Source organism: Mesoplodon densirostris, chromosome 8 (genome assembly GCF_025265405.1).
Source record: "Mesoplodon densirostris isolate mMesDen1 chromosome 8, mMesDen1 primary haplotype, whole genome shotgun sequence".
NCBI lineage: Eukaryota > Metazoa > Chordata > Mammalia > Artiodactyla > Ziphiidae > Mesoplodon > Mesoplodon densirostris.
Genome location: NC_082668.1, coordinates 98,935,218 through 99,007,306, shown reverse-complemented (window position 1 = coordinate 99,007,306; position 72,089 = coordinate 98,935,218). Strand labels below are relative to the sequence as shown.

The window sequence follows — 72,089 nt, the reverse complement described above, 5'->3', positions numbered from 1 at the left end:
GCTCAGTGGTTGAGAGTCTGCCTGCCGATGCAGGGGATACGGGTTCGTGCCCCTGTCTGGGAAGATCCCACATGCCGCAGAGCTGCTAGGCCCGTGAGCCATGGTCGCTGAGCCTGCGCCTCCAGAGCCTGTGCTCCGCAATGGGAGAGGTCACAACAGTGAGAGGCCCACGTACCAAAAAAAAAAACAAACGCACGATTTACCATTCATATAAAGCATCTTCCACCTTCCACTCAGTACAGCAAGGTTTACCTGCTGATTTACCCATTATATCAACATGTTTTTAAACTTCATAGGGATTAGGGATTTACCCTCTGTGTCTTTATATCTCCTATGGCTATGTCATTGTGTTTACAAATGTGAGACATGCCATTAGAACTTCAGCTGTGTTCTAATTTCCCATCAACAAGAAAACTGATAATACTTCCCTTATAGGATAAGGCAAGTAAGGGCTTGGGTTACTTCAATATTTTGAGAGCCTTACACAAAAAGATATCAGAATGTTGTTTATAGTAATGTTAAAAAATCAAACTGGCACTCAGATGTAAACATAGAGGTTTAAATTTATATAAAGTGTTTTGAATTCCGTGGACAAAATAATCATGTAAATACAGCATATTTAGATCGTATGATATCCTAGAGAACTTTAATATGATGATAAAATTAATAAATATGAACATTTGCTATATCCATTTTTTCTTTCTCTTTTCTAAATCTACCAAAATAAAATCTCATTTTGAGAAATTTAACAGAGAAATTTTTCTATTTGTTTTCTCTTTGCATGATTATTAATCCTTAATGAAAGTAGAATACTAAGTGCTGCTTGTTTTTTGTTTTTTTTGTGGTATGCAGGCCTCTCACTGCTGTGGCCTCTCCCGTTGAGGAGCACAGGCTCCGGATGCGCAGGCTCAGCGCCCATGGCTCGCGGGCCCAGCCGCTCTGCGCCATGTGGGATCTTCCCGGACCGGGGCACAAACCCGTGTCCCCTGCATCGGCAGGCGCACTCTCAACCACTGCCCCTAAGTGCTGTTTATGCTTGGAGTATTCGCTAAGATTCCTGAAGACTGTTTTCCTTCCTTAAACATCTGGTTGTGAAACCAGAAATGCTAAATGACTTCCAAGAAGCAAAGTAAGCAGAAAAATTTTCACAGTGATTCTTGTTTCAGGGATTCTCCATTAGCATTTCTGGTGGGAGTACTGACTGCAGAACTGAGGTAAGCCACATTGAGAATTCTATTGTTAACTGAGAGGGTCTCAGCCAAACAATGTTTGGAGAGCTTTGACTTTGTGGCTTGGTTTTATACATTAACCTTCTCATGTTACATACACTAGTTTTAACCCTGATACGAACTCTTTAAAATTGAAGAGTAATTTTAAATAAGTATTTTCCCACCACACAAAGTATTCTGTAAGAATTCTGTAATCACAAACCACATACTAAAAGTGATGTGTTCGCAAATCTTCCCTCAGATTGGTCATTTTCATTCTCATAAGTCTCACCACCCTGAGTCATTCAAGAAATAAACAACCCACTACTCATTTGAGAACATCAAATTATTTTTCCTTGTTTTAGAAGTTTTAAATCCATGCTTTGTTTTTGAAATTCACATTATATATTATAAAGTAGTTCAATACTACCACTAGAATTGGGACAATGTAAGCGAATACATTAACACTTATAAAACTTCTTGCTGCTGTGAACTGCCCCCCCACCTTGTTTTCTCCCCTACCTACCATTTATTTTATGTTTTCCATTGTCAGCTACCACAGTATGTATTTTGTATACATTCTCTTATTTCATTCTCACAAAAATTCTTAGAGGATGTTATTTTTTCCCACTTAAAGTCGAAAAAACTAAGACTTATAGAACTTAAGTACCCTAAGTTGTGTAGTTAATAAGGGGCAGACATAAGTTCTAAAACATGTGGAGTTGAGTCCATTATCAACTGCTTCCCTATTGTATATCTTTTAATAGAGTAAGGTAATATATAATATTCAATGAAATTATATATATATTATAAAATGATATAACTGTATGTTTATATAATTATAATATTATAATGTACTTATATATGTATATACTATAATGCTGTATATTTATATATAAATCATATATAGTGTAAATTATATAAATTTATATTTATTAGAAAATTATACAAATATATTCAAATACTACATACATTATATATCTAATAAATATGTAACTATAGTATCTGAGTTTGAAACAATTTGTATATTTGTAATAATCTGAAAATAGAAAGTCTTGAGAATCAAAATGTTCTGTGGTATAGTTATAACTGAACATTATGAGCCAGTATATTTTAGTCATATTTTACACTTTGAAAACATCCTTGTACCAGATCTACATAGCACCTCAAATTATGATTGCTTCTCCCCACAAGTCAGTCTGACTAATAATGGCTTTGTTAATTATGCCACTCTAGAAGAATTACAACTAATTATTTTAGCAATAGTAGATGTATCAATAATTTTTGTGAAAGCAACTTGTATTGATTACAATGAAAAATTAGAATAAAATTTTATTTATAAAATTAGTTTGTTTTACTGAAAATAATGTTGAGCCATGGTTTGATAACATGGAAATACAATAAACTGCTAGAAAATGTATTGCTACTTCTTGATGTTGACAGTGGTCTAACTGTATGCACCCAAATAGTATACAGCAAAATAATACGTGTCTGTTATGATTAGTAGCTTTCTGTCCTATGTTGCTTGTTAAGTATTTTAATTGTAACCCTAGTTGCAAAAATACATGAAGCTTGAACTTTCCTGTGCTTGTGTGGTAAAGATAAAGCTTTAATAAATAGTCCTAACAGTCATATTTTAGGCATTTGGTTCAGAAGTAGCAACATATATTTTCTTTGCGGTTCCTTTACCTCATCTTCAATATACATAAATTTAATTGAATATTTTGGCTGCATAAACTTGCTTCTGCCAGATAAAAGTACACAGTCTAAAGAAACAGAGTATTAAAGTAAAGGAGACTGAAGGAACCAACTTTTTAAATTCAAGAACATTTCAAAGGACTAAGATCAGCTTGAAAAAATTATTTGATTTTTAATAGGCATGTACCAACTTGGACATGAACATATAGGGGTTTGATAAGGAGGCCTCCATGTTCTGTGACAGACAACAAAGATTTAAAATGTAGATTTGACAATCTGAAATTTTATTGGATAAAGTGATACTTAGATTTTTTTTTAAGCTAAGAACTTAACTTGCCAGAAATTAGCTCCTTTTTCTTATCTTTACCATTCCTTAAAAGTGTGGTATTTTTTTAAATAGATCTTTATTGGAGTATAATTGCTTCACAATACTGTGTTAGTTTCTGTTGCACAACAAAGCAAATCAGCCATATGCACACACTGTCCATATATCCCCTCCCTCCCATCCTCCCTATCCCATCCCTCTAGGTCATCGCAAAGCACTGAGCCGATCTCCCTGTGCTATGCTGCTGCTTCCCACCAGCCAACTATTTTACATTCAGTAGTGTATATATGTCAATGCTACTCTCACTTCGTCCCAGCTTCACCCTCCCACCCCGTGCCCTCAAGTCCATTCTCTATGTCTACCTCTTTATTCCTGCCCTGCAACTAGGTTCATCGGTACCATTTTTTTTAAGATTCCATATATAAGCATTAGCATATGGTATTTGTTTTTCTCTTTCTGACTTACTTCACTCTGAATGACAATCTCTAGGTCATCCATGTCACTACAAATAACTCAATTTTGTTTCTTTTTATGGCTAAGTAATATTCCATTATATATATGTGCCACATCTTCTTTATCCATTCATCTGTCGATGGACATTTTGGTTGGTTCCAGGTGCTAGCCAGGGAACAGTGCTGCAATAAGCATTGTGGTGCATGTCTCTTTTTGAATTACGGTTTTCTCAGGGTATATGCCCAGTAGTGGGATTGCTGGGTCATATGGTAGTTCTATTCCTAGTTTTTGAAGGAACCTCCATACTGTTTTCCATGGTGGTTGTATCAATTTATATTCCCACCAACAGTGTAGGAGGGTTCCCTTTTCCACATCCTTCCCAGCATTTATTGTTTCTAGCTTTTTTGACGATGGCCATTCTGACCAGCGTGAGGTGATATCTCATTGTAGTTTTGCTTTGCATTTCTCTAATAATTAGTGAGGTTGAGCATCTTTTCATGTGTCTCTTGGCCATCTGTATTTCTTCCTTGGTGAAATGTCTATTTAGGCCTTCCACCCATTTTTTAACTGGATTGTTTGTTTTTTTGATATTGAACTCCATGAGCTGTTTGTATATTTTGGAGATTAATCCTTTGTCTGTTGTTTTGTTTGCAAATATTTTCTCCCATTCTGAGGGTTGTCTCTTCATCTTGTTTATGGTTTCCTTTGCTGTGCAAAAGCTTTTAAGTTTAATTAAGTCCCATTTGTTTATTTTTGTTTTTATTTCTGTTACTCTAGGAGGTGGGTCAAAAAAGATCTTGCTGGGCTTCCCTGGTGGCGCAGTGGTTGAGAGTCCGCCTGACGATCCAGGGGACGCGGGTTCGTGCCCCGGTCCGGGAGGATCCCACATGCCGCGGAGCGGCTGGGCCCGTGAGCGATGGCCGCTGAGCCTGTGCGTCCGGAGCCTGTGCTCCGCGAGGGGAGAGGCCACAGCAGTGAGAGGCCTGCGTACTGCAAAAAAAAAAAAAAAAAAAAAAAAAAAAAAAAAAGATCTTGCTGTGGTTTATGTCAAAGAGTGTTTTTCCTATGTTTTCCTCTAAAAGTTTTATAGTGTCTGGTCTTACATTTAAGTCTTTAATCCATCTAGAGTTTATTTTTGTGTATGGTGTTAAGGAGTATTCTAATTTCATTCTTTTACATGTAGCTGTCCAGTTTTCCCAGCACCACTTATTGAAGAGACTGTCTTTTCTCCATTGTATGTTCTTGCCTCCTCTGTCATAAGTTAGGTGCCCATATGCACATGGGTTTATCTCTGGACATTCTATCCTGTACCATTAATCTATATTTCTGTTTTTGTGCCAATACCATACTGTCTTGATTACTGTAGCTTTGTGGTATAGTTTGAAGTCGGGGAATCTGATTCCTCCAACTCCATTTTTCTTTCTCAAGATTGTTTAAGCTATTCAGGGTCTTTTGTGTTTCCATACGAACTGTAAGATTTTTTGTTCTAATTCTGTGAAGAATGCTATTGGTAGTTTGATAGGGATTGCACTGAATCTGTAGATTGCTTTGGGTAGTATAGTCGTTTTCACAATATTGATTCTTCCAATCCAAGAACATGTTATATTTCTCCATCTGTTTATGGCATCTTTGATTTCTTTCATCAGTGTTTTAGAGTTTTCTGAGTACAAGTCTTTTGCCTCCTTAGGCAGGTTTATTCCTAGGTATTTTATTCTTTTTATTGCAATGGTAAATGGGAGTGTTTCCTTAATTTCTCTTTCAGATTTTTCATCATTAGTGTACAGGAATGCAAGAGATTTCTGTGCATTAATTTTGTATCCTGCAACCTTACCAAATTCATTGATTAGCTCTAGTAGTTTTCTGTGGCATCTTTAGGATTCTCTATGTATAGTATCATGTCATCTGCAAACAGTGATAGTTTTACTTCTTCTTTTCCAAATTGTATTCCTTTTATTTCTTTTTCTTCTCTGATTACCGAGGCTAGGACTTCCAAAACTATGTTGAATAATAGCAGTGAGAGTGGACATCCTTGTCTTGTTCCTGATCCTAGTGGAAATGCTTTCAGTTTTTCATCATTGAGTATGATGTTGTTGTAGTTTTTGGTATATGGCCTTTATTATGTTGAGGTAGGTTCCCTCTATGCCCATTTTCTGGAGAGTTTTTATCATAAATAGATGTTGAATTTTGTCAAAAGCTTTTTCTGCATCTATTGAGATGATCATATTGTTTTTATTCCTTAATTTGTTAATAGTATGGTATTTTTAGCAACGATTTCAAATAGAAATATTGTTTTCTGCATTGCTTTTTGGCAAAGCAGGCTATTTCACCAAGCATAAGCAGAGAGTGATACAGTCCAAGTAGAAAGGAAGTAAAACTAATGAGCTCTAGTATAAAAGTATGAAGCCAAGTTAGAAGTGGGTGAGAAAAATATACACAAAAAAATACAAGGGCACGCATGAAAAGATATGCAGTCATTAGCTTACTAATAGGTGTGAATATAACTTAAAATGCTTGTGGGGAAAAAAGTGAAAAACAGGGTGTAAAATTAATTAAGTCCATGTTTACAACTGTGATTCCTAAAAGAACTCTCACCAACCAGACTAAGTAAGGGTCCTGGGGCATTAAAGATACTGTCTACCCAGAAACGAAGTAATTTCCATAGTGGTACAGAATAATAGTAACCCTTAAAAGGTTATACAATACACGTCTATACTGGGTTACTTGTTAAGGGCAGTTTAAAGTTTCCACCTAGGCAGTTTTTGTATCTTAGAACTCTGCTGTTTGTTTGACTTACAGTTGAACCACAAAGAATCACACAAAGAGTAACACTACACACTTTACTCCTGAGAGATAGAAATTATGTCTAAGTGGGAAGACAAAATTTATAATCTGGAAGCAGTGTGGGGCACAGAATTTAAGATGATAGATAAATATTTGAAATTTTTGAGGATTTTATTTCTTTAGTATGGATTTACCTTGTAATCTTTTAAGTAAGCCACAATTAGATATATTTCCTTATATATTTTAGGCGCTTGCCTTTGAAGTTCTTTTGTGCTATGCTAATTGAAACATTTCTGATGTATTTTATTGGGAAAATAATGATCATGGGATTTGGAATTAGAAAAAGTATGTTTATTTCTAGCTGAACTTGAACAAACTGTTTATCTGAGTCTTAGTTTTCTGGAGCTAATAATACCTCCAAAGTGTTGAATAAGTCAGTCAAATGATAATCACTATCAGAAAAGAAAAAAGAGTAGCTACTAAGACAGATGCTTTGCTCATTGTAATTATTTAATCCTCATAATTCTCAAGGAAAGGATTCTTTATTTCACTTTTCAGTTGAAAAATGAAGGCACAAAGAGGTAACTAGGGCCTCCCTGGTGGCGCAAGTGGTTGAGAGTCCGCCTGCCGATGCAGGGGATACGGGTTCGTGCCCCGGTCTGGGAGGATCCCATATGCCGCGGAGCGGCTGGGCCCGTGAGCCATGGCCGCTGAGCCGCCATGGCCGCTGAGCCTGCGCGTCCGGAGCCTGCGCGTCCGGAGCCTGTGCTCCGCAAAGGGGGAGGCCACAACAGTGAGAGGCCCGCATACCGCAAAAAAAAAAAAAAAAAAAAGAGGTAACTAACTAGCCTCAGCTGACGTATGTAGCAAGTGTGGGAGCCTCGGGTTAAATCCAAGCCTGTCTTATCGCAAAGACCATGCTCTTTTCACTATGCCGCCCTACCTACTTAAGGGATATGACTGTATTTTGTAAACTGAAAAATTCATTAAATGTTATTATTGAAAGCAAGGATTAATAATTAGAATGATTGATTATCTAATATAGTTGATTAACCCTTTGTTTCATATTCTGAGTATGGGGTGATACACTAGGAATTTCTTATTTCCACTTTCTATTCTGGTTGACATGTAGATGAAAGCTCAGGAAGAGATCTGTGACAGTTATTTCCTTTTCTTTCTGGTCCCACAGCTAGACAACAATTCCAGGCCTCCAGTGCAGTTAGAGTGGGCCATGTATTTAAGTTCCAGATGATGAACTGTAGGCAGATTAATATACAGAGCTTGCAGGGCCAGCCCATATACCCTTCCAATTTTCTTTCTTCCCTCATCAGCTGTCCAATGCCAAGGATCGAGGGAGGGACTCAAATCCCTTGGGCATAGTGGAGCCACTACACAAAGGGAATCATGTCCTTAAGTAACTACACGAACTAGAGCTCCCGCTCCCACCCAGACCCTGCCAATCCACAGGGGACTGTAACTTGAGCAGTAAATGTTTTGCTGTATTAAGCCACTGAGATTTCAGAGTAAGTCATAACAGCAGTTAGGCTACCCTGACTCACACAAAATTGTACCTAAGAAATGGTTTGTAAAATCAGACCTGTGGCTCCTTTAGCTCAGACACCTGTCACAATCAATTGCACAGGGGTACATTACATAAGAATAACATAATAATAATAATGGCATAATAACCATCCTGTAAAGTGCTTCCTATGTGCTAAGGACTGGGTTAAATTCAAGTCACCAACTTCAGCTTGACACGTATTACTTTATTAAATCTTCACTCTTTGAGGTAGGTGCTATTTATTATTTTCATTTACAAAAAGGAGTTTCTAACTCAAGTAACTTGCCCAGACAATTCATTCTGACTCCCAAGCTTATGCCTACGTCCATTGTACAGGAGGGTTTTGTTGTCCTGGACTCCTTGAAGAATCTAACCAGAATCTATCATTATAAGTTTATCTAAACATTTTGACAACATGTATAGTTTCCATTTGGACCACCTCAGCCTCAAATATTTACTAACTTTTTATATGTTTTCACGCTGCCTGCTTGGAGCTATAAGTGACCCCTCATTCTCTGCAATTCATTGGTTTTCTTGATGCAAAACATCCAAAGTAATAGCTAATAATATAGGTTTTAAAATTCTGTTTTTAAAACAGCTTTATTATAATACTTTGGTTGGTTTCAAAGGGCATTTCTGATAATTTCCATGATTTGGCCATGAAAGAATATCAAGCTGACACTGACAAAAAAAATCATCTACAAGATATCCATTAGTTCATAAAGTTCTAATTATTTTCCATAAAGACTGTCTTACACTTGTCTGTATCAAAGTTACTGTCTATTTTCTGCTCACTTGCAGAGCCTGTAGTCTCTTCTTCTCTCTGAGATTTCACTGGCCAGAAAAGGCTGTTTCATAAGGAAATTTGACATCTCACTCTGGCTTCTTTACTCCAATACTAATTAAAATAGTCAATAAAACAATGTCACCACTAACCCACAATGGACACTAGTGTAGAGCTTTATGTGGTAAATAATTGTTTATCCCTAATTATTCCCTTCTTTTCTAAAGCCAATCCCAGCCACTTGTAAACCCCTTCTCCAACATACGTGGAGGCTTTTTGTGCCAGCATAAAACCAGAGGAGTGTGGGGGAGAGAATGAGACTTAGAGAATATTTTGAGACTGCCACTGAAATGGGTAATGAGAAAGCTGCAGTATTGTAAAAGATGTTTCATCTGATTTAGGGCTCTCTATATATTGGTTTGTTCATAACGAAAAACATTGTACGTTATTAACAAAATTCATACTTGCTCTTATGCAATTACCTAATTTGGGGGGGGCTATAATCTTTTTTTAAGCTTATAATGCTTTATGGTCAGTGAAAAAATTGTTTATTATCTTAGACTCTTCTATCTTAATTTTACCACTCCATACATTTATCCTTTCTAGTTCTTCAATATGGATATTGGAAATATAAATGAAATCTGATAAAAAGTAAAAACTGGATTGCCAAATTGATTAAACTAGAGACTTCTAAATATGTTCCCCAAATTAAAATTTTGCTTCTAAGAAAGCCATTCTCCAGCGATAATTGTTAAGCAGTTTTCACCTAGATGGTCTCCAAGTAGCACAGCTTCCATTTTCCCCTGATTGCAGTGGAGGCTGGTAGGAAAATCTCATTGTTTTTCTTCCCCAGTAATCCATCTATGCCCTGTGCTTTCCCTCCATAGGCTTCTCTGTCCATAGAGAAGAGCAAAATTGTCACACAAAAACCACAGTTATTTTTAGTCTTTTTTGTAATTTTCTGAAGATCTTCTATGAAGCAGTTCTAAAATGTCATAGAACATAAATGTTCTCTCTGCTTTATGCGTCTGTCATTTCCCTCAACTAATCCTCCACAGAGAAAGCAGGATAACCTATCTAAAGTGTAAGTTGAAGGTTAAAAAATCTCAAATGATTCCCCCTTCCACTTCAGAGTAAAGCCCAAGCATCTTCATATAGCCACCATGCTCTTTCAAGATCTAGCCCTTGCCTAACTATCCAGTCTCCCAGCCTCACTGATTATGCACCGACAACACAGAACTAGCACACCAGGCACTTTGTCACTTCCAGGGCTTGGTTTATATGTCTTCTACCCTCCACCATGCGTAACTCCTCATAGCCATACAATTCAATGTCACCTCCCCCGGGAATCCTTCCCTGAAACTGTACTCTCCTACCTGATCAGGAGAGGCTACATGTTCTTTCTCCTGGATGTTATAATAATGGGAGCCTAACACCATCACTGCTTTTGCCATGTGGCATTTTAAGTTATCTGTGTATATATATTTGTCTTCACCATTACACTGGGATCTGGAGGACAGAGACTTTATCAATTCTTTTAATCTTAAATCCCAATGTCTTAGCAGATGGTCTAGCACATAGTAGACACTCAGTGAATATTTCCTGGATGGGAACAATTAAACATATGTATTGAAAGTAAGCTCAGCTGAACCATCCAAATTTAGGGTCTGATTCAACTTTGCCAACGTGCATGTCCATGGATGCTCTTTGCCTCAACTCTAGTCTCATAGCTGTCCTTTTACCTGAGCATCTCTTTTAATCTGTGTGGTTTTTTTAATTGTATTTTTTTGCACCTTTACTCATTGTCTGTTTTCTATTTTTCCTTTTCTCTTTCTAAGTTCTCCAATCATATTATATGGTTAGTTAATAATGAGTAAAGTGGTTGGCAAAAATTACACAACTTATGTTTAAAAAATTGTCCTTAAATAACTGTAAATGCTATGATGTTTTAATAAACTATGATTTAACTAATTTAAGATTATTTCAGTGTATGTATATTTACACCTATTTTGATCATCTGCAGATTGAAGATCACTATCAATCTATAACTTAGCTTTACTGACTACTGGGTTCAGATTATGTTAGTCCATGGAGGGGGGATTCAAATTTCTGATTCTTAAAGCTGAGAGTTGCGTCAAGTTCCTGCCCTCAACTTTAAATTTTCATAACTTTTTTTTTCCTTCCAATTTTGCTACAATTAAGGTATAAAGACAAATATACCTGAGAGTAGAACATTTTGATTGTCTATAATGCAGCTGAGTAAAAGGTACCTGATTTGGAGACAGAATTAAAGATAAAGATGGCTGTTCTTATGATAATTTTTAGCATCTAAGAGTAAAACTCTACAACATATCCAAAAGTGAAAAATAAAGGCTATGCATATATCACCCTGCAAGGCAAACAAAACACACAAATCAAGAAGAAGGAAAAAAACTGTACTGTACATATATATGTATGTGCATATAATATATAAAGAAAGAGAAGTTGACAATAGTGACTTAAAGAATAATGGCTTCGAATTACATTTCAATGTTGGTAAGCTATCAATATACAAAAATTATCACACTAAGTGAAGTAAGTCAGACAGACAAAGACAAATATCATATGATATCACAGACAGAGAAAACAAACTTACAGTTACCAAAGGGGAAAGGGTGGGGGGAAGGGATAAATTAGGAATTTGGGAGTAACATATACCCACTACTACATATAAAACAGATAAACAACAAGGACTTACTCTATAGCACAGGGAACCATAATCATATACTCAATATTTTATAGTAAACTATATGGGAAAAGAATCTGAAAAATTATATATATATATATATATATATATATATGAATCACTTAAACTAACACGATTGTAAATCAACTACACTTCAATAAAAAAATTTTTTTAATTAAAGTAAGACATGATCAATACCAAATTATATTTCCACAGTATAGCTTAAATAATATAATGTATGGAAAATATACAGAACTATATCAAAATGTTAACAATATTTGAGTGGAAGAAATATAAATTTTTTTCTTCTTTCTGCTTTTCGGTATTTTCCAGTTTTCCAAACTAAAGATCTATTCAAATAGAAAAAAATAACTTCTGTTAGAAGACAGATAGAAATAAGGACACAATCTTTGCCTTTCTATAGCTCACACTTCAAGTTATACTCTCTAATAATTTGAAGCTTTTAAAGTATTTTCACATTTAACATGTCATTTGAGCCTCACAAGAAAACAGATTCCTGAGGACCCGGAGGAAGATGGCGGAAGAGTAAGACGCGGAGATCACCTTCCTCCCCACAGATACATCAGAAATTCATCTACACGTGGAGCAACTCCTACAGAACACCTACTGAACGCTGACAGAAGACCTCAGACCCCCCAAAAGGCAAGAAACTCCCCACATACCTGGGTAGGGCAAAAGAAAAAAGAATAAACAGAGTCAATAGGATAGGGACGGGACCTGCACCAGTGGGAGGGAGCCGTGAAGGAGGAAAGGTTTCCACACACTACAAGCCCCTTCGCGGGTGGAGACTGCGGGTGGCGGAGGGGGAAGCTTCGGAGTAGCGGAGGAGAGCACAGGAACAGGGGTGTGGAGGGCAAAGCGGAGAGATTCCGGCACAGAGGATCGGTGCCCTCAGGCACACACCAGCCCGAGAGGCTTGTCTGCTCGGCCGCCGGGGTGGGCGGGGCTGGGAGCTGAGGCTCGGGTATCGGCTTTCAGTCGGAGCGCAGGGAGAGGACTGGGGCTGGCGGCAGGAAGAGAGCCTGAAGGGGTTAGTGCACCACGGCTAGACCGGGGGGAGTCCGGGGAAAGGGTCTGGAGCTGCTGAAGAGGCAAGAGACTTTTTTCCCTTTTGTTTCCTGGTGCGCGAGGAGAGGGCATTAAGAGGGCTGCTTGGGGAAGCGCCGGAGACAGGCGCGAGCCGCGAGTAAGGCGCGGACCTCGGAGACGGGCGTGGGACGCTGGGGCTGCTGCTGCCGCCGCCGCCGCGGGGCCTGTGTGCGAGCGCGGGTCACTGTCCGCCCCGCCTTCCAGGGGGCCAGTGCACCCCGCCACTGCCGGGGTCCCGGGACCCGGGACCCGGGGACGGCTTTCCCGGGAAAGCGCACGGAGCACCTCGGTCTGGTGCAACGTCACACTGGCCTCTGCCGCTGCAGGCCCGCCCCACACTGCGCGCCCCTCCCTCCCCTCTGCCTGAGTGAGCCAGAGCCCCCGAATCAGCGGCTCCTTTAAACCCGTCCTGTCTGAGCGAAGAACGGACGCCCTCCGGCGACCTACGCGCAGAGGTGGGGCCAGGTCCAAGGCTGAGACCCGGGAGCTGTGAGAGCAGAGACAGGGAAATCTCTCTGTGCAGCCTCGGAGGCAGCGGATTAAAGCTCCACGGTCCATTTGATGTGCCCTGCGTCTGTGGAGTGCATAAATGGACAGCGAATCATCCCAAATTGAGGAAGTGGACTTTGAGGACAAGATTTAAGACTTTCCCCCCTTTTCCTCTTTTTACAATGAATTATCCCAAATTAAGGAGGTGGACTTAGAGAGCAAGATTTCAGACTTCTCGACCTTTTCCTCTTTTTACAACGAATTATCCCAAATTGAGGAGGTGGACTTGGAGAGCAAGATTTTTTATTTTTCCCCCTGCTCTCTTTTTGTGAATGTGTATGTGTAATCTTCTGTGTAAGATTCTCTCTGTATAGCTTTGCTTCCACCATATGTCCCAGGGTTCTATCTGTCCGTTTTTTTTTCAATAATTACATTTTAATTTTAATAACACTACTATATTTCATACTTTATTCTATTTTACTTTACCTGCTCTTTTTTTCCTACATTCCCTTCCTCCCTCCCTCCCTCCGCTCCTCCTTTCCTCCTTTCTTTTTCTTTCCTCCCTCCCTCCCACCCTTCTTCTTGCCACTTTCTTTTTCTTTCCTTCCTCCCTTCCTCCCCCCTGTCTTTCTTTCTTTCCTTCCTCCCTCCCTCCCTCCCTTCTTCCATTCACTCTTCCTTTTGCTTTGATTCCTCCCTCCCTCCCTCCTTCCTTCCTTTCTTCCTTCCTTCCTTCCTTTCTTCCCTTCTTCCTTTCTTTCCCTCTCTCTTTCTATCTTCTACTAATTCTTTCTTTCTACTTTTTCTCCCTGTTATTCTGAGCCCGGTGGATGAAAGGCTTTTGGTGCTGCAGCCAGGAGTCAGTGCTGTGCCTCCTGAAGTGGGAGAGCCAACTTCAGGACACGGGTCCACAAGAGACCTCCCAGCTCCACATAATATCAAGCAGCAAAAATTTTCCAGAGATCTCCATCTCAACACCAGCACCCAGCTTCAGTCAACGACCAGCAAGCTACAGTGCTGGTCACCCTATGCCAAGCAACTAGCAAGGCAGGAACACAACCCCACCGATTAGCAGAGAGGCTACCTAAAAACATAATAAGGCCACAAGCACCCCAAAACACACCCCCAGACGTGGACCTGTCCACCAGAAAGACAAGATCGAGCCTCAACCACCAGAACACAGGCATTAGTCCCCCCCACCAGGAAGCCTACACAACCTACTGAAACAACCTTAGTCACTGGGGACAGACACCAAAAACAACGAGAACTACGAATCTGCAGCCTGCAAAAAGGAGACCCCAAACACAGTAACATAAGCAAAATGAGAAGACAGAAAAACACACAGCAGGTGAAGGAGCAAGATAAAAACCTACCAGACCTAACAAATGAAGAGGTAATAGGCAGTCTACCTGAAAAAGAATTCAGAATAATGATAGTAAAGCTGATCCAAGATTCTATTTCCAAGATCCAAACTCTTGGAAATAGAATAGACGAAATGCAAGAAACAGTTAAAAAGGACCTAGAAGAACTAAAGATGAATCAAGCATCGATTAAAAACACAATAAATGAAATGAAAAATACTCTAGATGGGATCAATAGCAGAATAACTGAGGCAGAAGAACGGATAAGTGAGGTGGAAGATAAAATAGTGGAAATAACTGATGCAGAGCAAAATAAAGAAAAAAGAATGAAAAGAACAGAGGACAGTCTCAGAGACCTCTGGGACAACATTAAATGCACCAACATTCGAATTATAGGGGTTCCAGAAGAAGAAGAGAAAAAGTAAGGGACTGAGAAAATATTTGAAGAGATTATAGTTGAAAACTTCCCTAATATGGGAAAGGAAATAGTTAATCAAGTCCAGGAGGCACAGAGAGTCCCATTAAGAATAAATCCAAGGAGAAATACGCCAAGACACATATTAATCAAACTGTCAAAAATTAAACACAAAGAAATCATATTAAAAGCAGCAAGGGAAAAACAACAAATAACATACAAGGGAATCCCCATCAGGTTAACAGCTGATCTCTCAGCAGAAACTCTACAAGCCAGAAGGGAGTGGCAGGACATAATTAAAGTGATGAAGGAGAGAAACCTGCAACCAAGATTACTCTACCCAGCAAGGATCTCATTCAGATTTGATGGAAAAATTAAAACATTTACAGACAAGCAAAAGCTGAGAGAGTTCAGCACCACCAAACCAGCTTTACAACAAATGCTAAAGGAACTTCTCTAGGGAAGAAACACAACAGAAGGAATATACCTACAATAACGAACCCAAAGCAATTAAGGAAATGGGAATAGGAACATACATATCAATAATTACCTTAAATGTAAATGGACTAAATGCTCCCACCAAAAGACACAGAGTGGCTGAATGGATACAAAAACAAGACCCATATATATGCTGTCTACAAGAGACACACTTCAGACCTAGAGACACATACAGATTGAAAGTAAGGGGATGGAAAAAGATATTCCATGCAAATGGAAATCAAAAGAAAGCTGGAGTAGCAATTCTTATATCAGACAAAATAGACTTTAAAATAAAGACTATTAGAAGAGACAAAGAAGGACACTACATAACGATAAAGGGATCGATCCAAGAAGAAGATATAACAATTGTAAATATTTATGCACCCAACATAGGAGCACCTCAATACATAAGGCAAATACTAACAGCCATAAAAGGGGAAATCGACAGTAACACAATCATAGTAGGGGACTTTAACACCCCACTTTCACCAATGGACAGATCATCCAAAATGAAAATAAATAAGGAAACACAAGCTTTAAATGATACATTAAACAAGATGGACTTAGTTGATATTTATAGGACATTCCATCCAAAAACAACAGAATACACATTTTTCTCAAGTGCTCATGGAACATTCTCCAGGATAGATCATATCTTGGGTCACAAATCAAGCATTGGTAAATTTAAAAAAATTGAAATTGTATCAAGTATCTTTTCCGATCACAATGCTATGAGACTAGACATCAATTCCAGGAAAATATCTGTAAAAAATACAAACACATGGAGGCTAAACAATACACTACTCAATAAAGAAGTGATCACTGAGGAAATCAAAGAGGAAATTAAAAAATACCTAGAAACAAATGACAATGGAGACACGACGACCCAAAACCTATGGGACGCAGCAAAAGCAGTTCTAAGGGGGAAGTCTATAGCAATACAATCCCACCTTAAGAAACAGGAAACATCTCGAGTAAACAACCTGACCCTGCACCTAAAGCAATTAGAGAAAGAAGAACAAGAAAACCCCAAAGTTAGCAGAAGGAAAGAAATCATAAAGATCAGATCAGAAATAAATGAAAAAGAAATGAAGGAAATGATAGCAAAGATCAACCAAACTAAAAGCTGGTTCCTTGAGAAGATAAACAAAATTGACAAACCATTAGCCAGACTCATCAAGAAAAGAAGGGAGAAGACTCAAATCAATAGAATTAGAAATGAAAAAGGAGAAGTAACAACTGACACTGCAGAAATACAAAAGATCATGAGAGATTACTACAAGCAACTCTATGCCAATAAAATAGACAACCTGGAAGAAATGGACAAATTCTTAGAAATGCACAACCTGCCAAGACAGACTGAATCAGGAAGAAATAGAAAATATGAATAGACCAATCACAAGCACTGAAATTGAAACTGTGATTAAAAATCTTCCAACAAACAAAAGCCCAGGACCAGATGGCTTCACAGGCGAATTCTATCAAACATTTAGAGAAGAGCTAACACCCATCCTTCTCAAACTCTTCCAAACAATATCAGAGGAAGGAACACTCCCAAACTCATTCTACGAGGCCACCATCACCTTGATACCAAAACCAGGCAAGGATGTCACAAAGAAGGAAAACTACAGGCCAATATCACTGATGAACATAGATGCAAAAGTCCTCAACAAAATACTAGCAAACAGAATCCAACAGCACATTAAAAGGATCATACACCATGATCAAGTGGGGTTTATTCCAGGAATGCAAGGATTCTTCAATATACGCAAATCAATCAATGTGATACACCATATTAACAAGTTGAAGGAGAAAAACCATATGGTCATCTCAATAGATGCAGAGAAAGCTTTCGACAAAATTCAACACCCATTTATGATAAAAACCCTGCAGAAAGTAGGCATAGAGGGAACTTTCCTCAACAAAATAAAGGCCATATATGACAAACCCACAGCCAACATCATCCTCAATGGTGAAAAACTGAAACCATTTCCACTAAGATCAGGAACGAGACAAGGCTGCCCACTCTCACCACTCTTATTCAACCTAGTTTTGGAAGTTTTAGCCACAGCAATCAGAGAAGAAAAGGAAATAAGAGGAATCCAAATTGGAAAAGAAGAAGTAAAGCTGTCACTGTTTGCAGATGACATGATACTATACATAGAGAATCCTAAAGATGCTACCGAAAAACTACTAGAGCTAATCAATGAATTTGGTAAAGTAGCAGGATACAAAATTAATGTACAGAAATCTCTGGCATTCCTGTACACTAATGATGAAAAATCTGAAAATGAAATCAAGAAAACACTCCCATTTACCATTGCAACAAAAAGAATAAAATATCTAGGAATAAACCTACCTAAGGAGACAAAAGACCTATATGCAGAAAATTATAAGACACTGATGAAAGAAATTAAAGATGATACAAATAGATGGTGAGATATACCATGCTCCTGGATTGGAAGAATCAATATTGTGAAAATGACTCTACTACCCAAAGCAATCTACAGATTCAATGCAATCCCTATCAAACTACCACTGGCATTTTTCACAGAACTAGAACAAAAAATTTCAAAATTTGTTTGGAAAAACAGAAGACCCCGAATAGCCAAAGCAATCTTGAGAACGAAATACGGAGCTGGAGGAATCAGGCTCCCTGACTTCAGACTATACTACAAAGCTACAGTAATCAAGACAGTGTGGTACTGGCATAAAAACAGAAAGATAGATCAATGGAACAGGATAGAAAGCCCAGAGATAAACCCACGCACATATGGTCACCTTATCTTTGATAAAGGAGGCAGGAATGTACAGTGGAGAAAGGACAGTCTCTTCAATAAGTGGTGCTGGGAAAACTGGACAGGGACATGTAAAAGTATGAGATTAGATCATTCCCTAACACCATACACAAAAATAAGCTCAAAATGGATTAAAGACCTAAATGTAAGGCCAGAAACTATCAAACTCTTAGAGGAAAACATAGGCAGAACACTCTATGACATAAATCACAGCAAGATCCTTTTGGACCCACCTCCTAGAGAAATGGAAATAAAAACAAAGATAAACAAATGGGACCTAATGAAACTTCAAAGCTTTTGCACAGCAAAGGAAACCATAAACAAGACCAAAAGACATCCCTCAGAATGGGAGAAAATATTTGCAAATGAAGCAACTGACAAAAGATTAATCTCCAAAATTTATAAGCAGCTCAATAGCAAAAAAACAAACAACCCAATCCAAAAATGGGCAGAAGACTTAAATAGGCATTTCTCCAAAGAAGATATACAGACTGTCAACAAACACATGAAAGAATGCTCAACATCATTAATCATTAGAGAAATGCAAATCAAAACTACAATGAGATATCATCTCACACCAGTCAGAATGGCCATCATCAAGAAATCTAGAAACAATAAATGCTGGAGAGGGTGTGGAGAAAAGGGAACCCTGTTGCACTGTTGGTGGGAATGTAAATTGATACAGCCACTATGGAGAACAGTATGGAGGTTCCTTAAAAAACTAAAAATAGAACTACCATATGACCCAGCAATCCCACTACTTGGCATATACCCTGAGAAAACCATAATTCAAAAAGAGACATGTACCAAAATGTTCATTGCAGCTCTATTCACAATAGCCCGGAGCTGGAAACAACCTAAGTGTCCATCATCGGATGAATGGATAAAGAAGATGTGGCACATATATACAATGGAATATTACTCAGCCATAAAAAGAAACGAAACTGAGCTATTTGTAATGAGGTGGATAGACCTGGAGTCTGTCATACAGAGTGAAGTAAGTCAGAAAGAGAAAGACAAATACCGTATGCTAACACATATATATGGAATTAAAAAAAAAATGTCATGAAGAACCTAGGGGTAAAACAGGAATAAAGACACAGCCCTACTTGAGAATGGACTTGAGGATATGGGGAGGTGGAAGGGTAAGCTGTGACAAAGCGAAAGAGAGGCATGGACATATATACACTACCAAACGTAAGGTAGATAGATAGTGGGAAGCAGCCGCAGAGCACAGGGAGATCAGCTCGGTGCTTTGTGACCGCCTGGAGGGGTGGGATGGGGAGGGTGGGAGATGCATGAGGGAAGGGATGTGGGAACAGATGTATATGTATGACTGATTCACTTTGTTATAAAGCAGAAACTAATAAAAAAAAAGAACACATATACAGACATGTACCTACACATCTATTAATATATGCATAGCATATGTTTGTAAGCCTACCCACCAAACTGTTTACTGTGATTATATCTAAGGAAAAGGATTAAAAAAAGAATAAAAATCACTTTCTTATTCGTATTACAGCATATAAAAAAAAAGAAAACAGATTCCTACAAATGAGAAAAATTAGGCTCGGAAATTAAAGAACCTTCTCAAGATTGCTCAGCTATTAAGTGGCAGAGACACTTTTTAAACACGGTGTTTAAAAAGTTATGTTTTAAATACCAAATATTTTTATGAAAGGGTATATCATAGACTCATGAAGGTTTAGGAGGAAGAGGGAAAGCCACAGATAGAGGGAACAGGAGGGATTACTGGGACATAAGCCAAGAACCAACATTTAAAGAGTGTGGACCACATGCCCCACTGACTTCTAAGCACTTTGCACAAAAAATGGCCTTTAATCTTCTATGAAGTAGTTAATTTCTCCATCTCCATTTTACAGATAAGGAAATTGAAGTACAGAGAAGCTAAGTAAGTTGATCAAAGTCACAGAGAGGTAAGTGGCAGAGCCAGAATTTGAAGCCACACATTGTGACCCATTAGCCCAGACTCTGAAGCCTACTCCACGCTATTCCCAGTCTGAGTCATAGAAGTCACCAACCAACAGACCTCCCTCAAGCTCCAGGTTTTCTTGACGGACCTGAATAATCAGAAATGCATCAATTTTCACTTATTTCAGCAAACTTGTAGCAGGGAAGAACCTTAGTATTCTATTAAAAGGTAATCACTAAAGGGATGTTGCCTTTAAGCTTAAATTACACATAATGCCCATCTCTGGGAACCCTGCCTCCCAGGTAATGAGCATTAAGGTAAAATACCTTTGTTTAGCTCACAGGAAATATCCTGACTAGGTCCACCTGTGTGGAAGAGGAAGGAAGAAATTAACACATCCCCTCTGGAGGCTGACTGGAACTAGGAAACGTTTGACTTTACTCCTTCCCCTTTTAGTATAAAAGATACCTGAATTCTAACTTGGGCAAGATGGTTCTTTCAGACAAAAGTCCACCATCTTCTTGGTCTGCAGACTTTCCAAATAAAGTCATCATTCCTTGCCCCAACAGCTTGTCTCTTGATTTATTGGCCTGTCGTGTGATGAGCTTGGACTCAGTAACAAAGTAACATCTTGAAAAACTCATCATTTTCTTAGAATGTTGGTTTTAGTTTCTTTTTAATAGGTGGAAGTAAATCAAATGATTAAATAGCAAAGTTTAGCAGTGATTTAACAACCTAACTATTATTTTTAAAATCACTAATTTATTGGAGGAAAAAAAATGTTTTTATTGCATGAAAATACAAATTATCTGGATATATTAATCATGAGCTAGGTTCAATAGCAGATTAAATAATAACTGAGTAAACAATTACTTAATCTTGAGGCCACAAGATAGGAACAACTTCAACCCTTCCCAGTTATCTATAAATCTACATCCTGGTTTTGGTTTTCCTCCTGCTCAGAGCTGTGGGTATAACCATTTAAATGGGGGAGGGGAGAAATATGTATATAACAAATATATATTGACAGAAAGAGAGAGGATTTTAGGAGTCTTGTCTCTCACACTAAACCCAGAGATGGAGCAGTTTTACCTTGGACTTTACTAGACTTTGTTGAAAATAAATAGATTTTCTGACTTATGATACCCACTGAGTCAAAATTCTTTTTAATCTTTGAAAACTATAAAACTAGATTTGAATGTACCACTTAATCATTCCAGATAATATGCCCGTTGCCTACTGGCTCTAGACCAAGTGAATTTAAAACTATTATCTCTTGCAATCACATTTGAACTTGGAATACTCAATAATAACAAGCACAAGAACTGTGAAACTAGACTCTCGGGCAAATAATGAGTCTCAAGTTTATTTCCTTTCAGCTTTCTACATGGAATTTAGTGAATCAATTATTAAATATTAGTGCCACTCATTGAGTTGGATAATCTACCAGCTTTACTGTTCTACTCTTACCTATTCACTTCCTTTGTCTGGAATGATTTTCAGAGATAGAGACACAAGATAAATTGCCTGGCTAGATTTTAAACATTTTACCTTTAGGCATTTTCTTTGCTGTTCCTTTTTTTTTTTTTTTTTTAATCCTTGCAAATTTAGACACCATTGAAAACTGTTATTTGCCTCATAATGGCCTCTTCAGTGTGTTTCACAGTCTTTTGTGGAGAATAATGACATAATGATAGTGTTCTCAGACCCATATTTTCTACTTGATAAGCTAGCAATTATATGATTAAAGCATTTTTTAGAAACTCACATTAAGTATATGATACTCTAGAAACCAGTCCATCATGTAATTACACAGTCAGGAGACAAATAATTTACATAACTAAAAACCATCTGAAACAGTATTCATGATCAGTATGTGATTTTTTTAATGGATAAATATTTAAGAAATATTAAATAATTCTATAAATAATATACTTTTACTTAGGATTATAAATTCTGAATTTTATCAATTGTGTTTAAACTTTTATTTTTTGCCTCTACTGAAAGAACACTATGCTGAACTTTGCTGAAAACATGTGCTGGATATGCTAGGACCAACAAAGAAAAACCTTATGACCTTTCTCCAAAAAACATATAAATACAGAGAACAGAGAAAGGCAAGCGATGCCTAGGTATTTAAGCTCTATGATGAACACCAATTTGCCCAGGATTTTTCTTAGATATCTCTGAAAGGCAAATCTAACCAGATCTTTGTGATATTCTTTAAATGTCAGGTCATTACACCAACATCTTGATGAGTTGGAGGAGATAAAAATATATTCATACACATTATTTTCTTTAGAAAACAAGAAGGACATTTAACAGGATGCCCACAAGCTTCAAACAGCATGTACTGTAAGGACCCATCCTCAAAACATAAACATAAAAACATCTCTTTTCACTTTTTTGCTCAACTTCTGGAAGAACTGGTTACCTTGCTTTTTACCCAGTTCATTGAGAAAAACTACAAACAGCTAGAGAAGTATATCCTGAGAACCAACTTCTCAAAGGGATAATTTTATACATACAATTACATGGGCGAGTACTGCCTAAAAAGAATGCTTAAGTTATTAAGTAAAAATAATCAAGGTGTAAAACCATGCATGTTACTCTAAGACACTCGCTTGTTTTTTAAGAAAGACAAATAATATATATTTATATTGGGTTACAGCTATTTAAAAAATATCTCTGTAAATAAACACAAGAAATCTATAGCAGGGTTACTTTGTTTATGGTTGTGGTAGAGAAGGATGTACGCGAATTAGACCTGTGGGCAGGGAAGCAAGGAAGAGTTTTCATGTATATTTGTATACTTTCTGTTTTTTTGAGTCATTTGAATGTATTATCTACTCAATAATTATGTCAAGTTATAAAAAGAAAGGAGTCTTGATCCCTGTGTGGAGCAGATAAGGGAGTGTGAGCTAGACCAAGTGTATTCTTAGCCGTGAAGCCAAGTGAGCTTTAAGAGAAAAAGGGCGCAAAAATTAGACGCCTCTTGTTACTGGTTTATTCCACCACCGTTACCACGCACAATGACACTGGCTTCAAATTTAAAAGAAGTTGAAAAACACACCTTATTTTATGTTATAATGATAGCAACATGGCAGAATCAAACCACCACAGGGCATTTGGGTATCTGTGCCATTATCAGCACAATCATAAACACTCTTGACAGTTCCTGAAGGAGATAATGAGGAAACTAGCTGTGGCCAAAAACCAATTGCCACCATCCTATATAAAGCTTAACCTTGACCCTCGGTAATATAATTGGGATACCCATTCTCAAAAGCCCTGCCATTTAAAGCACTATGAGGGGCTGAGAATAAAAACAAAGACAGCTAATGAAGTACACAAATACCATCACAACATTGCTGATCTGACCTGCTCTGCAGTTAGCTGGTTCTTCCAGACCTACACTTCCTGAGCCATTCACTTTGTGACCAGGATACCATTGACCCTGGTATTAGGAAAGAAGATAAAAGAATTGTTAATTCATCAGTCCTTGTGTAAAGGATAAAAATGATGGAGATACCACTTGGCATAAAGCTTCACAGAATCATCACTTGCAGAACCTTGGGGGCCCATCATGACTCTGGGAAGTAGGTAGGGCAGTGGTCATTAGCTGTACATTCCTGTCACTTAGTGAGTGAGGAGCCTGCTTCAAGGCTAGTAGGTGGCAGGACCAGGACTCTATCCAAGGTCTTTCTGAGTTCATGTTCACTGCTATTACATACCCTGTGTCTTCTCAGTGTCTGGGTTTTCTCCTTCCACAAAGAGCAAATTTTTACACAATTGTGGAAAGTGAGATGTATAAATACTTAATAAAGTTTACTGCTATGCTGAGGGAGAAATCCAGCGACGTGCTGTTTTCTAGGTCTCTGCTGAAATTCTCTATAAAGGTCCAAACCTTTAAAAAGGAACTGCTGTATTTTGCAAAATGAAGCGAACACTGATTGCAACATTTGAACTTTCCACTCAGAACTTCAGAACACTGTGTTCTGTAATTTTTACTTTAGATAACCAAATGTAACTACGGTTACAACCCCTGGCTGACCTTACTGGTTTATATCTAGGAATGCTTTAATGAAAAAATCGTGAGTTGTTTCTTTATCCTACTTCTGCCCACCCATATGATTCCCATCTTCCTAGCCACAGTGGGAGGCAATGTGGTAGCATGTCGATATAACCCACTACAGAAAAGAGTCAAAACTTGATGGGGAATCTAAATCATACTCTACTTTGGGCTATTCAAATAAGAAAAAAAAAATCTTGAAGAGACATTTTCTGTTTTTATTCCCACTGTGCTCTGGTAAATGCTGGTAGAATTTCAATGCACACTAGCTCTCAGGCCTTCAAAGTAAAAACAGTGGCAGTCTGGAGGTCAGGCAGGCTACCGTGTTGTCACTCATTTCCTGTGCTAATTTTACACTGAAGAAAGTTTTAATGGTTTGGTGTAAACAGAGCAAGATTGAAAAGAAAGCTTTTAGAAAATAGATCTTCAGAAAATAAAAAAAGGCAAAAATTTTTGCATTAAAAACTCCATCATTTGTGCCTTAATATTATAACCTATCATAAAAATGCCACTTTAATTGTTTTAACATCTCTTTAAGTGTTTTGTACTTATTGTTATTCCCAGCAGCTAACAATAAGAAAATAGCAGCATTAAGCTCAGTTTGAGACCATTTTTACTAGAAATCAGGATACTAATGAGCTGTGAAGAAAATGTTGTTAATCACACTTCTTTTGCAGTCTTATAAAATATTACTAACACATATATAAAGTATACATGAAGTAAATATAGATGTGTGTATATAGCTCAACAGGTATACTTCTTTAATCAGAAAAAGAAAACCAAAGCTTTAGATTCTCTCTTTTCCATACAACAAACCACATTTAATGAATTTCACTTAAAATTCACAGTAAAGATTAAACAAAAGAGAACACATGGTGACAAAATATTTCAGCATACGTTGAATAGTGCTCAGACCCTGTCTATGGAGATATGTACCCCAGAAGCAGATTATCCTGTGATGTTGGGGTAACTGAGAGGCCCTCTGATAGCAAAGCCCATGTAGCTGGTCTTGGGGACAGAAGGTCTGGAGTCTAGCCCTGATCTAGCCATCCACTGTACGTTTGAGAGCTCTACCTCCCACCTTCCTATCTCTAAAATAGAGATCTTAATTCCTGCCTTATGGGATTTTTGAGACTTAAATTCAGCATGTAAACAAAAGTACCTAATAAACTGTAAAATGATATACAAATGGAAGGTATCATGTTATCATAACTAACACCTGAACCTGGTCATAAACAGCATTAAAATTCCAGTGTACAGATTCAACCAATCCCTCGAATTTTTTGAGCAGAAAGAGGAAAATAGGTTATCATTTTAATTTATTTATGTTTTGAAAATATAATACAGATGATACTTATATTGGAGGGAAAGCAGAAAATCTGCACTTATTCTTAAAGATAAGTGTTCATCTATTCCTACTTATTTGGCAAAACACAGAATGTTCATCTCCTACTTGATAGACAAAACACAAAGATTTAATAACGTTATTTTAAATAAGGCAGTAGAAGAGCTGGGTTCTAGAATCCTACAAACTTCTCAGATCCACCTACTAATTCTGCGACCTCGGGTCAGTTACTCAACGTATTTCAGCTTCTTCACTTACAAAACAAGATAGTGGAAGTACCAATGCCTCAGAAGTCTTGTGGATAGAAATGAATTATCACAGGTTTAGAGCTTAGCACACCGTCTGACACATAGTAAGAACTCAATACGTGTTTGTTGTTACAGTATGATTATATATTTCCTCACATGGGCATTTCAGACATGTGAAATCTAAGTGATCCTTGCTTTCAAATGCAGCTGATTAACTTGATAACCAAAATCATCTCACCAAAAAAAAAAGCTCTAATACACTTTAACAGCTTAAAGGACATATTTTCTAGTCTTAAACAATCACAACAAACTTAGTAAAGGTTTATTCCAAATTCTTGCTGTGTGGCTTCATTTCTTCATTCATTCATTAAAAAAGAAAGAAAGAAAAAAGTATTTATGGAAACCCTATCATATACCAGGCACTGTATTTGGTGGTGGGATACAAGGTCAAGCAAAAAAGAGCTACAATTTCTGCCTTCATGTTTTAAGGAAGATAAATATTAATCAAAATTATTACACACAAGGAATGTAAAATTGCAATGTAAAAAGCGCAAAAAAGGAGGAAAAGCCAGTGCTTATGGGAGTATGATATTAAAAAGAACTGAACAAATTGTGTTGGTGAGGGAAAGATTCCCTGAGGAAGTGATAATTGAGTTGATATCAGAAGACCGAGTGGAGTTAACAGGATAAAAAGCATGAGCTACTGTGTCCTAGTACAAGGATCTATGTGTGGGTGGTAGGGAACTTGGCCCCTTTGAGGGCCTGAAGGAAGGCAAAAGAGATGGGAGCTCAGAGAAGGAGAAGCAGGGAGTGAATGAGGTGAGGCTGGAGAGTCAGCCAAGCTCTGTATGCCATGATAAGAGTTTTTCTTATTCTAAGAACAAAGGAAAACCATTGAAGAATTTTAAGCCTGGGTATGCCGTTGGTTTTGAGGAGAGGAAAGGGTTGATATGATCCAATGTGAATTCCATGTGTAAAGAAGAGTTTAGAGGGGGTCAGAGTACTTGTGGAGGAAACTAGTTAGGAGACTGTTGCCAGGGTTCCAGAAAGATAAGGTGGAAGCATAGATTAGGGCAGTTGAGCTAGAAATGTTTGCAAGTGATAGAGGAAGAGCTTGGTTTTCCATAAAACATACATTCTTTTCTTTCACTGCCCAGGCACATTTTTCATGTAAAAATGTTTTTCTTTTGGAATGTTCTAGAGAATCCAAGTAACGGTTAATGGTAAGTAAAGTGTTTCCACACACGTTTGAATTCAATGAGGGATCAAAATGCCAATTTCTAAATAATCAGTATCGTCTTCCTCTAGGTGAAAGCCGTTGTCTAGTTTTACTATAAAACATGCAACACCAAAAATGAACCAAAGGAAATAATTTCCATTGAAGCACATTTTTATTATGAAAATGTCATAAGTAAACAATCATTTATTAAGAATTAGGTCAAAGAGCAGCAACACTTTCCAATTCAAGTTGCAAAAAGGCAAACACATCCAAGAAAGGAAGAAAGTCATAGGCAACAGATCCGATAGTAATTCTAAAATAACCAATGGCATTATCTTTGGAATCTGCCAGAAGAATAGCTGCTACCTTAGGAAGAGTACTTCTCATATTTTGGCCACTAAGCAACCATGCTTTGTATGTAAAAGTGATATGTACAATAGCCAAGGCACCTTCCTAGTACCTCACAGCAACTGAATGAATGCAGAAACACACACACATACGACCACTTACAAACACGCTGAAATGTATTAGGCTCGCACATCTTGAAGGATTAAGCAGGAAAACAAAAAGGACAGCATGACACACATCTTCATTTTGCAAAAAAAGACATGCAGAGACATCCATTACAATTTTCTCTAAGATAAATTGTATCCCTCAACTAAAAGGAAAAAAAAATGAAATCATTGGCAGCCTAGTTCTCCCTGAGTAGAAGTGAGACATTAATTTAGATCACTGTGCACATTGAAAAGCTATTGCACTGCAGGGATTTCCAATTACATAATGCAGAATCAGAACTCTGTTTGGGTGTCACTTGGCTGCCAGCATCCATGGGTGAGCTGTATAACACTCCTCTGTCATGTAGCTCATGTGAGAAAAGAATTCTGCTGTTCCAAGAAATGGCACTCATCTTGGAGACCTTCCCAGTTACACAAAAGAGCATAATTTCCACATTATCCCCAGGCATACTGTCTAGGACGATAAGTCTATGATAGCTTTATGTGTAAATTATATACATAGTTCTACTAATGAAAGGCATGCAGACTGCTTTTTGGTGATGGCAGTGCAGAAAAACAAAATCAATTTGCTTTTCAATTTTAAAATGACACCCGAGCTATCTATAATAATCAAAAGGGACTGAGGGTTAGATGGCAGATAACGTAATTGCACTATATTATCTAACAGGTCAGAACTAGTTTTGTCAAGCAATGCCTAGAGTGCAGACTTACCAATCACCTCATAACTGGCTTGTTTCAGGACTTTGGTTTTAAGTCCTTGATTCTCTTAATAACATACTTATCTCAGTTTTTCATCAGGGACTGCACTCTTGATTCTGGTTTAATTTTTTCTACCTATGAAAGCACACTTACAGAAGAGAGACGAGAAGTAAAGGAAGGATGAATATTTTCACGTTTATTGTCTATTTGGTGACAAAATTCCATATGTAGTGCATAGTGTGCACCAGATACAGGTGATAAAGTGGAGAACAAGACAGTGTTCTTTCCTTGTAGAAGCTCACAACTCTCTTACTAAGATGTCCAAAACATGAAAACTTTTGTATACTAGTTATCAATATTATTTTGGAAATTTCTTTTATTTCATTAAATTCAATCATTTTTGTACCATAGTTATCAATATTATTTTGAAATTTTCTTTTATTTCATTAAATTCAATCATTTTTATACCAAATAAAGAACAGAGACTAGAAAATTGGGGTAGGCATAATAATACCTAATATTTGTTGCATTTACTATATATACAAGTTTTGCACATATCAAAACCTAATGACAGCCTAGGCATTAAATTATGAAAATCTTCATTTTAAAAATGAAAAAAACTGAGGTTTACACAAGTTAATGTGTAGCTTGAATTTAAACCAATGTAATCCGATTCCATGGTGTTGTCTCTTATTCATTTCTCTGCACCGCTCCAGTTTAACATTTACTATAACCTGAATATTTGGGCATCTCAATTTTTGTTTGTTTAATTTTATTGCTTGACTTGGAAACTTTTTTCATCCATTCTCCTTTTATATTATCTTGACGATCTCGGTGGGAAAAGTTAACCAAGTCTTTTTCTGGGTTATTCCATCATAGTTGAATACATAATCATGTTGCTCTCTCAAACTATTCACCTATTGCTTTCATGCTAAAATTTATTTACTGAGCATCTGTAATATGCCAAGCACTGTGTTAGGTGCTTTATGAGTAAAGATGTGATCCTTGCCATATACAGAGATGCAAATCAGAATTAAGTAATAAATAAAGGTCTAATAGTAGATATGGTAGGAAGGATGCAGGGTGTTAAAAAAGTGACTGCCAGCAGGGGACACAGATGAGGCTTCCTATATGAGGTAGTGTTTGAACAGTTACCTGAAACTTGAGGAGTACCTGGACTACATTTTTTTTTTCCCATCTTGACCTCACCTCCCAGAATTTAGTTTTGAATTTTCATTCCCACTGGCCTCCAACTATTACCTAATTTCCAACTGCAACAAGTCACCATATGACTGTCTACACTGTCACCAACTGCAAGTTTTTGAAGGTCTCTCTTCCTTTGATATCCCTGCTTCTACACTAATCTGGTTTTCTCCCTCCATTCATGACTACCTGCATTTACTCCGCTTTTTCTTCTGCCCTTTCTCTACACTTACTCAGAAACTGTCCTCAGGTCCATTCTTCTCTGGTTTCTTCAAGTTTCTCTTAAACTCTCTCCCTTTTTTATTTTTTATTTTTATATTTATTTATTTATTTTAATTTTTATTGGAGTATAGTTGCTTTACAATGTTGTGTTAGTTTCTGCTGTACAGCAAAGTGAATAAGATCTATTATATATATATATATATATATATATATATATATGCCCGCTTTCATGGATTTCCTTCCCATTTAGGTCACCACAGAGCACTGAGTAGAGTTCCCTGTGCTATACAGTAGGTTCTCATTAGTTACCTGTTTTATACATAGTAGTGTATATGTGTCAATCCCAGTCTCCCAGTTCTTCCCACCGCCCCGCCTTGGTATCCATAAGTTTGTTTTCTACATGTGTATCTCTATTTCTGCTTTGCAAATAAGTTCATCTGTACCATTTTTCTAGATTCCACATATAAGCAATATTTTTCTCTTTCTGACTTACTTCACTCTGTATGACATCTCCCCTTTTTTTAAACTCATGATTTAAACTATTTTCTCGCCTTTTTTTTATGTTGACTTTCTATCAAGTAGCATAGATGATATTCGTATGTATTTGTACATAAAACATATAATGTATATTACATATACTATATATAATGACAAAAATAAAATTATAAATGCAATTAAAATGCTTTAAATTATATATTTATTTTAAAAAAATTTCTCTAGTAAGTTATATGAGTAAATTTTGTATTATGTGTGGAATTAATGTATGCTAAAATGGAAAACAGAAGTAAATAGATGACCTATGCTTGGAAAAAACAAGAAAAAGGAAATTGTAAAGAATAAATGTGTTCATATCCAAAATGCCACTGATCTCTAGACCTTCCTTTTGACTTATCAAGGGACGGAGACATTAGTATTCTTTGACTGGATTTGGGGTGGGGGGGACAGTGGCACTTTTCCCGCAATTACTGAAATTGAGGGAAATGTTACCGTCTCCTCAGATAATATACATCTTCTAGAAACTCACATGGCTTTCCAACAGCCCAGCAACTCAAAGGTATCAGAAAACAATGAATGAAATCCTAGACTGAATAGGATAGAGAAAAAAACAAAAAGAAAGATGATAACACAAGTATTTTATGAAGTTAGTTGAAAAAAGACTTTGAAGCTGGGAATGAATAAATGTATCTGTATTAGATCATATCTACTGAATTTACTATGAAAAAGGTATTAATATGATTTAACCTGAGTTAAGGAACTTCCCTGGTGGTCCAGTGTTTAAGACTCCGTGCTTCCACTGCAGGGGGCACGGGTTTGTTCCCTGATAGGGGGAACTAAGATCCCGTGTGCCGCATGGCCAAACAAACAAAAAAACATGAGTTAGGATTGCATATGCTTCCTAAATTTGCCATCCTTATAAATTAAAGGAGAACACTGAGAATTATGGATAACCGTTCATTAAAAGCTCGTGGAACATATTCTACTTATAAAGAAAATCTACTTTTCTTTCCTTGCTGCCCTCCTTTCTTCCTAATGAGTTAGAGATTGCTGAGGGTGTGGTAGAGGCCCAGCTTGATGTACTGTGGTGTTAGAGCCCAAAGGGGGTTAGGAGGTTGACTCTGTGAAGGGAGAGACAGTGACAGCCAGCCTGGAGTACAGTTCAAGTCTGAGCAAGAAAAGGAAGGTATTTGCTTAGGGGGCAGCTAGGCATGGAGTTGGGAGTTTTTACATATGGAAGCAATCACATTAGCACATATACCTAGAATAATGAGAGCCAGATTTCTCACTATTCATAGGATTGCCATATAAAAATGGAGAACACTAGAATAAACTTCACAGTGTTGGATTAGAACTGGAATATTAGTGTAAACTCAAGGTTTTCAATATTCATCAATAGATATAAAAATACAAACAGGTGTAAACATATGTGTGTGTATATTCCCTAGCACTGTCCACTGGGAGAAACTGGGAGTACTGACACTCCCGTAGCAATAAACACATCTAACTCAGATCTTGGTTTCTAAATACCATCCTCCATAAAAGGAAGCAGAGATGCTTGGAGAAAAAATTAATTCCAGGACTGGGGCAGAGAAAATACAAGATAAGCCTTCTTGTGCCAGGAAGTAAGAAAGTGCTAAGTGAATATAAGGGACATGCTAAAAATACAGAGAAACCAGCATGAACAAGTTCCCATTGGCCAAATCTGGGCTAAAATGAGTATTAAAGTAAGTAATGATATTAGCAAATTATAACTCATTTAATAAAATGGGAATCCAGGAATCCATACTGATAAAAATAAATAAATGAATAAATAAATCGGGAGAAGAGAAAGTTTTTCTTACAGTGGACTACAACTAATAAATGCAGCATGAATAATGGAATTAGGAAATCACATTAGTCAACCATCATTGTAGTAATCCAGTCAAGAAACATCGATTGATTCTAAAACTAGGGAGAGAAAAAGTTTGGTAAGGAATGAGATATTTACACAATTTCAAGTTATCGCTACACAGATAGTGATTAAATTACAAAGGGAAAATGAGTAACTTTACATGGGAGAAACCTGACAAACACAACATTAACCAAGTGATCAGAGTTACATCACCAGTAATGAGATAAAGTGAAGTAGTAGGACATACAATATAATACGGTACAAAAAATGTAGCTTCTTTTCTGTGATGTGATGCCAAAATTGCATAATCTCAATCTGATATTGAGGAAATATCAAACATACTCAAATTGAGGAACAGTCTACAAAATAGCTGACCAGTGTCTAGGTCACAAAGATCAAGGAAACGCTAAGGAACTGTTCCAGATGGAAAGTTTCAGGAGTCATGGCATCTAAATGCATCACATGATCCTAGATTGGATCCTTTTATTTTAAAGGACTTTTTCGAGACAACTGGTGAAACTTGGATAGGCTCTGTGGATTAAACAGTAGCAATGTATCAGTGTTAATTTCCTGACTTTGATGTTTATACTGTGGTAATGTAGGAGAACGTCCTTGTTTATAGGAATTACACACTAAAATATTTGCAGGTGCTGAGGCAACATGGTGTCACCTTACTCCCAAGAAAGAAAAGTTATTTGTATTGGGCTTGTCATTTTTCCCTAAGTTTGACATTATTTTAAAATAAACAAACTTAGACACACACACACAAATATGTGTATATATGTGTATAAATACACACACACACAAAATTTGACATTCAGTTTTCAACCAGTCTTTTTTCCCTCTCACAAACTTTTTCATACACACGTGAAAAATGTGTAACTTTCTTCCTTGCACATAAACATGTGAACAAACACATGCACCAAATTTTCTCTCTTTAGTGGTAAATATTTGGTATTCATTGCTGTCATTTGCTAAGGACATTTTCCATTCTGAAGAGAAGTTCTATCCACAAAAGAAGGCTAGACGAATAATGTTAATGTAGAAGTATATGGATATTCTAATTCCTTTATTTGGCTTATGTTTTTCTATAAAGCATAAACAGGCATTTCTTCTGCTTGAGCAAGAAAGGATGGCTACTGAAAACTGAAAGTAAACTCTGCAGTTTGGGGAAAGTAGGAATTTTTCCAAGAACAAAATTGCTAATCAACACTGGAGGTCATACCTAATGATCAGATAGAAAGAGAGCCCAAAGAGTGTTTAAAGTCATGGGTAGAGCAAAATACTGTAGAGAAGAGCTCTCTGCATGGACTTTTATGGTTCATTGTCTGGAATAAGAACCTTCTGAATGATACTAATGTTTGAAATGAAAGGACCCATATTCATATTCTTGCAATTTTCTCTTAAACTGACTCCACTCTGGTTGAGGTCCCAACCATTATACCAAAACTGCTATTTCCAAGACCACCAAGGACCTCCAAATTGATGTATGCACTGGTGAATGTTCAGTTTTATCTCATTTATTCTGTTAGCAGAATTTTACGAAGGTGATCACTCCTTCCTCCTTTCCTCATTTTGCTTTCATGTCCACATTAATTTTCTTCCTAACTCACTGGGTATGCTCCCTGTGACAGCTTACTACTGGGATACTCCAGAGCTCAGACCTTAGACACTTCCTCTTCTCTACCCATAATTGTGTCTTTTAGTGACTCATTCAGTCTCACAGCTCTCAATAACATCTATTCAGCTGGCCCCTCCCTTGATCTCAAATTCAGATTAAAAATTACCAACTTGATACCTAGTAAACACCCAAGTAGAGATATCTCCACGTTAAATGTCCAGAATCCTGAACTTCCCCTACAAAAGCAGCTCTTCTGTCTTCCTATTTTTGTTAATGACAAATCCACTTTTCTAGTTGATCAGAACAAAAGATCTCAGAGTCATTCTTCACTTTGCTCTTTCTCTCATACCGATATCCAATCTGGTCCAAATCTTGTCAACTCCACCTTCAAAATACATCCAGAATTTCACTACTTCTCACTACCTTCACTGTCACTTTCCTGGCTCAAGCCACCTGCTTCCAGCTAGGATTACTAAAATTGCCTCTTAATTGGCCTGCTTTAACCTTCGCCTCTACAGTCTATTTTTAACACAGAAGCCAAAATGATCCTTTAAAATTTGTCAGATCATATCACTAAGCTGGTAAAAGTTTTCCAAGGGACTCATTTCAAAGAATAAAAGCCAAAGTATTTACAGTGCTCTATAAAGTCCTATGCAATCTGTTTTTCTGTACCTTTTTTTTTTTTTTTTTTTTTTTTACTTAACCTTATGGTACTTTCCTCCTGCTCACTCCACTCTACCCTCTCTGACCTCCTAGCTGCATCTAGAATACTCCTGGTATACTCCTACCACAGAGTACTTGCTGTTCTCTCTAACTAGAAAGCTCTTGCCCCAAAAACCTACATAGATCTCACGCTTACCTCTTTCATGTCTTAGCCCAGGTCATCTTTTCAGCAAGGCCTTCTCTGGTTACCCTATTTACAATCTCAGCTCTTCCCATCCCAAACCACTCCTAGAGCTCTAATTCTTCTTTCCTTCTGTAGTTTTCTTCAAAGTGCATAACATTGTCTAATGAACTATATAATTTATTAATTTTGTTTTATTTAATGTTTAACTTCCTGCTAGAATATAAACTCCACAAGCACATATTTTCATCTTTTAGTTTACTACTAAATTTCTAGCACTAAATTAGTGCCTGGAGCATGGTATCCACTTCATAAATATTTATGAATGAATGAAACCTAATGGGAAAGCAATAAACTAAAGTAGGTCAACCAGCAGCCAGAATTTGATGGACAAGGTGGTAGGGAAGAGGAGAGAGAAAGTGGAAATCATACCCTTCTGTTGTATAGATACCAATCACAATTTGGCAGTGGGATCAGCCTGCCCTGCTATAGCTGGTCAAAAACTCCCTTGGACAACAAGGTATCCCAGTGTGAATAAAGATTAAACACTAGTTACCAGTGATCTAGTCAGTGTAATCTGATATTTACTGAAAGGAGGAAAGGGCCAAGAACTTAGATCATAAACTTTGACAAACCATTGTCTACATAGAATTTCAGATATTAAAAGAATACCATATTTTTAATAGTTTTAGAGGGTTAATCTCTGAATTTACATTCCAACAGACAGGTACCCACACAGCAGCAAACAAACAAAAAATCAGCACAAAGGCTGATGTCAGTTTAATAACTGTGCTTTTAGAAATTTTAAATATCACTGGAAGTGGATCAGTCATCCAACAGCTAATATTAGCTAATTAAGATTTGGCAAATCACAGAATCTTGACAATTTTTATACATGAGAACACTATTCTTAATGTGAGAGCCTCTTGGGGAAATGAGAACTGTGCTTTTGAACATACAGGATACAATCTGATCCCTCAGAAATATCCCTGGTCCTTAATAGTCCCTGTATATTCCTGAATATTCCTTGTGGATATTTAAAAAACATTTCAAGAACTCCAAGTTGTCTGGCAGTAGTACTGCACAATTAAAAGCTGTTAACTACACTATAGCCAATGGACCATACACTTGATACAAATATAGATACAGAAATAATAAAGATTAGGATTCACCTAGCATAGGTAAATATGACATGGGTAGAGTTTGTATTGTATGTCCCAGAACACTTTTTGCTTCTTCCTTCCACTCTCATTTTTTCTCCCCTCAACATCCTTTGCATGTGACCAGTATTTAGATATTCACTCTACCCATTGATTTTTTATCCTCAGGAAATGACCTCATATATTAAAGTCTAAAAAGTCTAATTTTTCTTGAAAGTAATAGGTCTTAGACCAAAGAGATTACCCTCTAATTGTGGAATTCGGCAATCAATAAAAAGGAGCAATGGTAGTTTTTCTAGCATCAGGAAAGCATATCAATATGATATCTACTCAATCATTTTCTTCATTCAATCAACAAAGCATTGACTACCTGCTTTGTGATAGGCAGTATTAAGTGCTGAGTATATAGCAGTGAACAAAAAGATATGTTTCAGAGCCTCCAAAGTTTACAATCTAGTAAAGAGAAATAGATATAAATTATGTAAATTCATAGCTATATAATTACAGAATATAACTGTAAGATGATCAAGTTTCATGAAGATAAGAGGCAGGGTACTATGACAGCAAACACAGAGTACTTAAATGGGAAAGTTTGTGAAAGCTTGTCTGCAGAGGTACTACTTAGGTCAAGACCTGAAGGATGAGAGAGCACAGTCATACCACAAAACTAGAAGAACATTCTATGTGGTGGCAAAGCTCTAAGGTAGGAAAGAGTTTGGAATTTTCTAGAAAGGATAAGTACCAGTGTAAATGGAGCATAGTTAAGGAGGGTGGGAACAGTTCAAGATAATGTTGGTCAAATTTTTTGTATCTTATAGGACATTGTAAGGAGTTTGGACTTTTATGTGCAAGGAGTAAGTATTTTAAAGGATTTTTAAGAAGCTTAATTTGACTTGGTTTATAGTTTTAAAAGCTCAGAAACACTGCTATGTGATGAATGGTTATGGTGGGCTGGAGGAGGAAGTAAAGAAGGAAATGGAGAGATCAATTAGAAGACTATTATGATAATCCCAGTGAAAGATACTGTGCCCTCAACTAGGGTGGTGGAAGAGATGGTGAAAAATAACTGGGTTGAAGGCATGCTTTGGAGGTATAATCTATGACTCACTGAAGGATCGGGTATGGTTATGAAGGAGAAGAAGAAATCACATATGATTTCCAAGTTCCAAGTTTGAGCAACTATGTGGTGGTGGTATCAGATATTGAGATGGTTTAAAAAGCAGCAGGGGTGTGGGGGGAGAGTTTTCAGAGGGCAAGTTAGAGTTCTGCTCTAGATATGTTAAGTTTAAGACAACTGTGAGTCATTCAAGTGGAGAGAGATGTCAAGAAGCTAGCTAGAGAAGACTTCTACTTCCAACCAAAATAAAGTTGGAATCACCAAAATAAACTAACAAAATGTATAAAAGAATTGTTTTCAAGGCACTTGATATATGGCAACAAAGGAGAGTGACCCCCTGAGGTACAGGGAACAAATGAGGTGACCCTTAAGATGATCTTATTTAAATTCCTGAGAGAGTTCCCACAAGGTGGCACAGGGAACAGAAACCTGGGAAAAGCCCCAAGTTGAGGAGATGGAGCTGAGAATGTAGGGGGATCAAGAAGGCATGAGTTCACAGGACAAGAAAACTGGAGAGGAGAGAGCTGCATTGAGAAAAAAAAAAACCTGGAATTCTGCAGAGAACCTCACTCAAGTATTTAGTAGAGCACTGGTCATGATAATGATTTGAGTAAACTACCTGAGGGACTGAGAAAGAATCATCTGAAAGGATGAGCGGCAAAAGAACTTGGAGCTTACGTGGGCTGGAATAATCCCATTCACCCTAGGAAGACTGGAAAATCTCATGAGTTATGGGGCATTCAGTGGATATTCAGAATTATCTAGCTTCAATAATGGTAATTCCCCTGGACTAAACACTGCTCTGATTCCACCAAATGAATCTTCAAAGAAGACCTGAAAGGATCAAGTTGTTTCCAAGTAACTTAACTGCACCCCAGAATAAAGCCCAAAAATATTTACAGGGAAAAAAAAACATCCAGCACAAATAAGGTAAACTTCACAATGCCTGGCATCAAATAAAAAATTACCAGGAATGCAAAGTAGCAGGAAAATGTGACCCATTTTAAAGAAAAAAAATGGATCAAAATAAATCAACTGAAACAGACCCAGGAATGACACAGATGTTAGAATTAGGAGTCAATAATATTACAACAGTTATTATATAATTGTTTTCCATATTTTTAAAAACTCAAGGAGAAACATGGAAGATACAAAAAATATAAAATAAAAATTTTAGAGATGAAAACTACAATGTCTGAGATGAAAAGTACACTGAATTGTATGAACAGCAGATTAGTCATTGCAGAAGAAAATACTTAATGGACTCAAAGACATGGCAACAGAAATTATCAAAATGAAACAATGAGAAAAAGAATTTAAAAATAAATAGAGCTTCACTGAGCTCATTCTAAAATGCCTATGGAAATACCAAGACCTAGAATACCCAAAATAACTTTAAAAAAAGAAGAGTAACACTACTTGTTTTTAAGATGGATATAAGCTACATTAATGAAAGCAGTGTGGTATTGGCATGGAAATACACAAATAGATCAACAGAACAGAACAGATTACAGAAATAGACCTACACACATACAGACAACTAGTTTTTTGACAAGGGTGAAAGGCAATTCAATTGAGAAAAGATAGTCTTTCAAAAACTGGTGCTGAAACAATTGAATATCCATATGCAGGAACTGGATACCATATGTAGTAAAATGAGCTTTGATCCATAATTTGAACCACATAAAAATTCATTCAAAATGAACCCTACACCTAAATGTAGAACACAGAATCATAAACATTCTGGAAGAAAATATAAAATTGCTGTAACCCTGGTTTAGGCAAATATTTTTTAGATATAACTCCAAAACCATGATACAGAATATAGATCAGTCAGTTGTAGTTTATCCAAATTAAAGATGTCTGCTCTTCATTTCTCCAAAAAAGATACACAGATTGCCAACAAACACATAAAAGGATGCTCAACATCACTACTCATTAGAGAAATACAAATCAAAACTACAATGAAGTATCACCTCACACCTGTCAGAATGGGCATCATCAAAAAATCTACAAACAATAAATGCTGGAGAGGGTGTGGAGAAAAGGGAACCCTGTTGCACTGTTGGTGGGAATGTAAATTGATACAGCCACTATGGAGGACAGTATGGGGGGGTCCTTAAAAACTAAAAATAGAATTACCGAGAGGGGAACCAAGATGGCGGAGTAGAAAGACTTGATCTCACTCCCTCTTGTGAGAACACCTGAATCACAACTAGCTGCTAGACGATCATTGACAAGAAGACACTGGAACTCACCAAAAAAGATACTCCACATCCAAAGACAAAGGAGAAGCCACAATGAGACAGTAGGAGGGGCGCAATCACAGCAAAATCAAATCCCATAACAGCTGGGTTGGTGACTCACAGACTGGAGAACACTTATACCACAGAAGTCCACCAACTGGAGTGAAGGTTCTGAGCCCCATGTCAGTCTTCCCAACCTGGGGGTCCGGCAACAGGAGGAGGAATTCCTAGAGAAACAGACTTTGAAGGCTAGTGGGATTTGATTGCAGGACTTCGACAGGATTGGGGGAAACAGAGACCCCACTCTTGAAGGGCACACACAAAGTAGTGTGCGCATCGGGACGCAGTGGAAGGAGCAGTGAACCCAGGAAAGACTGAACCAGACCTACCTGCTAGTGTTGGAGGGTCTCCTGCAGAGGTGGGGGTTGGCTGTGGGTCACCGTGGGGACAAGAACACTGGCAGAGGAAGTTCTGGGAAGTACTCCTTGGCATCAGCCCTCCCAGAGTCTGCCATTAGCCCCACCAAAGAGCCCAGGTAGGCTCCATTGTTGGGTTGCCCCAGGCCAAATATCCAACAGGGAGGGAACACAGCCCCACCCATCAGCAGTCAAGCGGATTAAAGTTTTACTGAGCTCTGCCCACCAAAGCAACACACAGCTCTACCCACCACCAGTCCCTCCGACCAGGAAACCTGCACAAGCCTCTTAGATAGACTCATCCACCAGAGGGCAGACGTGAGAAGCAAGAAGAACTACAATCCCGCAGCCTGTGGAACAAAAACCACATTCACAGAAAGATAGACAAGATGAAAAGGCAGAGGGCTATGTACCAGATGAAGGAACAAGATTAAACACCAGAAAAACAACTAAATGAAGTGGAGATACGTAACATTCCAGAAAAGGAATTCAGAATAATGATAGTGAAGATGATCCAGGATCTCAGAAAAAGAATGGAGGCAAAGATCGAGAAGATGCAAGAAATGTTTAACAAAGACCTAGAAGAATTAAAGATCAAACAAACAGAGATGAACAATAAAATAACTGAAATGAACACTACACTAGAAAAAATAAATAGCAGAGTAACTGAGGAAGAAGAACGGATAAGTAACCTGGAAGACAGAATGGTGGAATTCACTGCTGTGGAACAGAATAAAGAAAAAAGAATGAAAAGAAATGAAGACAGCCTAAGAGACCTCTGGGACAACATTAAACGTAACAACATTCGCATTATAGGGGTCCAAGGAGGAGAAGACAGAGAGAAAGGAACAGAGAAAATATTTGAAGAGATTATAGTCTAAAACATCCCTAACATGGGAAAGGAAATAGCCACCCAAGTCCAGAAAACTCAGTGAGTCCCATACAGGATAAACCCAAGGAGAAATATGCTGAGACACATAGCAATCAAATTGGCAAAAATTAAAGACAAAGAAAACTTATTGAAAGCAGCAAGGGAAAAATGACAAATAACATACAAGGGAACTCCCATAAGGTTAACATCTGATTTCTCAGCAGAAACTCTAAAAGCCAGAAGGGAGTGGCATGATAAAGTGATGAAAGGGAAGAACCTACAACCAAGATTACTCTATCCAGCAAGGATCTCATTCAGATTCAATGGAGAAATCAAAAGCTTTACAGACAAGCAAAAGCTAAGAGAATTCAGCACCACCAAACCGTCTCTATAACAAATGCTAAAGCAACTTCTCTAAGTGGGAAACACAAGAGAAGAAAAGGACCTGCAAAAACAAACCCATAACAATTAAGAAAATGGTCATAAGAACAAAGATATCGATAATTACCTTAAACGTGAATGGATTAAATGCTCCAACCAAAAGACACAGGCTGCTTGAATGGATACAAAAAGAAGACCCATATATATGCTGTCTGGAAGAGACCAACTTCAGACCTAGGGACACATACAGACTGAAAGTGAGGGGATGGAAAAGATATTCCATGCAAATGGAAATCAAAAGAAAGCTGGAATAGCAATACTCATATCAGATAAAACAGACTTTAAAATAAAGAATGTTAAAAGAGACAAGGAAGGACACTACATAATGATCAAGGGATCAATCCAAAAAGAAGATATAACAATTATAAATATATATGCACCCAACACAGGAGCACCTCAATACATAAGGCAACTGCTAACAGCTATAAAAGAGGAAATCGACAGTAACACAATAATAGTGGGGGACTTTAACACCTCACTTACACCAAGGGACAGATCATCCAAAATGAAAATAAATAAGGAAACAGAAGCTTTAAATGACACAGTAGACCAGATAGATTTAATTGATATTTACAGGACATTCCATCCAAAAAGAGAAGATTACACTTTCTTCTCAAGTGCGCACGGAACATTCTTCAGGATAGATCACATTTTGGGTCACAAATCAAGCCTCAGTAAATTTAAGAAACCTGAAATAATATCAAGCATCTTTTCTGACCACAACATTATGAGATTAGAAATGAATTACAGGGGAAAAAACATAAAAATCACAAACACATGGAGGCTAAACACTACATTACTAAACAACTAAGAGATCACTGAAGAAATCAAAGAGGAAATCAAAAATTACCTAGAGAGGGCCTCCCTGGTGGCGCAAGTGGTTGAGAGTCCGCCTGCCGATGCAGGGGATACGGGTTCGTGCCCCGGTCTGGGAGGATCCCATATGCCGCGGAGCGGCTGGGCCCGTGAGCCATGGCCGCTGAGCCTGCGCGTCCGGAGCCTGTGCTCCGCAACGGGGGAGGCCACAACAGTGAGAGGCCCGCATACCGCAAAAAAAAAAAAAAAAAAAAAAATTACCTAGAGACATATGACAACGAAAACACGACAATCCAAAACCTATGGGATGTAGCAAAAGCAGTTCTAAGAGGGAAGTTTATAGCTATACAAGCCTACCTCAAGAAACAAGAAAAATCTCAAATAAATAATCTAACCTTACACCTAAAGGAACTAGAGAAAGAAGAACAAATGAAATCCAAAGTTAGCAGAAGGAAAGAAATCATAAAGATCAGAGCAGAAATAAATGAAATAGAAACAAAGAAAACAATAGCAAAGATCAATAAAACTAAAAGCTGTTCTTTGAGAAGATAAACAAAATTGACAAATCATTAGCCAGACTCATCAAGAAAAAGAGGGAGAGGACTCAAATCAATAATACTAGAAATGAAAAAGGAGATGTAACAAGAGACACTGCAGAAATACAATTCATCCTAAGACACTACTACAAGCAACTCTATGCCAATAAAATGGACAATGTGGAAGAAATGGACAGATTCTTAGAAAGGGTAACCTTCCAAGACTGAACCAGGAAGAAATAGAAAATATGAATGGACCAATCAGAAGTAATAAAATTGAAACTGTGATTAAAAATCTTCCAAAAAACAGAAGTCCAGGACCAGATGGCTTCACAGATGAATTCTATCAAACATTTATAGACGAGCTAACACCCATCCTTCTCAAACTCTTCCAAAAAACTGCAGAGGAAGGAACACTCCCAGACTCATTCTAGGAGGCCACCATCACCCTGATACCAAAACAAGACAAAGATACTGCAAAAAAAGAAAATTACAGACCAATATCACTGATGAATATAGATGCAAAAATCCTCAACAAAATACTAGTAAACAGAATCCAACAACACATTAAAAGGATCAAACACCATGATCAAGTGGGATTTATCCCAGGGATGCAAGGATTCATCAATATATGCAAATCAATCAATGTGATACACCATATTAACAAATTGAAGAATAAAAATCATATGATCATCTCAGTAGATGCAGAAAAAGCTTTTGACAAAATTCAACACCCATATATGATAAAAACTCTCCAGAAAGTGGGCATAGAGGGAACCTACCTCAACATAATAAAAACCACATACGACAAACCCACAGCAAACATCATTCTCAATGGTGAAAAACTGAAAGCATTACCTCTAAGATCAGGAACAAGAAAAGGATGTCCACTCTCACCACTATTATTCAACATAGTTTTGGAAGTCCTATCCTCGGCAATCAGAGAAGAAAAAGAAATAAAAGGAATACAAATTGGAAAAGAAGAGGTAAAACTGTCACTGTTTGCAGATGACATGATACTATACATAGAGAATCCTAAAGATGCCACAGAAAACTACTAGAGCTAATCAATGAATTTGGTAAGGTTGCAGGATATAAAATTAATGCACAGAAATCTCTTGCATTCCTATACACTAATGATGAAAAATCTGAAAGAGAAGTTAAGGAAACACTCCCATTTACCATTGCAAGAGAAAGAATAAAATACCTAGGAATAAACCTACCTAGGGAGACCAAAGACCTGTATGCAGAAAACTATAAGACACTGATGAAAGAAATTAAAGATGATACCAACAGATGGAGAGATATACCATGCTCTTGGATTGGAAGAATCAATATTGCGAAAATGACAATACGACCCAAAGGAATCTACAGATTCAACGCAATCCCTACCAAATTACCAATGGCATTTTTTACAGAACTAGAACAAAAAATCTTAAAATTTGTATGGAGACACAAAAGACCCCGAATAGCCAAAGCTGTCTTGAGGGAAAGAAACGGAGCTGGAGGAATCAGACTCCCTGACTTCAGACTATACTACAAAGCTACAGTAATCAAGACAATATGATACTGGCACAAAAACAGAAACATAGATCAATGGAACAAGATAGAAAGCCCAGAGGTATACCCACGCACCTATGGTCAACTAATCTATGACAAAGGAGGCAAGGATATACAATGGAGAAAAGACAGTCTCTTCAATAAGTGGTGCTGGGAAAACTGGACAGCTACATGTAAAAGAATGAAATTAGAACACTCCCTAACACCATACACAAAAATAGACTCAAAATGGATTAGAGACCGAAATGTAAGACCGGACACTATAAAACTCTTAGAGGAAAACATAGGAAGAACACTCTTTGACATAAAACACAGCAAGATCTTTTTTGATCCACATCCTAGAGGATGTGGAAATAGAAACAAAAATAAACAAATGGAACCTAATGAAACTTCAAAGCTTTTGCACAGCAAAGGAAACCATAAACAAGATGAAAAGACAACCCTCAGAATGGGAGAAAATATTTGCAAACGAATCAACGGACAAAGGATTAATCTCCAAAATATATAAACAGCTCATGCAGCTCAATATTGAAAAAACAAACAACCCAATCCAAAAATGGGCAGAAGACCTAAATAGACATTTCTCTGAAGAAGACATACAGATGGCCAAGAAGCACATGAAAAGCTGTTCAACATGATTAATTATTAGAGAAATGCAAATCAAAACTACAATGAGGTACCACCTCACACCAGTTAGAATGGGCATCATCAGAAAATCTACAAACAACAAATGCTGGAGAGGGTGTGGAGGAAAGGGAACCCTCTTGTACTGTTGGTGGGAATGTAAATTGATACAGCCACTATGGAGAACAGTATGGAGGTTCCTTAAAAAACTAAAAATAAAATTACCATATGATCCAGCAATCCCATATACTGGGCATATATCCAGAGAAAACCATAATTCACAAAGACACATGCACCCCAATGTTCATTGCACCACTATTTACAACAGCCAGGTCATGGAAGCAACCTAAATGCCCATCGACAGATGAATGGGTAAAGAAGATGTGGTACATATATGGAATGGAATATTACTCAGCCATGAAAAGGAATGAAATTGTGTCATTTGTAGAGACGTGGATGGATCTAGAGACTGTCATACAGAGTGACATAAGTCAGAAAAAGAAAAACAAATATCGTATATTAACGCATGTATGTGGAACCTAGAAAAATGGTACAGATGAACTGGTTTGCAGGGCAGAAACTGAGACACAGAGGTAGAGAACAAACGTATGGAAACCAAGGGGGGAAAGCCACAGGGGGGCGGGGGTGGTGGTGGTGTGATGAATTGGGAGATTGGGATTGACTTGTATACACTGATGTGTATAAAACTGATGACTAATAAGAGCCTGCTGTATAAAAAAGAAAAAAAAAAAAGAAAAAAAACAAGATTTCCCCCTGAAAACCAACAGGGAGATCGTTCAGTATATAAAAGAATTTAAAGGGAAAAACGTCACCCCAGGGGTGCTGCCTCCTCCTCATATTGTCAGAAGGACCAGATATATGCACTTGGAGCAGAAATACCAATTATTTTCTTACATGCTGTGGACTTGGATAAGAAAAATGTCTCCTCCCCATAATCTCACCATTTACTTTGGCTCCACCTATGTAGCCCTTACAAGAGAATTTGCTAATTTTGTTCTGCAATACCAGAGAGCCATTGATTTACTTGGGTGGTCTAAGGACACCTACTCTCCTGATGAACATTTCTGGGTGACACTTAAGAGGATTCCAGCAGGTCTTGTCTGTAGGAGCGACAACTCAGGGCCACATGGGCTGCGGACTGCCCAAGTGGACTACATCTCCCAAAGGGCTCCACGGGCGCACCGACAGGAAGTGGCTGGAGCATCTCCCGCCTCCATGCTGAGGAGAAGAGGTTCTCTCCGTGGTCTTGGCGCTTCTCTTTCCTTTGGCGGTGGTTGCTGCTGCGGAGCACGGCGAGTCCATGTGTGCAGTGAGGGGCACTATTCCTGGGCCAGTAGCACCCGAGCCCCGGGTTTGACTGCGTCCGCCCTGTGATGGACCCCAACACCATTATCGAAGCCCTGCGGGGCACCATGGACCCAGCCCTGCGTGAGGCCATGGAGCGCCAGCTCAATGAAGCACACAAGTCTCTGAATTTTGTTTCAACACTGCTTCAGATTACTATGTCAGAACAACTGGATTTACCTGTGAGACAGGCAGGTGTTATCTATTTGAAAAATATGATAACACAGTATTGGCCTGATCGGGAAATGGCACCAGGGGATATATCCCCTTATACTATTCCAGAAGAAGATAAACATTGTATTTGAGTAAATATTGTAGAAGTCATTATCCACTCTCCTGAGCTCATCAGGGTACAAAGTACTACATGCATTCATCATATCATCTAACATGATTATCCAAGTTGCTGGACTACCATTGTGGACAAAATTGGCTTTTACCTTCAGTCTGATAACAGTGCATGTTGGCTAGGAATTCTTCTTTGCCTCTATCAGCTTGTGAAAAATTATGACTACCCATCTTCCTGCTAAGGAATGTTCCAGCTGTTGCTCCAGCCTCTGTCAGAGTGCCAGTTGTAGTTCTGGTATAAGAAACCAGAGGAACGGAGTCCATTGGTAGCAGCAATGCAATATTTCCTGCCAGTTCTAAAGGACCGTTTTATCCAGCTTCTTTCTGATCAGTCTGATCAATCTGTCCTCATCCAGAAACAAATTTTCAAGATCTTCTATGCTCCTGTTCAGTATACACTACCACTGGAGCTGATAAACCAACAGAACCTGACAGAATGGATAGAAATTTTAACGACTGTTGTGAACAGGGATGTACCTAATGAAACACTTCAAGTTGAAGAAGATGATAGACCTGAGTTACCATGGTGGAAATGTAAGAAACGGGCTTCACATATCTTAGCAAGGCCTTTTTTTTTTTTTTTTTTTTAAGCCTTGCGCTCCCTGAAGGTTTTCCGGCAAACCATTTTTTTTTTTTAAAAAAACAGAGAACAGGAGTATTTATTTATTTATTTATTTTAACATTTATTTATTTATTTTTGGCTGTGTTGGGTCTTCGTTTCTGTGTGAGGGCTTTCTCTAGTTGTGGCAAGTGGGGGTCACTCTTCATCGTGGTGCGCGGGCCTCTCACTATCGCGGCCTCTCTTGTTGCGGAGCACAGGCTCCAGACACGCAGGCTCAGTAGCTGTGGCTCACGGGCCTAGTTGCTCCGCGGCATGTGGGATCTTCCCAGACCAGGGCTCGAACCCATGTCCCTTGCATTGGCAGGCAGATTCTCAACCACTGCGCCACCAGGGAAGCCCAGCAAGGCTTTTTGAAAGATATGGAAGCCCTGGCAATGTTTCTAAGGAGTATAATGAATTTGCTGAAGTATTTCTGAAGACATTTGCTGTTGATGTCCAACAAGTTTTATTGAAGGTGTTATATCAGTACAAGGAGAAGCAATATATGGCTCCTCGAGTTTTACAACAGACATTAAATTATATTAATCAAGGAGCTTCTCATGCTCTCACCTGGAAGAATCTGAAGCCTCATATACAAGGCATTATCCAAGATGTTATTTTTTCCATTGATGTGCTATACAGATGCTGATGAGGAACTTTGGCAAGAAGACCCCTGTGAATATATACGCATGAAGTTTGATGTGTTTGAGGATTTCACCTCTCCTACCACTGCTGCCCAGACACTTTTGTTTACAGCTTGTAGTAAGAGGAAAGAGGTACTACAAAAGACTATGGGATTTTGCTACCAGATTCTTACAGAACTAAATGCTGATCCTCGAAAAAAAGATGGAGCCCTGCATATGATTGGCTCTTCAGCTGAAATACTTCTGAAGAAAAAGTTCTACAAAGATTAGATGGAATATATGTTGCAGAATTATGTATTCCCTCTCTTCAGCAGTGAACTAGGCTACATGAGAGCGAGGGCTTGCTGGATCCTTCACTATTTTTGTGAAGTGAAATTCAAAAGTGACCAGAACCTGAAAACAGCCCTAGAGCTGACACGAAGATGTCTGATTGATGATACGGAAATGCCTTTTAAAGTGGAAGCTGCCATTGCACTTCAAGTGCTGATCAGCAATCAAGAGAGCGCTAAAGAATACATCACACCATTCATCCGACCTGTCATGCAGGCTCTTCTTCATATTATAAGAGAAACAGAAAATGATGATCTTACCAGTGTAATTCAGAGAATGATCTGCGAGACAGTGAAGAAGTTACTCCTATTGCAGTAGAAATGATACAACATTTGGCAATGACATTTAATCAAGTAATCCAGACTGGGCCAGATGAAGAAGGAAGTGATGACAAAGCAGCTACTGCTATGGGAATCCTGAATACCATCGACACACTTCTTAGTGTAGTTGAAGATCATAAAGAAATAACCCAGCAGCTTGAAGGAATCTGCTTACAGGTCATTGGAACTGTTTTACAACAGCATGTCTTAGAATTCTATGAGGAGATCTTCTCTTTAGCACATAGTTTGACATGTCAACAAGTGTCTCCACAGATGTGGCAGCTACTACCTCTGGTATTTGAGGTTTTTCAGCAAGATGGCTTTGATTACTTTACAGATATGATGGCTCTGCTTCATAATTACCTAACAGTTGATACAGACACACTTCTGTCTGATACCAAGTACCTTGAAATGATATACAGTATGTGCAAAAAGGTTCTTACAGGAGTTGCAGGAGAAGATGCAGAATGTCATGCAGCAAAATTGTTAGAGGTGATCATTCTGCAGTGCAAAGGGCGTGGCACTGACCAGTGTATTCCCTTATTCGTGGAAGCAGCTTTAGAGAGACTGACAAGAGAGGTGAAGACAAGTGAACTTCGAACAATGTGTCTGCAAGTTGCCGTTGCAGCTTTGTATTATAATCCACACCTACTTCTCAACACCGTAGAAAATCTTCACTTCCCTAATAATATTGAACCAGTTACAAATCATTTTATTACACAGTGGCTTAATGATGTTGATTGTTTCTTGGGGCTTCACGACAGAAAGATGTGTGTTCTGGGCCTATGTGCTCTTATTGATATGGAACAAATACCACAAGTTTTAAATCAGGTTTCTGGACAGATTTTACTAGCTTTTATTCTTTTATTTAATGGATTAAAAAGAGCATATGCCTGCCATGCAGAACACGAGAATGACAGTGATGATGATGATGAATCGGAGGAACTGGGGAGTGATGAAGATGATATTGATGAAGATGGACAAGAATATTTGGAGATCCTGGCTAAGCAAGCGGGCGAAGATGGAGATGATGAAGACTGGGAAGAAGATGATGCTGAAGAAACTGCCCTGGAAGGCTATTCCACGATCATTGATGATGAAGATAACCCTGTTGATGAGTATCAGATATTTAAAGCTATATTTCAAACTATACAAACACGTAATCCCGTGTGGTATCAGGCTCTGACTCATGGTCTTAATGAAGAACAAAGAAAACAGTTACAGGATATAGCAACTCTAGCTGATCAAAGAAGAGCAGCCCATGAATCCAAAATGATTGAGAAGCATGGAGGATACAAATTCAGTGCTCCAGTTGTGCCAAGTTCTTTCAGTTTTGGAGGCCCGGCACCAGGGATGAATTGAGTTACCACTTTCCTACAGTGTGATTGTAGTGAAGAGCTTGTGTTCCTCCTAGTAGCAGTTCCAGAACTGGTTCATGTTTTTCACTCTAAACTAACTGATCAATAGATGGACAAAAAAAACCCAGGAGGTGGGACCTGATCATGCAACCTGGCACTGAAAATGAATCCAGAAGGATTTTGGCAGGGGAGGGAGGTAACTTGGGGGGCAGGGAGTATTTTCTTTATTTTTCGAAAAAAGTAAGATTCTGACTAAAAGTTCAAGTGACACTGTGGAAATCTGCAACAAGAGAGGATGTCATGAAGGCAGCTTTTCTTTTTCCTAGGAAAAAATAGGCATGGGCTACAGGACTATTTAAAATGTCTCATTTACAGTATAAGCTCAGAGGTAGATGTAATTTTTACACCTATGAGTATCTGTCCGATTTCTGTCTCTTCCTCACCATTGGGTATCTATTCTTTATATGTAAATAAGATAAGGTAATCGATAGTTTTATTCAATCTTTGTCATTTTCATCATCAAAGCTTGTTTCTATGTAGATTATTGGACATTTATTGTAGCACTACATAACTGATTAAAAAAAATCTGTAAATGAATTAACACTTTCATATTGAAACAAGCCTGCTAGCCTATGTATAAAATAGCAAAATGTTTTCTGTTTATAAAAAGATGCGATGTAATGGAGTGGGGGGCAGGGGTAATTTCAACTTATTAATTTAAAAATGAACTAGGAATTTTGTACCTGGTACTTTGTGGTGTACTGGTGTACTCACCCCTGATAGTGACTTGAATTCAGTATGTTAAAAGGGGTTAGTGATATTTCCTTGCTGCTAAAAATGGAAACTCCCTCTGTGTCCTGTTTTTTCTTAAAGCTCTCAGTGTACAAGTGGATATTTGGATAGAAGACCTTACTGTAACAAATAGGAAAGATGATGTTTGAAGCATGTAAATTGGATATAAAATTCTACTGTTAAAGAATTGATAAAAGAGTATGGCTAAACATCTATATATGCAATCTATTAGAAGAACTTAATTCTGCAAAAAGAACTACCATACAACCCAGCAATCCCACTACTGGGCATATACCCTGAGAAACCCATAATTCAAAAAGAGTCATGTACCACAATGTTCATTGCAGCTCTATTTACAATAGCCAGGACATGGAAGCAACCTAAGTGTCCATCGACAGATGAATGGATAAAGAAGATGTGGCACATATATACAATGGAATATTACTCAGCCATAAAAAATGAAACTGAGTTATTTGTAGTGAGGTGGATGGACCTAGAGTCTGTCATACAGAGTGAAGTTAAGTCAGAAAGAGAAAAACAAATACCGTATGCTAACATATATGTATGGAATCTAGAAAAAAATGGTTCTGAAGAACCTAGGGGCAGGACAGGAATAAAGATGCAGACGTAGAGAATGGACTTGAGGACGTGGGGAGGGGGAAGGGTAAGCTGAGATGAAGTGAGACAGTGGCATGGACATATGTACACTACCAAATGTAAAATAGATAGCTAGTGGGAAGCAGCCGCATAGCACAGGGAGATCAGCTCAGTGCTTTGTGACCACCTAGAGGGGTGGGATAGGGAGGGTGGGAGGGAGATGCAAGAGGTAGGAGATACGGGGATATATGTATATGTATAGCTGATTCACTTTGTTATAAAGCAGAAACTAAAACACCATTGTAAAGCAATTGTACTTCAATAAAGATGTTAAAAAAAAAAAAGAGAGAGAGAGAGAAAATGTCTGCTCTTTGAAAGGCCCTGAGGTGAGAATGAAGACAAGCCATAGACTGGGAAAAAATATTTGCAAATCATATATCTTGCTAAAGAAACTGTATCTAGAAAAAAATGTATATTTAGATATAAATATATCCTAGAAAAAGAATATATTTATTCGCAAAACTCAATAATAAAACAAACAACCCAATTAAAAAATGGGCCAAAGATGTGAACAGATACTTCACCAAAAATGATATACATATAGCAAATAAGCACTGAAAAGACACTCAACATCATGTGTTGCTAGGGATATAATAGTACACAGCTATTAAAATTAAAATACTGACCATACCAAGTGTTGATGAGGATGAGGAATAACTAAAGCACTCATACACTGGTGGTGGGAATAACAACAGTACAACCACATTAGAAAACAGGTTGGCAGCTTCCTAGAAATTTAAACATATGCCTACCATATGATCCAGCCATTCCATTCCTAGGTATTTACCCAAGATAAATTAAAACACACGTCCATACAATGGCTTATGCAAATGTTCATAGCAGCCTTATTTGTCATAGCCAAAAATTGGAAGGAACTCAAATGCTCATCAGTAAGTGAATGGATAAATGCATTGTGATATATTCATACAATACCACTATTCAGCAAGAAAAAGGAATGAACTATTTTTTTTTTTTTTCTTTTTGCGGTATGCGGGCCTCTCACTGTTGTGGCCTCTCCCGTTGCGGAGCACAGGCTCCGGACGCGCAGGCCCAGCGGCCATGGCTCATGGGCCCAGCCGCTCCGCGGCATATGGGATCCTCCCAGACCGGGGCACGAACCTGTATCCCCTGCATCGGCAGGCGGACTCTCAACCACTGCGCCACCAGGGAGGCCCCAGGAATGAACTATTGATAAACACGACAACATGGATGAATCACAGAATAATTAGGATGAGTGAAAAAGGCCAGACCAAAAAAAGATGAAAAAAATTTTTGCAAATGGCTGTTTAAATTAACCTTGTCTATCTTTATGTTGTCATATTAAAGCTATAGCCCTGAAACCCTTTAAATACTATAGGAAGATTCCGTACATTATATTAAATCATTCCATTTATATAAAATTCTACAACATGTAAACCAATGCCTAGTGACAGAAAGCAGATTTTCGGTTGCCTGGGGACCAGTTAGGGGGCGGAAGAAATTGGAGGAATTAGAAAAGGCACGAGGAAACTTTTGGGATGATCACTACGTTCACCATTTTGTTTGTGGTGATCATTTCTTGGGCAAATATGTATGTCAAAACTTACCAAATGGGGCTTCCCTGGTGGCGCAGTGGTTGAGAGTCCGCCTGCCGATGCAGGGGACACGGGTTCGTGCCCTGGACCGGGAAGATCCCACATGCCGCGGAGCGGCTGGGCCCGTGAGCCATGGCCACTGAGCCTGTGCATCCGGAGCCTGTGCTCCGCAACGGGAGAGGCCACAACAGTGAGAGGCCCGCGTACCTCAAAAAAACAAAAACAAAACAAAACTTACCAAACGCTTCATTTTAAATATGTGCAGTTTACTGTATGTCAAGTTATTCCTCAATTAAGCTGTTAGAAAAAGGAGGAGAAGTAGGAGAAGGCGAAGGGAAGAAAGAGAAAATAGATACCTGAGCTTAGAGAAGTGGCATTTGCTAGAGAGAGAAGTTTTGGAAGTCATCAGCGTGTAAATGGTACTTCAGACCCTGGGAATGAATGAAATCACTTAGGGAGGGATTAGTCAGAAAAGAGAAGGGGACCTAGGATGCTGCCATAAGAAACACCAAAATTTAGAAGTTTAGGATGAAGAGGATCATGACACATTCTTTGGTTTTCTTAAATTGTTTAAATCCAACCCACATCAAGTTTAAAGCATCTGATCATCATTTTATTCACTATAGGCTGAACCAATAGGAATGCAGACCCATTTAAGATAACTTAACAATTACTGTGTCTTTTTTCCTTGTTCCTATTCATTAGTCCATAGCACTTAACATGATTATTATTGATCTTAATTGACAGAAGTCATCTTTTGTTTTTTCCTTAATGCTATTATTTTTAAGGTTTTATTCAAAATTATTATAGTAAAAATATTTCTTATATTTCTATGAAATATGCCAGCATATTTTAAAGATATATCGCATTCTCACTTATTTAATGTTCAACTAACAACATTATATTTGGCACGTGTCATCAACAGCATACAGAACATAAAGGTATTCACAGAAATGAAAATGCGAACATGGTCATTTTTTTTTTTTTATAAATTTATTTGTTTTTATCCTTGGCAGTGTCAGGTCTCCATTGCTGTGCGTGGGCTTTCTCTAGTTGCGGCGAGCGGGGGCTACTCTTCCTTGAGGTGCGCAGGCTTCTCATTGCGGTGGCTTCTCTTGTTGCAGAGCACAGGCTCTAGGCACACGGGCTTCAGTAGTTGTGGCTCGTGGGCTCTAGAGCACAGGCTCAGTAGTTGTGGTGCACGGGCTTAGCCGGTCCGTGGCATGTGGGATCTTCCCAGGGCAAGGATCGAACCTGTGTCCCCAACACCAGCAGGCAGACTCTTAACCACTGCACCACCAGGGAAGCCCAACATTGTCATTTTAATTGATATTTATGAGATATGTGTCAGTGTATCCTAAACTAAGTTGATTAGAGTTTTAAAATACGTAAATTTTGTGTTTAAGCCTAATGTAAATTATTTCAAGTGACCAAATTAACTTCGTCCGTTGGTTTATTTCTATTTTGTTATTTTAAAGCTAAAGCCCTGAAACGTTCTAAATACTCCAGGAGCTTTTTAAATTCTCATATTTATATCAGAAATGGAGTTTTAGTTTTAAAAACCAAAAAATCCAATGTATCTCTTCCCTCAGTCTTCTCTCCATCTCAAACTATTCACTCTGCTTCTTCCCGCCCGTTACCAAATATTTCCATCAGTGTTGTTTATGCTCGCTGGCTCCACTTCCCATCCTTCTCAGCCAATCAGTCTTCTCAAAATGCTCTCTCAAAGTCCACCATGAAATCACGGTCCCCAGCATCCCTGAGCACTCTTCTAGTTTCCTGTTACTTGAGCTCACTGCAACATTTGACACTACAGATGGCTCCATTCTTTTCACAACTCCCGTTTTGTTTGTTTGTTTGTTTGTTGCTTCTGGGGTCCTACCTCATCTTACTTTGCTGGCTTATCCTTTTCAGTTCCTGAGGTTTTTGTTCTCAGCTTAAATTTTGAATTTGCATGCTTCTATTTTCTACCCTTTTCAGTCTCTTCCCTCTTCTTGGACAATCCTAGCCCCATCCATCCATGTTTTTCCCTTCAGCCTCCTAAATTATTTGCATTTTCATTTGTTCTCCCTCTTGGAGCCAGAACACCCTTGCCTACTTTAGTTTCTCGGCTAGCTCACACTGGACCTGAAAGACTCAGGTCAAGAAAATATGTAATTCTTTTTTTTTTTTTTGCTGTACGCGGGCCTCTCACTGCTGTGGCCTCTCCCGTTGCGGAGCACAGGCTCCGGACACACAGGCTCCGCGGCCATGGCTCGCGGGCCCAGCCGCTCCGCGGCATGTGGGATCTTCCGGGATCGGGGCACGAACCCGTGTCCCCTGCATCGGCAGGCGGACTCTCAACCACTGCGCCACCAGGGAAGCCCGAAAATATGTAATTCTTAATGGCTTAGAAGCCATATCTGCTCAACAATAAGTAAGTCTGTTAGCAGAAAATAAACCTTACCATAACTATGTTGCAATACTGTGTAAAGTGACAACTAGACAATCAGCTCCAATTCGCAACAGAATTACTTGAGGGGTAGTTTTCAGACAAACAAACAAACAAAAATAAATATAAACTTGTGGTTGTCAGTTACTGAGCAGTATATAAAAGCTGTAGGAAAAGGCACTCGAAAGTAAAATCTAAGAAAGGGTATGAACTTCCCACTTGGCCCAGAGCCAGGGCTCATTCTACATGAATTTCATCAACATCCTGTTTAGTTGATAGTAAACAAAAGTAAATTAAAGTATAATTTGCAACCAGAGGATACAGCATTGTGCTGAAGCCTAGAGAAGCTCTGTTCCTAGTGTTTGTGACTTCTTACTGTTCTAGATAAAGCAACTTAAGTGCTACACTTACGGTATAAACCTCTTTGGACCAAACCCAAGATATATCTACAGTGAGGTCCATTTTAGTGTTTAGGGAACCCAGAGGATTTGGAAAGGCTTTATTCTTGTAGGTGCCACTAATGGAAGAATTTGTCTTATTGTCACAAAAGCAAATTTCTCTTCATTTCTAAATCAAATTATTCACTGAAGGAATTCTTCAGCAAAATCACAGTTTATGAGGAATAGAGTATATATAATTTGTATCCATGTGTTCTGTAATCATAGAAAATTAACCTGTATAATCAACTATCTTTTCATTTCTTAGAAATACTTTCTTTGCGTTTTCTAAATAAAATCTGTGTTTGTAGCTGTTATTATCTGAAGTTTAATATGGACCTCAATCTTTTAATGTCCATCAAAATATTCCATGTGTGCATTTGGTAAAGCAAAAAGGGGCAGGGGTGTGTGTGTGTGTGTGTGTGTGTGTGTGTGTGTGTGTGTGTGTGGAGAGAGAGAATATAAAAGAGAGAATGGGATTAAGAGATGATACAGAAATTAAACATTTATTCAAATTAATTTGTACATAAGATAAATGATGTGTGGGTCATAAAATATTAGAAGTTTTACTACACATAAGTTTTTAGTTATGAATTTTTAAATGCTTATTTTAATGATGACTACATTCACTTGTAAAATCATTTGCATATCGCTCAGTAACACGCCTGTTTTTCTTATTTTTTTACTTTTGTGATCATTTATACACCTGCATCACATGAAAACAGTTAGTGAGCTGTCCACATGAAATTATTTTTAAAACTATTTCTCTCTCAATAGTTCCTCTTACTTACAAAGTAGCAGATAACATCAGTGCATATGTACAGTTAAAAGAAAGACATTCTGTTTATTATTCTTTGATGAAGCTTTACTAGAAATGGGTTATATTCATGTAGTTTGAAGATGAGAACAGAAAATTATAAATCTTAGAGAGACTGCAAGTATGGAGCTGGCACGTCAACGACATTTATAAAGAACATTATCTTAATCAGCTGTCCATTAATAAGTTTCTGAGCATACTGCTTGGCAGACACATTTATAACACGGGGAAGAGCCCACGAAGGCTTTTATTTCAATTACTGTGACGATTGTCCAGGGTGACTCTCGGTGTCCAGGATGAAAGGCCATTGTAGTTAGTCAATACATTTTCTACCACTGATTTTCTCCACTAATAAGATTGAAGTACATTATTTAATTGTTTTAGGTTTCAAGATCTTAAAAAGGGTAAAGATGTTAGACTTTACAATTAAGCAAAACCCTAAGGTACTGGGGAGGGCTGGGTCCTCTCTGTAGAAACCTGTCTTGTCAAGAATTACTGAGCTGATGACTAATTATCTACACTGACTTGTACCAGAAGGCAACTGACCGTTGCACGCTAATACTGAAAGTAAGCTTCTCAGCTAATCAACAGATGGAAACTTCCCACAGGATTCTCAGAGCAAGGGCTTTCAGCACGTTTTGATTATTCAAGAAGCCTATTCATTAATTTTGAAAAGAACACTGCAACGCCCCCCCACCCCCAATTTTTTTTCGGAAGAGTTAACTTAAAGCAACAGAAAGTAAAATGTTGATCCTGAGATCACAGGAAGAGCTGTATCTGACCTACTGCTCTTTAACATACTGTTGATTTTCTTCAAAAAGGATAGTAAGAAGGATATTTGCCTTTCCTTATTTATGTATTTCTTTTACACTCTGCCAGTTCACATGATCCAAAGACTTCTGTCCTAAACAAGTGATTGCCAAAGCCCAGCATTATAGGGAAAGAAAACAATTAATTGCTCGTGTGTTAGAAACTCAGAATTCTCACACTGCATTAGCCTACCACTCCCCTACTTCTCCTCTGTACAGTAGGTGCATTTTTTGAGAAAAGGAAAGAGTTTGGTTTTGTAAATATGTTGATGGGGAGGAAACCACTCAAAGAAAAGCTAAAGCTCAGAAAAATACTCTTTAAGATTTCTTTTTCCCAACCTCAGGGTTTAAACATCTTTTTCTCCTCTCAAAAAATAAGTTTTGAATAAATTTTAAAATGTCCAAAATGGTTTATATATTGGTCCAGTTTTTTATTGTACTAGGATAACTTTTAATGTTCTTCCTAAGTTATACCATTGATATTCATCTTTCAAACAGTAGTAAACTAGTGCCAGATAAAAATTGTCACTCGCCATCTGCCTCTACAAGGATTAGGTCACTAGTCACTGCAGTTGCTGACCTTCAACACACCCTGAAAGGAATTCAGGGCAGAGATCAGGAATGAGGCACTCTGTGTTCTGGGAAAACCTGGCAGAGCAGGCCTTCAGATAGTTAGATATTTTCAGGAGAAGATTTTATGAGCGCAAATTCTTGCATCTTCTCATATCTAGAAAAGCACTAAAATCATTAATGGAAACATCCGCTCCTCTTGACGAGCAGCCACCTTCTCGTGACTAGCAGTGACCTTCTGCCAAAATGTGTGCTTAATTGAAAGTATTCCCCCGCACCAAAGTCATATATATACTGACCACCCCCTTTACCTCTTCAGAGCAGTTGCTCAGAGCTATCTGAGAGGCTGTCCCCAGGCTATCATCTTCATTTTGTCCCAAATGAAACTTAACTCCCAACTCTCATGTTGTGTAATTATTTTCAGTGGACACTAGAAACCCTGTAAAGATAGAAGTAGTAACACACATATTGTAGCAAACCCATTTGTATCTTCTAAAATCAATCACTATGAAAAAAATAATAAAATAAAATACCACTATAAAATCTTTACCTTGCCTTCAGGGAGTGTAAGTTTAGAATTCGTATTCTTAAATTATTCTATTTAAAGTGAAGACAAGATAGGTGCCTGAATATTGCCATCCAATGTCATTCTATGAATGTGGTACATAATCCCACCCTTAGAGCTGGTAGAAAATACTGATACTGACCAGGGCTCTTGGCCTTCCCCAATCAATAGAAATTGACTAAAGGCCAGACAAGAAATTCAGGCAAGGCTTTCCTGGGACCCCTGCTGCAGCAGCGGGGAGAGAGAACCAACAACAGGTTCCCTTGCTAGCTCACTCCCTGGTGGGTAGGGGTGGGACAAGCTTGTTCCTTATATGGGATGAGAGTAGGGGTGAGTCCAGGGGTCGGACTGGAGGGGTGGCTTAGGTGTTTTGCCAACCCCTTAGGTGGTGTTCTGTGCAGGGGGCATGTGCAGTACCCCGCTTTTGCTCCCGAAACCCTGTTTTTGCTCCAGGTTCTTCAGAAGGGGCAGTTGGGGTTTTTGTTCTTTTTTTTTTTTTTTTTTTTTTGCGGTATGCGGGCCTCTCACCGCTGTGGCCTCCCCCGTTGCGGAGCACAGGCTCCGGACGCGCAGGCTCCAGACGCGCAGGCTCAGCGGCCATGGCTCACGGGCCCAGCCGCTCCGCGGCATATGGGATCCTCCCAGACCGGGGCACGAACCCGTATCCCCTGCATCGGCAGGCGGACTCTCAACCACTTGCGCCACCAGGGAGGCCCGGTTTTTGTTCTTTTTGTGTCTTTTGGTCCAGAATTTGCCCCAACTGCACGCGCATGCAGTTATTTTTAGTCCCATACAGTTTCTTTGTATTTTGTTGCTTGAGGAAATGTTTGTCCAAGTGCAAGCATTGCAGCACTGCAGCAAAGGGTCCCAAGTCCCAGGCCTGCCTCAATACAACCAGAATAATGAATATAAAAATTCAAGTGACTGAAAGCCATGATGAAGAGGACACATCCTTAGCCTAAAATATGGGTTTTCTGGACATTAATTGTATTGTTAACGATTCAGACCATATATTTTGCCTCTGCCTTCTTGCCTTTCTAAGACAATGCTGCTTTATTTTCAGAATGTTTACCATTTCTAACTCTTTTGTTTCCCAAACTTCCTGTCAGCAGGTTCCATAGAGTTCTTCTTACGTATATGAAGCACATCACCATTACATCACTGTTGTCATCCTGTCAGGTACACTGCCCTGGCTCAGGAGTGTTAGGGCCCTAATGAACCACAAAAGCCTAAGCAATCAGGAATTAATTTCATACTGTTTCCTCAGAACCCTTCCAAAGGTGATTGGTAACAGCCTTAAGAGCATCAGGAACCTATTGCATGAAAAACAAGAGCAAAGTACATTGTATAAAACAAGTATCTTTTTCAGGGAATGTAAAACGATTCCAAGTGGTGGGCAGAGACAAGACATGAGTATACTGCTGGAACCTCTACCAGATCATCAACACTGAATTCTGAAGGAGGGCAGCTGTCTGGGGCAAATCAGCCACCATGAGTCACAGCCTGAAATTAAGTCAGGGTGAGGGTAGGATGGAGGAAGATTTGACTGAAGTTGCTGTAAGCGTGTCTAGCAGAAGCAAGTGCAGCTGGATCTCACACTAGCAACCATTTTATTTCCCTTTTAGTCAACTTTTAGCCCTCTGGCTCCCCTTTTCACATCCTGATCAACAATCATCCTGCACACACTTCCCTAGATAATCAACACTTACAACCTGTTGACAGAAAAAAAAGCACAACATGAGAGTTGTGGGTTAAGTTTTATTTGGGGGCAAAATGAGGACTATAGCCCGGGAGACAGCGTCTCAGGTAGGTCTGAGGAGCCTCTCTGAAGAGGTGAGGGAGGAGGTTAGTGTTACATATATGTGATCTTGGTGAAGGAAGATACATTCAATCAAGGACACATTTTGGCAGAAGGTCACTGCTAGTCACAAGGAGGTTACCGCTAGCCATGAGGAGCGGATGTCTCCATTAATGATTTTAGTACTTTTCTAGTTATGAACATTGAGGTGCATGTATCTTTTTGAATTAACAAAAACATAAAACAAAACTGTACAACATGCACTGTTCTAAACACTTCATAAATGATCTCATTTAACAACCCAGTGTGGTAGAAATCATTATTTTACAGATGAGGAAACTAAGGCAGATGGCTAGTAAGTAATTTGTCTAAAATCACATAACCAGTTAGCAGTGGTTTAGGAATTTAAATGTAGCAGTTGGGTTCCAGAGTCTATACAGCAGTTTGTCAGCCATTTGGGTTTGCTATTCTATAAAATATGCCCATAACCTGAATAGGTATTAAGAGAATAAAATATGTGTATGTAAAAGCTACACAAATGCAAAATATTCCTGTTAGTTTATCATGTCTCTTGAGCCCAGAGAGAATTCTGGATATTAGAACCAGCAGCGAGAAAGAGCACAGTTACACACTGGAAAAAAACACATCTCTAGTTGAGAAAAAATGAAATTCTGGTGTAATCTCAGGTCCAATGTCCTCTGGGATAACAGTTGCCAGAGCCAGAACTAGACACTTCAGATCTGCACAAATATAACACAAATTACTGGAAAAGATATGTTGCTAAAAGGCCCAAAACATATCAACACGAAACACAATTTTCTATGCTGGAAGGTCTTTTAAATATGCCCAAATGCTGACTCTCAACTATAATTATAATAAAATAATTTATATCAGTAAAAATGTGTAGACTGTATCACAATCAAAGTTAAAAGGAACTCATTTTCAACACCACTGTCCAATCTATTCTCAAAGCCTCTGGTTTCGTTTCTTAATTGATATGTCTTAATTGATAAAGCTTACATTCCATGAGGGCAGAAAAGGGGGCAGTGGGAGCAGCCTGGAAAAAGCACAAAAGGCCTGAAGGTCAATGGAGACGAATCCTTGAAGAACGAGAACTACAAGTCTCTCTCATCTATGTTGCCTTTTCGTGAAAAAGCAGGTTTAAGGAGCCCTGAATAATCTAATATTTACAACACAGGAGAAAACTATTTCCAACATTGAAACTTGGAGCATTTTTAGATGATTATTAAACAGCCACGTACTCTGTATTTGCCAAAAGGAGACTAAGAAAAGTCTTAGTCATGATATTGATTCTGCCCCAAGTTTAAAACTCCTGAGGGGAAATTTTTTTAAATAAAGAGGATGTCTGCTGCACAACAGGACTATATCTTTTTGGAATCACTAATCTAATAAAGTTTTCTTTGCATTTTGTGCTTAAAGATAGACTTTTAGAATGAAACAAAAAGAAAGTCTTCTAAAAACCAAGGAATCAGTAAAACTTCAGTTATGTTTTCTAGGCATCATTTGGCTTTTAAAATCCTGATAAGCTTCCCTCAAAAAATAAAGCATTTCCTCTTGTCTAGACAACATAGCCTGCTTCCTTTTCAGCTACGGCACTTGGGACCCCGGGCCCTGCCTCTTTTCACTCACACCATCTATGATTCCACATAAACCAGGGCTGTGTGGCCCTTCCATACCCCAAATAGAAAACCCTGCAAGGTGGTGCTTCCTATCATTCTTGGGCCACTGCCTTCAGCAAATTCTCTCTTGAAAAGCATTTGTTCCTGTTTTTTTGTGTTTTTTGGTTTTTTTTCACTTACCTTGTGAGGTCTCATCCCCATGACATCTGACAGCGGCTTTGGGTGTAGGCAAACTCAAAAAGAGAAAGCAGCAAGCAGTGGTTAGGGAGGTGAGTTTCTGTGAGTCAGACGGGTTGAGTAATCTAACACAGAACATGTTAAGTTCAGGTCAGCCTTGAAAACTAAGGCTGAGAAGTCAGTGGTAGTGGTAGCGTGACAGCAGGCAGCTAAATGTTTCCACTATATCCACAGATGGAGTAGTGAAACGCTTCAACTGCTGAATTTTCTTTAACTACAGAATTCTGCCTCTTAAAAAAATTGCTTCCAACTTACAAAGACTCTTATAAGACTGCATTTTTGGGAAAGGGGAGCCTTCTTCCTTTAAGGTATATTATTCAGGAACCTCTATATGCATCCCAATGCATTGCTGTTGTACCTTGTAAGTAAGTATCCAGCTTGTATTTCTTTTCATTCCTCACAATACTAGCACAATGTGTTCCTAGCCATTGAAGGTATGTATGCATATATCATTTGCTTGTCTGTTCACCCATTCATCCATTTATTCATTCATCTAATTTATTAGACATATATTGAGCTTCTCTTCTTTACACCTTGAGGATATAACCACAAATAAGACATGGTCCCTGTCCTCAATGAATTCATAAATCTAGTTGGGAAAAGAAAACTGAGTAAATAACTGTGAATACCATGTGAGAGAGAGGATAATAGGAATTTGTACAGAATACATTGGGCCCCAAACAGGGAAATGAGCGCTCTATAACTGGGATGGAAGAACTGATCAAAGGAGATTTTTTAATGGTTGTGAAGAGTATTACATGGGTATTTTCCATGCAAGGAAATGCATTCCCAGCCAGGGGTCTAGCTTATGCAAAGATCTAGAGACACAAAATAGTACAGCAGCTGGTTCTAATATATTGACGGAGGATAGAGGACCCTGCGAAGGGATGAGATAGATATTAACAAGATGATTTTTAACGGCAGGAGGCATTTCTCTCACAGAACAAAAATAAATGGCAAGCATATCCATGTAATACTTAGGAAATCTTAGTTAGGTGGGTCACTTTAAAGAAAAATGTTAACGAAATGTATTGAGGAGCTCTCAATAATAGAGCCCAGGCCAGAAAAAAATATAGATGCTAATGGATTTTCACAGCAGTGAATGTTCTAAGTGCTACCACATGAAGCAGAAATAGTTTCTTCAAAAGGGATTAGTATTTCATAACCTATTCCCATTTTATTTTCATTTATCCTAAAGATGTAGATCTTAGAGAAAATTACAGCATCTATAACAATGTCTGGCACATAGTAAGCACTCAATAAATATGTGTTGATAGAAGTCCCACATAAGGCTGCATTTGGCAAACAAAGAAATGCTTCGGGTACTGACCCTGACCCTTCAACCTGTAACTGCTACCGCTTTTTTGATAACTCGAGTTGCATTCACTAGGTCTCTTTTTAGTCCCTACTCCTAACTAAGCTTTCCTCTATCCCACACAGAGCTGGAGATACTTGAATATGTTGTCACAAGGGGTGTCTGGGCAGATTTGAAGGATGTCGTCATCAAGCTATTGGCCTTGCACCTGCAAACCGAAGGAGCAGAGTTGCAGTTGCCACCATCGGTAGCGATTCCAAACGCACAAATCAAGAAGGGAAAAGCAAGAGCTCCAGGAACCGCCACAGTAAAGAAGCAGAGACCCACTTCCTCTGTGTTCTCTCTACTCTCTGCTATTTGGGTGCACACGGTGAGTAGGTGGGGTGGTGATGACGGTGACGGGAGTGCAGCAGAGAGAAGGAAGTAGTTAATGAACAAGTCTGCTTAACAGAGGGAGTCGAAGGTAGTGGTACAGAATCTCAGGGCCAGACCCAGATACCATTTACAGAAATGCCTCTCTAGACTCACTCCTCCACGTAGCTCACCACTTCTGGGTGCTGCCCGTCACTCCTGCTTCCTTCCGGACCTTTTTAGAATCCCTTTCCTGATACTCCCTTCACTTTCTGTTCTGCAACTACCCCACTTACTCTCTTTTCAGCACAATGGATCAAAGCCTCAGAAGCTATGAGCTGGATAGGTCTTTAGAGACCATCACACTCAAGCCCCTCATTTCACATTTGAAGAAACATTAGACAGGAAAAGTCTAGCTTCTCATCCAAAACCCTGTCTCTGGTGTGTAGCAGAGACGAACTCTGTCTTCTGACAATCTCCCCTTCCCGCCACCCCACACCAAGTCCAAGGCTATTCTACCATATCAGGTTGTCACTGCCCCAATCAACTGGTTAGCGGATGATTATAGCAGCACATGATAAACATGGACTCTCTTCTGTCTCATTAACCCCTTTCAGTAGATCACCAATTGGGATTGAATCCTTTTTCTCCCATGCTCCGTTCTTTGGTTCCATCTTCATCCTCTCAAACACATACTTTTAAGCCCCAGCCTCACCTGTCTTGCCCTTCCATGAATTCATCTATCTCAATTCCACTACGGTGTTCTGCCCTTCTGAACTCATGGCACCTCTGATCTGAACTCTTTATTTTGCAAGCATGTTTATACTTTCTTGATGAAGCTCTTGAACTGCTACTTGACAAGTATCTGTATCTTTTCTTCTTACCTAGAAGATAATCTTCTTGAGCGTAGAAACCACATTTGTTTCTGTATTTACCCATCAACTAGGATTGTGCTGTGCACAGGAATGAAATGTAAGAAATATCTGCACAATAAATAGACCCTGGGAACAGAATGGATGCTTTAATAAAAAGAAGGTTGTAATGGAAGATAAATATTTCTTGGCATGAGGCCCTTGAATACCCTGCAAATCTTGCTGTATAGTGAGCTTCCATATACCAACAAGAAAAGTGGGCCAGGCAAAGGCCTGAAGATTCTTTGGTCCTAACTTGTGTTTAAGAATTAGATGAAGAGGGAGGAGAAAGACTTGTCATTCAGTTTATTCAAATTAGAAGAATATGCCTAACTTGCTGATCTTGAAAGTTCTATCCAGGTCTTAAATTCTAAGTGCTACAATCCATGCTGATAGATGGAATTTGGAACACAGATTTACAGTGTTCTTCAACGTGTTTTCCTGGAATCACACTGAAAATCTAGCAATTAGCTTCACCCTTCAGTCCTTTCCTTGATGAACTTCTGCCTTATTCCTGAGAAAATATGGGAGGATATGATCTCATCTATGGGTTTTTGGTTTGTTTGTTTGCTTTATGTCAAGACTGAAGGTGCAAATGCAAATTTATTCCCAGAAATTAATTTGGAACTCTGAATGTTATTCCCTTATTAACAATATAATACATGAAAAGTAGAGCCTAAAACACAATTAGTTCTATAGTTGAGATACAGCATAGGTAAAATAAATTTCACAAGTCAGACTGAGGACATATCTACTGACTTTTCAGTTTTATATACAGAAATTTGCATATAAAGTTCTAGAATACTGAATTACAAATAAACACTTGGAACAAAATCTGTTCATACATTAGGGACTGTTCCAGCTACTTTTTATCTAGCACACTCAGTATCTTGAACTTATTCAATTTTCTAAATTGAATATGGTATACATCAGAGTATCTCTACAGCCTTTCCTTGGCTGTTCCCATAAGAAGCGACAGAGCTTAGCACCTAATCAATTTTCATTTCTTTGCAAAATCTGCTTATTTCCTTAGGAAGAAATCAACAACCAGATGGCACTTAATACGTGTTACTGCTCAGGACAAACTTCACTTCTATACATGAAAATTTTAAACCTTAAAGTGTCCCCTATAATTTAAGCTTTAGTTATTTATATTCATTTTGAATTCAAGCAAAACTCTCTCACTTAGTTCAGTTCTATTTAAACTAAATTATTTCAACGGAGAAAAAAATAACAGCATTTTTAATAGTTTAATATCTTGCTCTTACCTAGAATTGTAGCTTATCTAAAAGAAAACAAAAAGGGCTGGTATATATCTTACATACCTCTCTATATAAAAGTACAAAAATAAACATTTTATTTTAATTCAACAAACTACTATGCATCAGTTATATGTAGGAACATGTACCACTCTAAAGGCAATCAGTTGAGTTTGAAATAAACCTTCTCTGCTCTCAGTGAAGTTCCATCACTTGCTAGGGTATCTCTGATATCTTTATCCACATTACTCAGATGGAATCTTAGCAAAAACTGGACTCAACTCTTTAGTGCAAAATTTCTAAGAAGCATTATAGTAGCGGCATGGCATAGAAAAAAAGAGCTCCGTGTTTGGAGTGACACAGCTATGGATTTGAACCCTGGCTCCGCCTCCTAGTAGCTGTGTGATTCGGAGCAAGTTAATTAACCTCTCTAAGCTACAATGTCTTCATCTGTAAAATAATGCGTACATCCGGGACCCACGTTCAGCCAGCTCACAGAGGTATTGCCACACTGGTTAATAAAGAGTTGAAGTACCTCCACACATTGATGAATAGCTGCTGCCTCAGTCGCACCAATTCCCACAACCCCCTCTACTCCAGGATCCTCTGGACCTCCCCAAATTTAGGAACCAAAGGGTCAATACCTCGCCAAGCAGGGAGGCTTCTGGGATTCTACCCTACTCGCAGGGCTATCATTCTGATTGGTCAGTGCCCTTGTTCTACTGTCTGTTAAACATAAAATAATAAACTTAAAATATCTCACACAGGGCTTCCGTGGTGGCACAGTGGTTGAGAGTCCGCCTGCCGATGCAGGGGACACGGGTTCGTGCCCCGGTCCGGGAAGATCCCACATGCCGAGGAGCGGCTGGGCCCGTGAGCCATGGCCGCTGAGCCTGCGCGTCCGGAGCCTGTGCTCCGCAACAGGAGAGGCCACAGCAGTGAGAGGCCCGCGTACCGAAAAAAAAAAAAAAAAGTCTCACACAGATATTCTTAGGATTTAGTGAGATAGCAATGCCTAGCATTTAGCAGGAATGTGTGTTCTATATTGTAAACTGTCCTCTCTATGCTCAGTCTCACAGGGCTGAATGTGTCTGCTGTGGCTTATCAAGAAAATCTCTCCCTTCATAAGATCATAGAAGATTTTACCCCCAGATTATTTCCTCCTTTCTTTGATGGCTGCCAATTCTGACTACATATCTTTAGCATAAACATATTTAGCAATCTTAAAATGCAGGGAAAATGAAAGATTTCTAAACTACATCAAAATGAGTTAGCAGACTGATTTTGAATTACAAAATGACTTGATTTTTTACTTTCATACCAATTCATTAAATTAATGAAAGCCGGTTCATTGTTTCTATGTTTCGTATAGTTTGTTTGACATTGTATAATCATAAACGCACACAAAATTAAGGAGAGAAAAAAGGGTTGTGATTTCATTTAACTATGTAGTATGAATCCAAATTGTAATTTGTTTCAGGCAAAGAATGATTCAATTCCCAAAAGAAATCGGAAAATAAATTTCCTTTCTCCAACTTTATGATTAAAGAAAATGGCTAATTCAGAAAAACCAAAATCCAAGAACCATATAAATCTTTGACTTTGAAAGACCAACTGTATAAGAAAGTAAATAGATGCATTGCAAAGAGGTTTGTTTCTTTCCCTGATTTGCTGCTCATACCTTTTAGTTGGGAACAATAATATGAGTATACATCCCTATGTATTTCTACCCAAAGCTGACCTGCGTGCATGGATTTGAAGCATTTCCTCTCCCCTCTATTCCTGTTGGCCTGCTATGGCATAATTAGCATAGAGTATTAGGGCAGAGAGCGGGTAGCTTGCCAATCAATTTAGTATTGAAACAGTGGGTGTTGCCACTTCTAGCCATTTCTGACAGTACTGTTAGGAATTAAATCATGGCATTAGCTGACCACTATTTGGTTGTGGAAACCTAGTAGGTCATCAGTTTATGCCCTGCTCTCCAGACAAGTGGCAGGTGGAGCCATGCTAGTCCCTGCTAATGCCACGAGCTGGAGGCTGTGGCCAGTAGATGAGAGTTTACAGGGTTTTGTTTTTTTTAATTCATCAGGCCATATGCTGCCAGGCTCTCATACAAATAGACAAAATGACAAATAATAAAAAAGGACCAACTGTTTTAGCGGTTGGCTGTTTTGTGTCACCATTGCTATCGATGTGAGGCTGGTTAATGAAAGAGGAGTCTTGGACTCCCAGTGACATCAACCTAAAGGGACGGATACTTCAAAATCCAAGCTTCATTCAAACCATGTTAAACCTCTGCCCTAGGGTGACTCAGCGCCTGTGTCTATTTGGCTGAAAGCGGGGGAGCCTGGCCTTCCAGCTGGCCTAGAGGTTGGGCAAGCTTCTCTAATGCTCCCTGCAGCTGAGGCCCATTGTCCACTGATGTGAGAACAGAGAAAAGGTTAAGTTTCATTTAGGTTGGGTTAAGTTGGGGCTCATGGGTTTATCAGATTCAGGCACACTTAGAATAAGCAGCTTTAGAAAGAAAAAGAGATTAGTCAAGGTAATTTTCTGTTTTAAAATTACAAGAAAAGTAGCGTTTGTAGGCTATATGGAAATCCCTAACTTTTTAATATCAAAGACTGCAATAAAAATCTCTCCAAGAAGATCTTAAACTCTTCCTCTGAAATACTTGCATCTAAAATTGAAATGTTGCTAAACTTCTGTATAATTTCTGCTATTTCTATATTCATAATTATTACCAAGTTTCCAGTCTGTACAAATGGAGAATTTCACACCCTGGAGAGCATTCACACATTTATTTCCCATTTTAAGGCAGTAAACTCCTAACTAAAAAGCGAAGTAGACTGACTCTGAATTCATATCTATAAGTATATATTTTAAATGATTCCATTTTAGAAATGTTGTGCTTAACGTTCATTTTCACCTCTATCGGGTCACTTTGAAGCCATAATTTGCACCTTCTTAAAGACTATTCAAAACGAGTTGTACTCAGTTAATATGCAATGTGTTGCAGTTCAAGAATTGTCAAAATAAAAGTATCGTGGGAATATATACACATGCATGTGTGATACTGAAAGAAGTTTATGTTGAGAGCCTCTTGCTCAACTCTTGCTACACAGCAAGGATATTCTGAAGAGTGTTTTGCCCACCGGGACCAAGGCACAACAAATGTCTTGCAGGCAAGCAAAGGCAAATGATTTTCTTTCCTGTTTTCCTTACCATGTTACCATAACCTGTGTTCCTTAGTGTGTCACTGGGTTTACTTTTACCTCCTGGATAATTTGTAATCTAAAGTATTCTTATGAAACACACATGAGCTTAATTTTACTGTCAGGAATAGTTCCTAGATCCATAGAAGGTTGCAAACGTTTGCCTCCAACAAACTGTCATTAATACACTCTACCAAAATGTGACAGCTTCTCAATGAAGAAAAATTTTTAGTTTATAGATAAAAGTAACATCATTAAAAAAAACTATTCCATATTGTCTATAAACAATAAGGACAATGAAAGATAATGCCTCCTTTAACTGTTCAAAAGAGAGTCATTACAGAGTCCTATAACAGGGAATAACAGACACTACTGTCACTGATATTCACAATCCTGCATTACAAATCAATTTGAATTCTTTTTTTCTAATTTGAAAGGGTTTACTTCATGGGGAGTCAAGGTCCAAGGTGTAATATCTTACAAAGAAAGGTTTACCTTTCCAATGAATTTAAAGCTGAGAAAATAGCTCCCCGATTGACCTTAACTTGAATGTATGTTGAAGCAAGGAGTAATTCAGCCAGTTCATAAGGGATAAATGACAAGATTTTCAAACATTTTCATGTTAAGGGAAACTACATAAGTGAGGAAGAACTGGTAATGTTCTAATATCTTGGTAGGAAATTTCAAGATGTATTACTTTTCACAGTGAATTCTGAAATTTACAATTCACATTTAATGGTGATAAAAATTCTTCTCTCACATGGAACTGTATGCCCCTTATGGACAAATTTATTTTGCAAAGTAAAATAATTGCAAAAATGTACCTAGAGTTACTATACACTCAAGTATGACAACTAATCATAAATTTTAGGAACCAAGTGGCTAATCAAATTTAGTTTTAAAAAACCAAGCACATAAACAACTTACTGATGAAAATCCCACTCTTGATTAGCTAAAGTAATAAGGCCATAAATAAATAAAATACAGATGGTTCTCATGTATAGAAAGCAAAACATTTAACCATATCCTCTAGTGATTCTTGTACATAAAGAGCAGATTCAACCACAACTTTATCCCACTGAACTCCGAGTGAAATTATTTTAAAGAATAAGGAGGCTGCACTCTGGAAACAGCTGAATTCATGAACTCATTTATTCATCCATTCAACACATATTTTTGCCAGGCACTCACTTTTCTAGGCACTGGGCATCTATCAGTGATCAAGATAATCTCTAACCTCATGGAGAGGCAAATCCTAAATAAGAAAGTAAACAAATAAACAAGATAAATAGAGACTGTGGTAAGAGCTACAAAGAAAATGAAGAGGTAATATAATCAAGAAAAACTGAGAAGAGCTACTTCAAGTAGCTGAAGACAATTCTTTTCCTGGTGTGAAAAGTATAATATCATTTACTTATGTCATACTCAAAGACACACAAATCAAAGAGTCAAATCTTTGCAGAGCTAAAAAGGGCCTTAGATATCATTCAACATTATTTCCTCATTTTATACCATAACACTAAAGTTCAGGTGGGTTAAGTGGCTTACTCAATGTCCTATAGCTTTAGCTGAACAATTCGCTTTCACTGTTAAAAAGTGAAGGGAAAAGCCCTGTTGGTGAGACGTACATCTAAATGGCATCACTAAATCTGGTTATCAATCTAGTTACAATGGGAAGAAACTATATAAATAATGATCTTCATCTAATTAGACTGTTTTATAACTGTTATGCAGTACACAGACCTGAATATTTGATATCAAGTTTTCACTTTTATTCCTTCGTAACAATTTTTCTTTCCAGAATGATCTAAGGAGACTGTATTCCTTGGATACTAGATACATAGGCAGATGCATAGAAAACAATAGCAACAAAACGCTTTCCTGAACTTTGTAAGAAAGAGCATCACAATATTAAAAATCTATGAGTAGATCAGATCTTAAATCTTAAATCTTATTTGATAATAGTAGTAGTAGTAGTAATAATAGAGGGATAATGCCATCAAACACCAATAAAGCATTTTATCATTAGTTCCATAATCTAATTTGATCCTCAAATAAGAATGTCATAAATTGAATGGATATTATTATAATTCTTCTAGAGGTGATAAAGTGAGATTCAGAGAGGATAAGTGACTTGCCCAAGGTCAAATAGCCAGCAAGTATCAACAAGAACTGAAACCTAAGCTTCTCGACCCAAACTTTGTGTACTTGCACTAGAATACCTATCCCCTCACAAACATGCTTTACAAAATCATTGGGTACTTAACACAATGCCAAGATCCAAGGCAGAAAAAAAGACATGGTCTTTGCCATTCAGCAGCTCACAGTGTAAATGTACACACACACACACACACACTGAAATGGATCAACTTGCTTGAAGAATGAAAGAAGCAATGGCCCTCAGCAGCCAGTGACTCACTCACAAATATTTTTTTCCTAAAATGCCCCATTAGTATATTCTCAGGCGTGAAGGTATTAATAGTTCCCAAGCTAGCTATCTGCTAGCTTTTCTTCTTGCTTTCAAAGGGCCATATGAAAGAATATACCAAAGAAACACATGTGAGCAATTTTAACAGACTAATTTGCTTCCTTCATTAACCTAAATGCAGTATATTTAAACTATAATGGACAAACAGAGGCAGCATGAGCTAGAGAAGCGCCCCAGGCATCAAAATGTTTTCATTAACTAGGAAATTTGTCCCACCAGGCTAAAGAAATCCACTATAGAAAGATCGATTATTCCGTCATCTTGTGGCCAATATGGCTATTATGCAAGTCCAGCTTAGTACAACATCTCTAACTGCAGATGAACTAGCCGTTGGGATTGCCAATTGCTCGCTCAGAGACTTGCACGTAAAGCTCTAAAATGGCCCATTACATTAGGTGGTTCGGAGGCATTTCATGATCCTGACTTCTAGAACAAGCATAGATAATTAATAAGGCTGACAGAGCCCATTATTTTTACACTCAAGTGCATCACATTAAATTAACAGACAGAGGCCACATGATGTGTGACATTTTTTCCACGGATAATCATTTATGTGGTGCCACTTGCGCTACCACATTTTTCTCTTTCCTGGGCTGAACTCCAATAGCCAGTCACCACGTGGCAATTCTATCAGCACCCAGTTTTCTTTTTTGTTTTGTTTTGATTTTTCTTCACTGGGAAAGCTATTTTGAGTCCTTCTCACTGGTGGGACTCTGACGTAGTGGGAAAAAAATTTGAGATAAAATAAAATATTAGCATGAAGCGAGACAAAATATAAAACTGACACTGAGTCAAAGGATGCCCGATATAGATAGGAAAAAAATACGGCCTTACTGTGTCTGTTAGGAAATAATTTTTGACTATACCCTCATATTTTCAGAAATGGTATTTGCTGATCCTAATGAATTTTCTCATAAAATGCGGCTATCCTTTGAGGAGCTAAAGAAAATAGTCTCACCTGCTCTGTACTTTCCA

General features: G+C 38.2%; 1 protein-coding gene across 1 annotated transcript; it reads left to right on the top strand.

The window, feature by feature from the left end:
• Positions 1 to 45,646: 45,646 nt before the first annotated feature.
• Positions 45,647 to 49,356, top strand: LOC132495365 (importin-7-like). Its single transcript, XM_060107221.1, is given in 5 exon segments — positions 45,647 to 46,161; positions 46,234 to 46,563; positions 46,966 to 47,218; positions 47,220 to 47,859; positions 47,862 to 49,356. Coding segments are annotated over 5 exon segments (3,096 nt in total). The 5' UTR covers positions 45,647 to 45,682; the 3' UTR covers positions 49,256 to 49,356.
• The last annotated feature ends 22,733 nt before the right edge of the window (positions 49,357 to 72,089 follow it).